This window comes from Armigeres subalbatus, chromosome 1 (genome assembly GCF_024139115.2).
Source record: "Armigeres subalbatus isolate Guangzhou_Male chromosome 1, GZ_Asu_2, whole genome shotgun sequence".
NCBI classification, from domain to species: Eukaryota; Metazoa; Arthropoda; class Insecta; order Diptera; family Culicidae; genus Armigeres; species Armigeres subalbatus.
In genome coordinates this window covers 269,059,746-269,131,834 of record NC_085139.1, presented here as the reverse complement: position 1 = coordinate 269,131,834, position 72,089 = coordinate 269,059,746, and the positions used below count along the sequence as shown (strand labels likewise).

The window sequence follows — 72,089 nt, the reverse complement described above, 5'->3', positions numbered from 1 at the left end:
AATCCTGCTCAGGATTCGAACAGAATCCTGCTCAGGATTCGAACAGAATCCTTCTCAGGATTCGAACAGAATCCTGCTCAGGATTCGAAAAGAATCCTGCTCGGAATTCGAACAGAATCCTGCTCAGGATTCGAACAGAATCCTGCTCAGGATGCAAACAGAAACCTGCTCAGGATTCGAACAGAATCCTGCTCAGGATTCGAACAGAATCCTGCTCAGGATTCGAACAGAATCCTGCTCAGGATTCGAACAGAATCCTGCTCAGGATTCGAACAGAATCCTGCTCAGGATTCGAATAGAATCCTGCTCAGGATTCGAACAGAATCCTGCTCAGGATTCGAGCAGAATCTATTTATTTATTTCGTCAAACATAATGTAGACTACATTAAAAAACTTATAACTATGTTCTATTGTAACTAATGTTCCTAAAATATTTTCTTAGGCTCATACGAGGCATGGCTAAATCAATTGCTTCACAATACTGATTGTAAACAGACATCATTCGATTCATTGGACTAAATTTTGCATAATTTGTTCGATGATGACAGGTGGCAAACAAGTTTCGATTTCTCAATTGCCGAGTAGGAGTGTAAAAATTTAAACAAGACAATAGTTTGGTGGAATCAATGCGGTGCGAAACAATATCATTCACAAATGAGATCATGGCAAACTCACGACGCTTTTTCAATGATTGGATATCTAAAAGCATACATCGCGCCTCGTACGACGGAAGTGGGAATGTTGTCCACCCTAATTTGCGTAAGGCATATAAAAGGAATTGCTTTTGAATTGATTCTATTCGATCATCATGTGATTTCATATACGGAGACCATACAATACTACAATATTCTATAATTGATCTGACATACGCAACGTACAAAGTTTTAATTGTATAGGGATCTTGAAAGTTATAACTAAATCTTTTAATAAAACTGAGCATATTTGTTGCTCTATGGATAATGGTGTTGTAGTGGTCAGTAAAGGTTAGCTTAGCATCTAAGATTACACCCAAATCTCTAACTGGTTGATTTCCTAGAGTTACAGTTATCGATGGTGTGCTCCGTTTTCTACTGAAAGTGATCAAATTACATTTCTTGACATTAAGTTGTAGTAAGCTTTTGTTACACCAGTTATCAAATATGCGTATTTCGTTCAAGTAGATGTCATTGTCAACAGTATTTTTGATTTCCATAAATAGTTTCATATCGTCCGCATAAATAAGGATTTTAAGATGCTTAAGAATGAGTGATATATCGTTTACAAACAATATGAATAGAAGAGGTCCTATATGCGAGCCTTGGGGAACTCCAGATGTTACATTGACTGGAAGCGACTGTTTCCCTTCAAATCGTACTATTTGTTGGCGGTCAGTTAAATACGATTTAATCCATTTAAGGAGTCTCATCTCAATTCCCAATTTCGCAAGCTTGAAAATCATCATAGGAATATCGAGTCTATCAAATGCTTTGCTAAAGTCTGTGTAAAGCGCCTCAACATGACTACCTTTGTCCATAGCATTCAATGAGTAATTTACAAATTCTAAAAGATTGGTAGTAGTCGAACGTCCTTTAAAGAACCCGTGTTGTGCATCTGTTATTATATGTTTTATTTGGTTGAACATCCTTCTATTGATGATTGATTCAAAAAGTTTAGGAATACATGAAATAATGGCAACTCCACGATAATTTCTAATATCAGATTTCTCCCTGATTTAAAAATTGGTATTAGAAAAGACTTCTTCCATTCTTTTGGAAAGCTACTGGTTTCTAAAGATAACTTGAATAACCAAAATAAAGGTGTCGTAAATTCGCTTGCCAACTTTTTCAAAAACATAGGTGGAATTCCATCTGGTCCGGATCCTTTTGAGGCATCCAAATTCTGTAGAGCTGCCAAAATCTCCGTTGCATTAATTTGGTTTACACCAACACTGCTTAAATAGTCAGGAAAATGTGAATAAAAAAAATCGTGCTCAGGATTCGAACAGAATCCTGCTCAGGATTCGAACAGAATCCTGCACAGGATTCGAACAGAATCCTGCACAGGATTCGAACAGAATCCTGCACAGGATTCGAACAGAATCCTGCTCAGGATTCGAACAGAATCCTGCTCAGGATTCGAACAGAATCCTGCTCAGGATTCGAACAGAATCCTGCTCAGGATGCAAACAGAAACCTGCTCAGGATTCGAACAGAATCCTGCTCAGGATTCGAACAAAATCCTGCTCAGGATTCGAACAGAATCCAGCTCAGGATTGGAAAAGCATCGTGCTCAGGGTTCGAACAGAATCCTGCTCAGGACTCAAACAGAATCCTGCTCAAGATTCGAACGAAATCCTGCTCAGGATTCGAACAGAATCCTGCTCAAATTTCGAATGGAATCCTGCTCAGGATTTGAGCAGAATCCTGTTCAGGATTTGAGCAGAATCCTGCTCAGGATTCGAGCACAATCCTGCTCATGATTCGAGATGAATCGTGCTCAGGATTTGAGCAGAATCGTAATCAGGATTCAAGCATAATCATGCTCAGCATTCGAGCAGAATCGTACTGAGGATTCGAGCAGAATCGAGCTCAGAATTCGAACAGAATCCTGCTCAGGATTCGAGCAGAATCGTGCTCAGCATTCGAGCGGAATAGTGCTCAAGATTCGAGCAGATTCCTTATCAGGATTCGAGCAGACTCCTGCTCAAGATTCGAGCAGAATCCTGCTCTAGATTCGAGCAGAATCCTGCTCTAGATTCGAGCAGAATCCTGCTCAGGATTCTAGCAGAATCGTGCACAGGATTCGAGCAGAATTCTGCTCAGTATTCGAGCAGAATCGTGCTCAGGACTCGAACAGAATCCTGCTCAGGATTCGAGCAGGCTCCTGCTCAGGACTAGAGCAGAATCCTGCTCAGGATTAGAGCAGAATCCTGCTCAGAATTCGAGCAAAATCCTGCTCAGGATTCAAGCAGAATCCTGCTCAGGATTCGAGCAGCAACCTGCTCAGGATTCGAACAGAATCCTGCTCAGGATTCGAACAGAATTCTGCTCAGGATTCGAACAGATTCCTGCTCACGATTCGAACAGAATCCGGCTCAGGATTCGAACAGAATCCTTCCAGGATTTGGACAGAATCCTTCCAGGATTCGGAAAGAATCCTTCCAGGATTCGAACAGAATCCTTCCAGGATTCGAACAGAATCCTGCTCAAGATTCGAACAGAATCCTGCTCAGGATTCGAACAGAATCCTGCTCAAGATTCGAATAGAATCCTGCTCAGGATTCGAACAGAATCCTGCTCAAGATTCGAACAGAATTCTGCTCAAGATTAGAACAGAATCCTGCTCAGAATTCGAACAGAATCCTGCTCAAAATTCGAATAGAATCCTGCTCAAGATTCAAGCATCCTGTTCAGGACTTGAGCAGAATCCTGATCAGGATTCGAGCACAATCCTGCTCAGGATTCGAGAAGAATCGTGCTCAGGATTCGAGCAGAATCGTGCTCAGGATTCGAGCAGAATTGTAATCAGGATTCGAGCAGAATCGTGCTAATCATTCGAGCAGAATCGTGCTCAGGATTCGAACAAAATCGTGCTCAGGATTCGAACAGAATCGTGCTCAGGATTCGAGCAGAAATGTGCTCAGGATTCGAGCAGAAACGTGCTCAGGATTCGAGCAGAATCGTGCTCAGGACTCGAACAGAATCATGCTCAGGATTCGAGCAGAATCCTGCTAAGGATTCGAGCAGCAACCTGCTCAGGATTCGAGCAGCAACCTGCTCAGGATTCGAACAGAATCCTTTCAGGATTCGGACAGAATCCTTCCAGGATTCGGACAGAATCCTTCCAGGATTCGGACAGAATTCCTCCAGGATTCGGACAGAATCCTTCCAGGATTCGAACAGAATCGTGCTCAGGACTCGAACAGAATCATGCTCAGGATTCGAGCAGAATCCTGCTCAGGATTCGAGCAGCAACCTGCTCAGGATTCGAACAGACTCCTTCCAGGATTCGGACAGAATCCTTCCAGGATTCGGACAGAATCCTTCCAGGATTCGGACAGAATCCTTCCAGGATTCGGACAGAATCCTTCCAGGATTCGGACAGAATCCTTCCAGGATTCGCACAGAATCCTTCCAGGATTCGGACAGAATCCTTCCAGGATTCGGACAGAATCCTTCCAGGATTCGGACAGAATCCTTCCAGGATTCGGACAGAATCCTTCCAGGATTCGGACAGAATCCTTCCAGGATTCGGACAGAATCCTTCCAGGATTCGGACAGAATCCTTCCAGGATTCGGACAGAATCCTTCCAGGATTCGGACAGAATCCTAACCCGGATTCGGACAGAATCCTAACCCGGATTCGGACAGAATCCTAACCCGGATTCGGACAGAATCCTAACCCGGATTCGGACAGAATCCTAACCCGGATTCGGACAGAATCCTAACCCGGATTCGGACAGAATCCTAACCCGGATTCGGACAGAATCCTAACCCGGATTCGGACAGAATCCTAACCCGGATTCGGACAGAATCTCAACCCGGATTCGGACAGAATCCTAACCCGGATTCGGACAGAATCCTAACCCGGATTCGGACAGAATCCTAACCCGGATTCGGACAGAATCCTAACCCGGATTCGGACAGAATCCTAACCCGGATTCGGACAGAATCCTTACCCGGATTCGGACAGAATCCTTACCCGGATTCGGACAGAATCCTTACTCAGATTCGGACAGAACCCATACCAGGATTCGGACAGTATCCTTACGCGGATTCGGACAGAACCCATACCAGGATTCGGACAGTATCCTTACGCGGATTCGCACAGAATCTTAACCCGGATTCGGACAGAATCCTAACTCGGATTTGGACAGAAACCTTACCTGGATCCGGCCACAATTCTTACCTGGTTCCGGACAAAATCCTTACCCGGATTCGGACAGAATCCTTACCCGGATTCGGACAGAATCCTAACCCGGATTCGGACAGAATCCTCACCCGGATTCGGACAGAATCCTAACCCGGATTCGGACAGAATCCTAACCCGGATTCGGACAGAATCCTAACCCGGATTCGGACAGAATCCTTACCCGGATTCGGGCAGAATCTTAACCCGGTTCGGACAGAATCCTAACCCGGATTCGGACAGAATCCTAACCCGGATTCGGACAGAATCCTAACCCGGATTCGGACAGAATCCTAACCCGGATTCGGACAGAATCCTAACCCGGATTCGGACAGAATCCTAACCCGGATTCGGACAGAATCCTAACCCGGATTCGGACAGAATCCTAACCCGGATTCGGACAGAATCCTAACCCGGATTCGGACAGAATCCTAACCCGGATTCGGACAGAATCCTAACCCGGATTCGGACAGAATCCTAACCCGGATTCGGACAGAATCCTAACCCGGATTCGGACAGAATCCTAACCCGGATTCGGACAGAATCCTTACCCGGATTCGGACAGAATCCTAACCCGGATTCGGACAGAATCCTCACCCGGATCCGGACAGAATCCTAACCCGGATTCGGACAGAATCCTAACCCGGTTACGGACATAATCCTAACCCGGATTCGGACAGAATCCTAACTCGGATTCGGACAGAATCCTTACCCGGATTCGGACAGAATCCTTACCCGGATTCGGAAAGAACCCTTACCCGGATTCGGACAGAATCCTTACCCGGATTCGGACAGAATCCTAACTCGGATTCGGGCATTATCCTCACTCGGATTCGGACAAAATTCTTACCCGGCTTCGGACAGAATCCTTAACTGGATTCGGACAGAATCCTCACCCGGATTCGGACAGAATCCTTACCCGCATTCGGACAGAATCCTTACCCGGATTCGGACAGAATCCTAATCAGGATTCGGACAGAATCCTAATCAGGATTCGGACAGAATCCTTATCAGAATTCGGACAGAATACTTCCAGGATTCGGACGTTATCCTTCCAGGATTCGGACAGAATCCTAACCCGGATTCGGACAGAATCCTAACCAGGATTTGGACAGAATCCTAACCAAGATTCGGATAGAATCCTAACCAGGATTCGGACAGAATCCTAACCAGGATTCGGACAGAATCCTAACCAGGATTCGGACAGAATCCTAACCAGGATTCGGACAGAATCTTTCCAGAATTCGGAACGAATCCTTACCCGGATTCGGACAGGATTCTCACCTGATTTCGGACAGGATCCTCACCCGGATTCGGACAGAATCCTCACCCTGCTTCGGACAGAATCATCACCCGGATTCGGACAGAATCCTCACTCGGATTCGGACAGAATCCTAACCCGGATTCGGACAGAATCCTAACCCGGATTCGGGCAGAATCCTAACCCGGATTCGGACAGAATCCTAACCCGGATTCGGACAGAATCCTAACCCGGATTCGGACAGAATCCTAACCCGGATTCGGACAGAATCCTAACCCGGATTCGGACAGAATCCTAACCCGGATTCGGACAGAATCCTAACCCGGATTCGGACAGAATCCTAACCCGGATTCGGACAGAATCCTTCCAGGATTCGGACAGAATCCTAACCCGGATTCGGACAGAATCCTAACCCGGATTCGGACAGAATCCTAACCCGGATTCGGACAGAATCCTAACCCGGATTCGGACAGAATCCTAACCCGGATTCGGACAGAATCCTAACCCGGATTCGGACAGAATCCTAACCCGGATTCGGACAGAATCCTTCCAGGATTCGGACAGAATCCTTCCCGGATTCGGACAGAATCCTCACCCGGATCCGGACAGAATCCTAACCCGGATTCGGACAGAATCCTAACCCGGTTACGGACATAATCCTAACCCGGATTCGGACAGAATCCTAACTCGGATTCGGGCATTATCCTCACTCGGATTCGGACAAAATTCTTACCCGGCTTCGGACAGAATCCTTAACTGGATTCGGACAGAATCCTCACCCGGATTCGGACAGAATCCTTACCCGCATTCGGACAGAATCCTTACCCGGATTCGGACAGAACCTTTACCCGGATTCGGACAGAATCCTTGCCCGGATTCGGAGAGAATCCTTACCCGGATTCGGACAGAATCCTTACCCGGATTCGGACAGAATCCTAGCAGATTCGGACAGAATCCTAACCCGGATTCGGACAGAATCCTAACTCGGATTCGGACAGAATCCTAACCCGGAGATTCGAACAGAATCCTGGCAGATTCGGACAGAATCTGGACAGAATCCTAACCCGGATTCGGACAGAATCCTAACCCGGATTCGGACAGAGTCCTAACCCGGATTCGGACAGAATCCTAACCCGGATTCGGACAGAATCCTAACCCGGATTCGGATAGAATCCTAACGCGGATTCGGACAGAATCCTAACCCGGATTCGGACAGAATCCTTCCAGGATTCGGTCAGAATCCATCCAGGATTCGGACAGAATCCTAACCCGGATTCGGACAGAATCCTAACCTGGAATCAAACAGACTCCTTCCAGGATTCGAACAGAATCCTTCCTTCCAGGATTCGAACAGAATCCTTCCTGCCAGGATTCGAACAGAATCCTTCCTTCCAGGATTCGATCAGAATCCTTCCTTACAGCATTCGAACAGAATTTTTCTTTCCAGGATTCGAACAGAATCCTTCCTTTTAGGATTCGAACAGAATCCTTCCTTCAAGGATTCGAACAGAATCCTTGCTTTCAGGATTCGAACAGAATCCTTCATTCAAGGATTCGAACAGAATCCTTCTTTGCAGGATTCGAACAGAATCCTTCCTTCCAGGATTCGAACAGAATCCTTCCTTCCAGGATTCGAACAGAATCCTTCCTTCCAGGATTCGAACAGAATCCTTCCTTCCAGGATTCGAACAGAATCCTTCCTTCCAGGATTCGATCAGAATTCTTCCAGGATTCGGACAGAAACCTTGCATGATTCGAACAGAATCCTTCCAACAGAATCCTTCATACTGGGCGTAACTGCATTGATTGATTCGTCGTTATTTTCTTCTTATCAATGCGGCCAATTTGTTGATTTTATATTTTTTTGTTTGTAATATGCAGATTTTATCTTGCACCAGAGGCAACAATCACGGTTGTAACTTATCATCCAATTGAATTTACTAGCAAAGGAAAAAATCGTTGGAGAGGAATCGATCAATGCAGTTACACCTTTATAAGTGCGAGGTTTGACGTTACGCTTAATTGGAAATTCGCAGCCCATACTCACCTTTTAGTAACGTTTATTTTATGGAAGATTTCTAAAATTCGTATGAACTTAAACATTCTGGAAAACCCCATCCTCCTCAAGCGTTACGTTATGTGGGAATGGGTGCTAATGTCATGCGATTTGCAGTCCTTTCTCGTCAGAAGGTGTTCGACCAAGCATCGATACCACCTATTTCGCATGGCCTTTCAATCAAAACCCGAAAAATCCCTCTTGAGAATGCCAGGAGCCACAAGATCGGTTGCTTCCCAAGCAACTCTTGTACAGTGAAAATTCCTCACAACCAGCCTGTTCTCACTCCACTTCGTCACTCTCGGCCCATATTCGTTGAAACCCTTTTTCAGTCACTTTTGGAAGAAAGCTCACATTCCCCTTTGGATACACATCTTTCGACCGTAACAAGGATTGAACGGAGTATCGTTTTCGACTTTTTCTACTTGTGTTGTAAGTTAGTTTGAACTTTAGGATAAACTAAAATGATAATCTTCTTGCAGCCGCACCCGAGAGGTAAATGATTAACCACAAAAAAAGGAGATTCTGTGACACCCTAACGAACAGCTTTCGCATAGTGAAGTCAGTAGACAATGAAGAAACGAGGCATGATGGGAGTGAGTGCTTTTTTCGCCACCATAAATCTGTTGAAGACTTCCCGCATTGCCTTCGCAGCAGGCAGCCCGACGCGATGTTGGGCTTTTCGATGGATGTGAAATGAGGGTCGGGAAGAAAGTTAGCGTGGGGTGCGCCTTTTCGTAAAAAGCTTTTCTGCTTCTGGGTATTTCTATAATATTCTTGCTCTGAAGGCGTTTTAAGCTGCAGTATGATAATAGCAGTTTATTTTTTTGTCGCAAGAATAGCGGCAAAATGCATCGAAAAGTACGCAGAAGAGGGTTCGAAATAAATTGCAAACAATTACAATGCAAATTCTGAGAAACCGCATGCTATCGAATTACGACCGTTTGTCGTGGAGAAGCTGTTTAAATTGATTTTCCAGTTCAACAACTATTGAGTTGTTGTGCCCTGGAGTGATTCAACTGCAGTTGGCGACATTCCAACTTGTGTAGTCAGAGTCCGGGCCGGGACGGTACCATAGGCACTGCACCAAGCTTTCAAATGAATCAACGTGCAAATTACTTCCGCAAACCAACCGCCCTAAATGTTCTCCGGCTTGCACTCGGTAGGAGGTTCGCAGTCAAGCACAAGTAAACAAGGCACAAACAGGAAGTTTAATGGCACCCGACCATGCTGTACTAATGCACGATGAAAGTCAACCGGCGCTGCTTTCCAGCGAATTTATGACCATTGTCCAGATTTCATAATCAGTACCACCTGAGGTTTGTTGTGATAGAAAATTCACATTACTTTCGCTATTGCAACCAGATTGTGGATGATGAATGGAACGTAGTTTGCTTCTATCGTGGGTAGAGCAATAATTCACACAATCATAGTATTGTGGTTTTACTATTTACTGGACCGTGAAATCGGATTGTTTAGACTTTAAGCGTTCGAATAGTTGAATAGCGAGGCAGCATAGTGCCTGTTCTTACTTTATACATTAGTTGGCCTGTGGATTTAGGCGTATTTTTAGACGTGCTTGTTTTGTGATTCAATTTGCATATAGTGCCTGACTTGAATGAAAGACACGAGTCTAAATATTGATTTGGAGGAAATATTGGTAGGTATGAATAAAAAACATAAAATTTGGAGAACCCTTTAAAAATGCTTTTTAAACATTTACTTTTTCTCTGAAAGGTTAGCTAATAGCATTTTCTCAGTCAATTAATGAGTTACCGCAGAGCATCATTTTTTTTATAAATTAAAATTGATCCTTAATAAAAGGAATCCTTAAAGGGAAGCTGGTCATTTGGCATAATTGTGAACAGCGTCAAAAGAGAGGGTCATTTGGCATAATGAACATTTGTCATAATTTTTTTTCTGTGTTCACCACATTAGTTGCTTCATTAAATGGTGGTAGAAGAGAACTCGGAATGGTGAATATAACAAAATAATAAAAAGACATGCTTACGTAGAAAACAAGCATGATTTTTTTTTAAATATGGATGTTATTCCTTCTTTTAAAGAAGGTACTTGCGTGGATTCAGGGAATAGCGGATGTGGTCGACTCCGTAAAAGTAGGTGCTTGCCCGGTTTTGGGCAATGGTGGGTTTGATCCCTTTTTAAAAGCAGGTGCAGATACTGTTATTATAGCACGCTCCACTCAGCAGTGTTTGACGCGATCAGGACTATCGTACCATAGTGCCCCAATAAAATGTCGTGTTGGTTTTAATCGAAGACCGAGTCGCATCCCCATCCCTGGAATTTCCGACTGCGGAGCAGTGTATGCCGTTGTATCCCGAAACAGTGTGTCGCCCTGGCGAATAGCAGTAGCCGGCGTGGAATTTCACTAGTGAAGAAGCCCCAGTCCGTTCGGTGAGTTCGAGTGTCGTGGCAAGGAATGATTATTAGAAGCGGAATGCAATAAATCTTTTTGATTTAAAACCGAAGTGGTATGAAAATTTGCGGTAGGAAGAGTCTATTGTTGATTCAAGGTTCAACCCACCTAGGAAGTCATGACCGGTAAGTGTAAATGTACATGTACACTACACTGTAGACAATCCGAGTCATTCTGGAGTTTGGTAACAGTGCGTGTTTACCCGGTTTAAGACAATGGTGAATGTAATCCCTTTTTAAAAAGAAGGCGCTTACTCAGATTAAAGAAATGGTGGATATGACACCCTTTTTAAAGTAGGTGCATGCCCGGTTTAGGAAATTGTGGGTGAAATCCCTTTTTGAAAGTATGCGCTTGTTTGTATTAAAGTAATGGTGGATTTGCTCCCTTCTTCAAAAACAGGGAATTGTTCGACTTAAAATAACGGGAATTCAGATTCCTTTTTCAAAAAGTATCCGTTTTCCGAACATTTCTCGATCTACGTTATCTTTGCAAAAAAAAATACCGTACAACCTTTTCTTTTTCACAGTGACCCATTCTTTTGTTTAAGTTCAAATTATGCCCAATGCCTTTAATACCAAATGTCCGTAATACCAAAGGTTATGCCAAATGGCGTTATGGCAAATGACTTTATACTAAATGACCCAGACCCCCTGGAAGTATTCTGTCCGAATCCGGGAAAGGATTCTCTCCGAATCCGGGCAAGGATTATGTCCGAATGCGGGTAAGGATTCTGTCCGAATCCGGGTAAGGATTCTGTCCGAATCCGGGTAAGGATTCTGTCCGAATCCGGGTAAGGATTCTGTCCGAATCCGGGTAAGGATTCTGTCCGAATCCGGGTTAGGATTCTGTCCGAATCCGGGTAAGGATTCTGTCCGAATCCGGGTAAGGGTTGAATCCAGGCAAGGATTCTGTCCGAATCCGGATAAAGGTTCTGTCTGAATCCGGGTAAGGATTCTGTCCGAATGCGGGTAAGGATTCTGTCCGAATCCGGGTAAGGATCCTGTCCGAATCCGGGTAAGGATTCTGTCCAAATCCGGGTAAGGATTCTCTCCGAATCCGGCAAGGGTTCTGTCTGAATCGGGGTAAAGGTTCTGTCCGAATCCGGGTAAGGATTCTGTCCGAATGCGGGTAAGGATTCTGTCTGAATCCGGGTAAGGATTCTGTCCGAATCTGGGTAAGGATTCTGTCCGAATCCGGGTAAGGATTCTGTCCGAATCCGGGTAAGGATTCTGTACGAATCTTGGAAGGATTCTGTCCGAATCCGGGTAAGCTTTCTGTTCAAATCCGGGTGAGGATTCTGCCCGAATCCTGGTAAAGATTCTGTCCGAATCCTGGAAGGATTCTGTCCGAATCCGGGTGAGGATTCTGTCCGAATCCGGGTGAGGATTCTGTCCGAATCCGGGTGAGGATTCTGTCCGAATCCGGGTAAGGATTCTGTCCGAATCCTGGTAAGGATTCTGTCCGAATCCTGGTAAGGATTCTGTCCGAATCCTGGTAAGGATTCTGTCCGAATCCTGGTAAGGATTCTGTCCGAATCCTGGTAAGGATTCTGTCCGAATCCTGGTAAGGATTCTGTCCGAATCCTGGTAAGGGTTCTGTCCAATTCTGGGTAAGGATTCTGTCCGAATCCAGGTATGGATTCTGTCCGAATCCGGGTAAGGATTCTGTCCGAATCCGGGTAAGGATTCTGTCCGAATCCGGGTAAGGATTCTGTCCGAATCCGGGTAAGGATTCTGTCCGAATCCGGGTAAGGATTCTGTCCGAATCCGGGTTAGGATTCTGTCCGAATCCGGGTAAGGATTCTGTCCGAATCCGCGCGCGGATTCTGTCCGAATCCGGGCGAGGACTCTGTCCGAATCCGGGTAAGGATTCTGTCCGAATCCGGGTAAGGATTCTGTCCGAATCCGGGTTAGGATTCTGTCCGAATCCGGGTAAGGATTCTGTCCGAATCCGGGTGAGGATTCTGTCCGAATCCGGGTGAGGATTCTGTCCGAATCCGGGTGAGGATTCTGTCCGAATCCGGGTGAGGATTCTGTCCGAATCCGGGTGAGGATTCTGTCCGAATCCGGGTGAGGATTCTGTCCGAATCCGGGTGAGGATTCTGTCCGAATCCAGGTAAGGATTCTGTCCGAATCCGGGTGAGGATTCTGTCCGAATCCGTGTAAGGATTCTGTTCAAATCCGGGTAAGGATTCTGTCTGAATCCGGGTAAGGATTCTGTCCAAATCCGTGTAAGGATTCTGTCCGAATCCAGGTAAGGATTCTGTCCGAATCCGGGTCAGGATCTTGTCCGAATCCGGGTGAGGATTCTGTCCGAATCCGGGTGAGGATTCTGTTCGAAACCGGGTTAGGATTCTGTCCGAATTCAGGTAAGGATTCTGTCCGAATTCGGGTAAGAATTCTGTTCGAAATCGGGTAAGACTTCTGTCCGAATCTGGGTGAGGATTCTGTTCGAAACCGGGTTAGGATTCTGTCCGAATAATGGAAGAATTCTGTCCGAATCCTGGAAGAATTCTCCGGGTAAAATCCGGGTAAGGATTTTCTCCAAATACGGGTAAGCATTCTGTCCGAATCCTGGTAAGGATTCTGTCCGAATCCAGGTAAGGATTCTGTCCGAATCCAGGAAGGATTCTGTCCGAATCCGCAAGGATTCTGTCCGAATACGGGTAAGGATTCTGTCCGAATCCGCAAGGATTTTGTCTGAATCCGTTAAGATTCTGCCGAATCCGGGTCAGGATTTTGTTCGAATCCTGGAAGAATTCTGTCCGAATCCTGGAAGAATTCTGTCCGAATCCTGGAAGAATTCTCCGGTGAAATCCGGGTAAGGATTTTCTCCAAATACGGGTAAGGATTCTGTCCGAATCCTGCTAAGGATTCTGTCCGAATCCAGGTGAGGATTCTGTCCGAATCCAGGGAAGGATTCTGTCCGAATCCGGGTAAGGATTCTGTCCGAATCCGAGTACGGATTCTGTCCTAATCCGGGTGAGGATTCTGTCCGAACCCGGGTGAGGATTCTGTCCGAATCCGGGTAAGGATTCTGTCCGAATCCGGGTAAGGATTCTGTCCGAATCCTGGTAAGAATTCTGTCCGAATCCTGGTAAGGATTCTGTCCGAATCCGGGTAAGGATTCTGTCTGAATCCCAGTTAGGATTCTGCCGAATCCGGGTTAGGGTTCTGTCCGAATCCTGGAAGAATTCTGTCCGAATCCTGGAAGAATTCTCCGGGTAAAATCCGGGTAAGGATTCTGTCCAAATCCGGGTAAGGATTCTGTCCGAATCCAGGTAAGGATTCTGTCCGAATCCTGGAAGGATTCTGTCCGAATCCGGGTAAAGATTCTGTCCGAATCCGGGTAAGAATTCTGTCCCAATCCGAGTAAGGATTCTGTCTGAATCCGGGTAAGGATTCTCCCGATTCCGGGTTAGGATTTTGTTCGAATCCTGGAAGGTTTCTGTTCGAATCCTGGAAGAATTCTGTTCGAATCCTGGAAGAAATCTCCGGGTAAAATCCGGGTAAGGATTCTGTCCGAATCTGGGTAAGGATTCTGTCCGAATCCTGGTAAAGATTCTGTCCGTATCCTGGTAAGGATTCTGTCCGAATCCTGGTAAGGATTCTGTCCGAATCCTGGTAAGGATTCTGTCCGAATCCTGGTAAGGATTCTGTCCGAATCCGGGTAAGGATTCTGTCCGAATCCGGGTGAGGATTCTGTCCGAATCCGGGTGAGGATTCTGTCCGAATCCGGGTGAGGATTCTGTCCGAATCCGGGTGAGGATTCTGTCCGAATCCGGGTGAGGATTCTGTCCGAATCCGGGTGAGGATTCTGTCCGAATCCGGGTGAGGATTCTGTCCGAATCCGGGTGAGGATTCTGTCCGAATCCGGGTGAGGATTCTTTCCAAATTCGGTTAAGGATTCTGTCCGAATCTGGGTAAGGATTCTGTCCAAATCTGGGTAAGGATTCTGTCCAAAGCTGGGTAAGGATTCTGTCCGAATCCGGGTGAGGATTCTGTCCAAATCCGGGTGAGGATTCTGTCCGAATCCGGGTAAGGATTCTAATGAGGATACCCGGGTAAGGATTCGGTCCGAATTCTGGAAAGATTCTGTCCGAATTCGGGTAAGATTTAGGTCCGAATCCGGCTAAGGATTCTGTCCGAATCCGGGTAAGGATTCTGTCCGAATCCGTGTAAGGATTCTATCCGAATCCGAGTAGGGATTCTGTCCGAATCCGGGTAGGGAATTTGTCCGAATCCTGGAAGGATTCTGTCCGAATCCGGGTAAGGATTCTGTCCGAATCCGGGTAAGGATTCTGTCCGAATCCGGGTAAGGATTCTGTCCGAATCCGGGCAAGGATTCTGTCCGAATCCGGGTAAAGGTTCTGTCTGAATCCGGGTAAGGATTCTGTCCGAATCCGGGTAAGGATTCTGTCCGAATCCGGGTAAGGATTCTGTCCGAATCCGGGTAAGGATTCTGTCCGAATCCGGGTAAGGATTCTGTCCGAATCCGGGTAAGGATTCTGTCCGAATCCGGGTAAGGATTCTGTCCGAATCCGGGTAAGGATTCTGTCCGAATCCGGGTAAGGATTCTGTCCGAATCCGGGTAAGGATTCTGTCCGAATCCGGGTAAGGATTCTGTCCGAATCCGGGTAAGGATTCTGTCCGAATCCGGGTAAAGATTCTGTCCGAATCCGGGTAAGGATTCTGTCCGAATCCGGGTAAGGATTCTGTCCGAATCCGGGTAAGGATTCTGTCCGAATCCGGGTAAGGATTCTGTCCGAATCCGGGTAAAGACTCTGTCCGAATCCGGGTAAGGATTCTGTCCGAATCTGGGTAAGGATTCTGTCCGAATCCGAATAGGGATTCTGTCCGAATCCGAGTAGGGATTCTGTCCGAGTCCGGGTGAGGATTCTGTCCGAATCCGGGTGAGGATTCTGTCCGAATCCGATTGAGGATTCTGTCCGAATCCTGGAAGGATTCTGTCCGAATCCGGATCTGGATGCTGTCCGAATCCGGATCTGGATTCTGTCCGAATCCGGATCTCTATTCTGTCCGAATCCGGATCTGGATTCTGTCCGAATCCGGCTAAGGATTCTAATGAGGATACCTGCAAGGATTCTGTCCAAATTCTGGAAAGATTCTGTCCGAATCCGGGTAATATTTATGTCCGAATCCGAGTAAGGATTCTATCCGAAATCGGGTAAGGATGCCGTCCGAAATCGGGTAAGGATTCTGTCCGAATCCGGGTAAGGGTTCTGTCCGAATCCGGATAAGGATTGTGTCCGAATCCGGGTAAGGATTCTGTCCGAATCCAGGTGAGGATTCTGTCCGAATCCGAGTAGGGATTCTGTCCGAATCCAGGTAAGGATTCTGTCCGAATCCGGGTAAGGATTCTGTCCGAATCCGGGTAAGGATTCTGTCCGAATCCGGGTAAGGATTCTGTCCGAATCCGGGTAAGGATTCTGTCCGAATCCGGGTAAGGATTCTGTCCGAATCCGGGTAAGGATTCTGTCCGAATCCGGGTAAGGATTCTGTCCGAATCCGGGTAAGGATTCTGTCCGAATCCGGGTAAGAATTCTGTCCGAATCCGGGTAAGGATTCTGTCCGAATCCGGGTAAGGATTCTGTCCGAATCCGGGTAAGGATTCTGTCCGAATCCGGGTAAGGATTCTGTCCGAATCCGGGTAAGGATTCTGTCCGAATCCGGGTAAGGATTCTGCCCGAATCCGGGTAAGGACTCTGTCCGAATCCGGGTAAGGATTCTGTCCGAATCCGGGTAAGGATTCTGTCCGAATCCGGGTAAGGATTCTGTCCCAATCCTAGAAGAATTCTGTCCGAATCGTTTACGTCGTTTTTTAAATAGCACGGATTATTTTCACGCAGTTTTATTCGGCACAAGGAGCGACATGAAAAAAAAAACCTTTATGAACATAAATTTGTAAGCGACGAGAGAAAAGGGTTGATTTTGTGAGAGCCCGGATCCACGAGCCCGACCTTCTCTAGTAAACTGCCAAGAATGCCAATTAAAATTCTTTCGTTTATTCTGTTTTTGAAAATCTGTAAGATTTGTATAGAGTTTTTTCTCCTTCACGAAATTCTCATTTAACGATGGAACGAAAAGGAAGACTATAAGTTTGAACTTAATGTAACAGATATGCTGATTTTGTAAGAATAAAATCCTTCCTTAGAGACAGAGTGAATGGATCTTTCCCTATTACCATTTCACAATTGAAGTACAGCTGAAGTATCTATCCTAACCACAATCCATAGCACAATTCAACACGATACCTGGCGCTACTAACCACCTGGTGATGACGACAGTGAAACGTTAAGAGAGCTTATTATGGGGCTCTAAAAGTACAATCTACGAAAATGCCGCACTTAATTGCCCTTGGTTGGACAATATCCTCATACTTCATGCTTCAAATTCACGCCTTTGCTCGAAGCTCATTTTGACACATCATACTTATCTCTATTACAATTGTTGGCAGGAAAAGCGCAAATTCTTGTCAACCGGCAACCCAGCAGAGCACGGAAACCGTCTTAATGGTGACAAACCTTAACGTCGCTCCCAAGAACAGATAACCATCGTAGTATTACCATGTACTTATCTTTATGGCGGTCCCATCTCTTCCGCCAGCATTCTGATCCACACGACAGCCAATAACGCGCTGCTTCCTTGCCGAGAAAAGCGGACTGCATCCGCATAACAAGGGCCAACTTCTGCTGCCACATTTCGGAGCGTATGTCAGTCCAAAACGAATGAGATAACATGTAGCAACAAGATGCCTAACATATCTTTCATTGGATGTGTGCGGTGAAAACTCGCAAACAATTCTCCTCCGACTTCCATAATGAAATAGTTGTTCCATTCGTTCGCTTGAAGCACAACGTAACTCAACTCATTCAAAGCCAACCGTGTGCTATTGCGGTACTTCCCACTAATCCTAGTAACTGCTTGCCGGAGTTCGCCTTTTTCGAGGATAATGAAATTGTTCTCCTATTTTGCATCGAAAGAACTCGCTCCGGTAGACCACAATGTCGGTGGCTGTTCGTTCACTAACTCATGGATGAGGCGTCACACAAATATCTTTAATAATGTTGCGCTTTCGTTGGAAGACGGGAAATTTATGAACAAAAAGGTAGGTTTCTAATTCGAAGCTTTTGGTTTTCATTTCGACACAGTCCACTGCGCTAGAGTGCGGTAAGGTGCAAAGAAATTCGAATTTTGGATTTCGAAATCATTTAAATTTGGAGATCTGAATCATGGAACATGGATTTAAGGTTTTGGTTTAATATATGGATTGGGATTGTGAGTTTCAGAATTTGCATTTTTTGGATTTTGGATTTTGGATTTTGGATTTTGGATTTTGGATTTTGGATTTTGGATTTTGGATTTTGGATTTTGGATTTTGGATTTTGGATTTTGGATTTTGGATTTTGGATTTTGGATTTTGGATTTTGGATTTTTTGATTTAAGATTTTAGATTTTAGATTTTGGATTTTGGATTTTGGATTCTGGATTTTGGATTCATTGTATTTTGGATTTTTTGTTTTTTTTCTTATTTTTGGACTTTCAAATTTTTGGATTTTGGATTTTGAATTTTGGATTTTAGATTTGTGATTTTGGATTTTGGATTTTGGATTTAGGATTTTGGATTTTGGATTTTGGATTTTGGATTTTGGATTCTGGATTTTGGATTTTGGATTATGGATTTTGAATTTTGAATTTTGGACTTTGGATTTTGGATTTTGATTTTAGATTTTAGATTTTAGATTTTGGATTTTGGATTTTGGATTCTGGATTTTAGATTCATTGTATTTTGGATTTTTTGTTTTTTTTTTCTTATTTTTTGGACTTTCAAATTTTTGGATTTTGGATTTTGGATTTTGGATTTTGGATTTTGGATTTTGGATTTTGGATTTTGGATTTTGGATTTTGGATTTTGGATTTTGGATTCTGGATTTTGGATTGGATTTTGGATTTTGGATTTTGGATTTTTTGATTTTAGATTTTAGATTTTAGATTTTGGATTTTGGATTCTGGATTTTGGATTCATTGTATTTTGGATTTTTTGTGTTTTTTTCTTATTTTTTGGACTTTTAAATATTTTGGATTTTTTTTATTTTTTTGGATTTTTTGGATTTTTAAGATTTTTTAGATTTTGGATTTTTTGGAAATTTTGGATTTTTTGGATTTTGAATTTTAAATTTTTTGGATTTTTTTTTTTTTTTTTTGATTTTTTTGATTTTTTAAATTTTTTGAATTTTTTGGATTTTTTGGAATTTTTAGATTTTTTGAATTTTTGGGATTTTTTAATTTTTTGGGATTTTTTAATTTTTTAGATTTTGGTTTTTTGGATTTTGGATTTAGGATTCTGGATTTAGGATTTTTTGGATTTTCAATTTTTTGGATATTTTGTATTTTTTGGATTTTTTGCATTTTAGATTTTGGATTTTTTGATTTTAGATTTTCGATTTTCGATTTTGGATTTTGGATTTTGGATTTCGGATTTTTTGGATTTAAGATTTTAGATTCTTTGTATTTTGGATTTTTTGTGCTTTTTTTATTTTTTGGATTTTAGAATTTTTTAAATTTTGGATTTTTTGGAAATTTTGAATTTTTTGAAATTTTTGGATTTTTTAATTTTTTAGATTTTGGATTTTGGATTTTGGATTTAGGATTCTGGATTTAGGATTTTTCGGATTTTCAGTTTTTTGGATATTTTGGATTTTTTTGATTTTTTGAATTTTTGGATTTTTTGGATTTTGCGAATTTTTTGGATTTATTGAATTCATCGGATTTATTGGATTTTGGATTTTGGAATTGGATTTTTGTGTTTTTTTGGGATTTTTTGGATTTTTTTAATTTTTTAGATTTTGGATTTTGGATTTTGGATTTTGAATTTTGAATTTTGAATTTTGGATTTTGGATTTTGGATTTTGGATTTTGGATTTTGGATTAGGGATTTGCGATTTTGGATTAGGGATTTCCTCTTTTTGCTTTTCTTTTTTTTAAGATTTTTTGCATTTTAGATTTAGGATTTTGGATTTAGGATTTTTTGATTTTAGATTTTAGATTTTGGATTTTGGATTTTGGAATTTGGATTTTGGATTCTGAATTATGATTTTTTTGGATTTTGGATTTAAGATTTTGGATATTTTGGATTCTTTGTATTTTTGATTTTTTGTGTTTTTTTTTATTTTTTTTATTTTTGAATTTTTTGGATTTTTTGAATTTTTTTGATTTTTTGGATTTTTTGGATTTTTTGGTTCTTTTTTGGTTGTTTTTGAATTTTTTCGATTTTTTGGATTTTTAGAATTTTTTGGATTTTTTGGAATTTTTTGTTTTTATTTTTATTTTTGGGATTTTTTAATTTTTTGGATTTTGGATTTTGGATTTAGGATTCTGGATTTTGGATTTTTTGGATTTTCAATTTTTTGGATATTTTGTAATTTTTGGATTTTTTGATTTTAGATTTCAGATTTTGGATTTTGGATTTTGGATTTTGGATTCTGGATTTTTTGGATTTAAGATTTTGGATATTTTGGATTCTTTATATTTTGGATTTTTTGTGTTTTTTATTTATTTTTTAGATTTTAAATTTTTTTTAATTTTCTGAATATTTTTTTGAATTTTTGGTTTTTTGAATTTTTTGGATTTTTTGGAATTTTTGGATCTGTTGGATTTTTGGGATTTTGGATTTTGGATTTTTTGGATTTTCTTTTTGATATTTTGGATTTTTGGCATTTTTAGATTTATGATTTTGGATTAGGGATTTGCGATTTTGGATTAGGGATTTCTTTTTTTGGATTTTTGCATTTTAGATTTTGGATTTTGGATTTTTTGATTTTAGATTATGGATTTTGGATTTTGGATTTTGGATTTTGGATTTTGGATTTTTTGGATTTTCAATTGTTTGGATATTTTGTAATTTTTGGATTTTTTGATTTTAGATTTCAGATTTTGGATTTTGGATTTTGGATTTTGGATTTTGGATTCTGGATTTTTTGGATTTAAGATTTTGGATTCTTTATATTTTGAATTCTTTGTGTTTTATTTTTGATTTTTTAGATTTTAGATTTTTTTTTAATTTTCTGAATATTTTTTTGAATTTTTGGTTTTTTGAATTTTTTGGATTTTTTGGATTTTTGGGATTTTGGATTTTGGATTTAGGATTTTTTGGATTTTCTTTTTTTTTGATATTTTGGATTTTTTGGATTTTTTAGATTTGCGATTTTGGATTAGGGATTTGCGATTTTGGATTAGGGATTTCCTCTTTTTTTTTGGATTTTTTGCATTTTAGATTTTGGATTTTGGATTTTTTGATTTTAGATTATGGATTTTGGATTTTGGATTTTGGATTCTGGATTTTGGATTTTTTGGATTTTGGATTTAAGATTTTGGATATTTTGAATTCTTTGTATTTTTTATTTTTTGTGTTTTTTTTTATTTTTTTGATTTTTGAATTTTTTGGATTTTTCGAATATTTTTGATTTTTTGGATTTTCTAGATCTTGGATTTTTTGGAAATTTTGGATTTTTTGGATTTTTTTTTATTTTGGATTTTAGATTTTTTGGATTTTTTTTTGATTTTTTTGGTTTTCTGGATTTTTTGATTTTTTGAATTTTTTGGATTTTTTTGATTTTTTGGTTCTTTTTTGTTTTTTTTTTAATTTTTTCAATTTTTTTGAATTTTTGAATTTTTTGGATTTTTTGGATTTTTTGGATTTTCGGGATTTTTTAATTTTTTGGATTTTGGATTTTGGATTTTGGATTTAGGATTCTGGATTTAGGATTTTTTGGATTTTCAATTTTTTGGATATTTTGTAATTTTTGGATTTTTTGATTTTAAATTTCAGATTTTGGATTTAGGATTTTGGATTTTTTGGATTTTGGATTTAAGATTTTGGATATTTTGGATTCTTTGTGTTTTTTTATTTTTTGGATTTTAAAATTTTTTGGATTTTTCGGATTTTTTAGATTTTTTGGATTTTGGATTTTTTGGAAATTTTGGATTTTTTGGATTTAGGATTTTAGATTTTTTGGATTTTTTTGATTTTTTTGGTTTTTTCTTCCTTATTAAATCGTCCATATTTGTTTTTTTTACCTTCTGCATTCTTCCTTCTTTTTTCTTTTTTCTTCTTTTTTCTTTTTTCTTCTTTCTTCTTTTTTCTTTTTTCTTTCTTCTTTCCTATTGCTTCGTTCTTTTTTTCTTTTTTTTCTTTCTTATTTTTTCTTTTTTCTTCATTTTCTTTCTTCTTTCTTCCTTTTCCTTTCTCCTTTCTTCCTTCTTAATCATTCTTTATTTTTCCGTCTCTTTTCTTTCTTCTTCCTTCTGCTTTCTTTCTTCTTCCTTTTTCTATCTTCCCTTTTGTTTGGTTTACTTTCTTCGATTTTACTTCTTTCTTTGTTTTGTTCCATCTCTTCCTTTCTTCCTCTTTTTTCTTCCTTTTTCTTCCCTTTTCATCCTTACTTTTTTAGGTTTTGGATTTTGAATTTTTCCTCTCTGCTACTTTTTTTCCTCCTCTCTTCTTTCGGTTTTTCTTTCTCGTTCTTTCCTCTTCGTTTTCCTTTCTTTTTTCTGCCTTTATTTTCTTCCTTTTATCTTATCGCCTATCAAATCATTCTTTTTTCTGCTTCTTTTTTCCACTATTCCTCTTTTAATCTTCGAGCTTCCATCTTACTTTTTCCTACTCCATTCTTCGTTCTCCAAGTTTTCATCTTTTTTCCTTCAGGATTTCACTATCTTATCTTTTTCTTCTTTCTATTTTCCTTCCTTTATTCACCTTTTTGCTTCTTTATTTCTTTTTCTACCATCCTGCTTCCCACTTCTTATTTCTTGCTTCTTCCATTCTCCTTTTGATGTTTCTATTGTTTTTCTTTCTTCTCTCGTCCTTTTTCATTTTTCTTTCGTCCATCTTCATTATTCTTTTGGATTATGGAATATGGATTATGAATTATGGATTTCAGATTTTGGATTTTATATTCTGGATTTTGGATACTGAATTTTGGATTTTGGATTTCGGATTTGGAATTAAAATTTTTAATTTTGGATTGTGAGTAGGATTTTTAATTTAAGATTTTTCATTCTTCTTTCGTCTTTCTGTATTCTTCTTTAATCTTTGTTCTTTCTTCTACCTTCTTCCTTCTTGCTTCTTTCTTCTTACAACTTCTTTCTTCCTTCTTTCTTCTTCGTTCTTTTTTCTTCCTTATTTCTTCTTTCTTTTGTTTTTTCTTCTTGCTTCTTGCTTCCTTTTTTCTTCTTTCTTCCTTCTTACTCATTCTTTCTTTCTTCTTTTTCTTTCTATCATCTTCCTGCTGCTTTTTTTCTTCTTATTCATTCTTCTTCCTTTTTTTCTTCCCTTTTACTTGTTCTTTTTCTTTCTTTTTACTTCTTCTGTGTTTTGTTTCAATTCCCTTTTTCTTTTTAAGTCTTCTTCCTTTACCATCCTTACCTTTTTGGATCATTGATTGTGATTTTTTCCTTTTTGTTACTTTTTCCCTCCTCTCTTCTTTCGTTTTTCTTCCTCGTTCTTTCCACTTCCTTTTCCTTTTTTTCCTTCTTCTTTTATTCTTCTGGCTCCCTTCCTACTTTTTTCTTCTCCCCTCTTCATTCTCCGATTTTTCATCTTTTTTTCTTTCTGGCTTCTTTTATCTTCTCTTTCCTTCTTTCTACTTCCTGCTTCTCTTTTTCTTTATGCACCTTCCTGCTTTTATCTTCCTTTATTCACCTTTCTTCTTCTCTCTTTTCTTTTTTCTACCTTCCTACTTCCCCGTTCTGTTTTTTTTTCCTTTCTCTTGTTTTTTTTATTACAACTTTGTTTTTCTTCCTTCTCTCCTCCTTTTTCATTTTTCTTTCGTCCTTCTTCATTCTTCTTTTGTCCATTTTTGTTCTTCCTTCTTCCTTCTCTCCTCTTTTTTCATTTTTCTTTCGTCCTTCTTCATTCTTCTTTTGTCCATTTTGTTCCTCCATTGTCCGTCTTCTTCATCTTCACTGGGACTTACTTACTGGGATTGGGATTGACTGGGATTGGGACTGACTGGGACTGGGATGGGACTGGGACTGGGATTGGGACTGGGATTGAGACTGACACTGGGACTAGGACTAGGACTGGGATTGGGACTGGGACTGGGACTGGGACTGAGACTGGGATTGGGACTGAGACTGGGTCTGGGAATAGGACTGGGACTGAGACTGAAGCTGGGACTGGGACTGGGACTAGGATTGGGACTGAGACTGGGACTGGGACTGGGACTGGGACTGTGCTGGAACTGGATCTGGGTCTGGGCTGGGATTGGGACTGGGACTGGGACTGGGACTGGGACTGGGACTGGGACTGGGACTGGGACTGGGACTGGGACTGGGACTGGGACTGGGACTGGGACTGGGACTGGGACTGGGACTGGGACTGGGACTGGGACTGGGACTGGGACTGGGACTGGGACTGGGACTGGACTGGGACTGGGGCTGGACAGGGACTGCTACTGGACTGGGACTGGACAGGGACTGGGATTGGGACTGGGACTGGACTGGGACTGGGACTGGGACTGAAACTGAGACTTGGATTGGGACTAGGACTGGGACTGAGATTGGGACTGGGACTGAGACTGGGACCAGGACTTGGACTGGGACTGTGATTAAGACTGGGACTGGGACCAGGACTGGAACTGAGATTGGAACTGAGACTGGGACTGGGACAGGGACTGGGACTTGGACTAGGATTGGGACTGACTGGGACTGGGACTGGGACTGGGACTGGGACTGGGACTGGGACTGGGACTGACTGGGACTGGGACTGGGACTGGGACTGGGACTGGGACTGGGACTGGGACTGGGACTGACTGGGACTGGGACTGGGACTGGGATCAGACTGGGACTGGGACTGGGACTGGGACTGACTGGGACTGGGACTGACTGGGACTGGGACTGACTGGGGCTGGAACTGGGACTGGGACTGGGACTAGGACTGGGACTGGGACTAGGACTTGGACTGGGACTGGGACTGGACTGGGACGGGGACTGGGACTGGGACTGGGACTGGGACTGAGATTGGGACTGAGACTGGAACAGGGACAGGGACTGGGACAATGACTGGGACTGGGACTTGGACTAGGACTGGGACTGAGACTGGGACTGGGACTGGAACTGGGACTGAGATTTGGACTGAGACTTAGACTGGGACTGAGATTGGGACTGGGACTTGGACTGGGACTGAGACTGGGACTGTGGTTGAGACTGTGACTGTGACTGTGACTGAGACTGGAACTGGGACTGGGAACTGGACTGGGACTGGGACTGGGACTGGGACTGGGACTGGGATTGGGACTGGGATTGGGACTGGGATTGGACTGGGATTGGGACTGGGATTGACTGGGATTGGGACTGGGATTGGACTGACTGGGATTGGATTGAAATTGGGATTGGGATTGGAACTGGGATTGGATTTGGATTGGATTTGGATTGGATTGGGATTGGGATTGGGATTGGGATTGGGATTGGGATTGGGATTGGGATTGGGATTGGGATTGGGATTGGGATTGGGATTGGGATTGGGATTGGGATTGGGATTGGGATTGGGATTGGGATTGGGATTGGGATTGGGATCGGTGTTAGATATTGAATGGTATTAGAAGAACAGAATGAGATTCTCAATGAATGCGCATGTTAAATTAAATTTGTTTCGCACTTAATTTGTTCGGAACTCAAACACCAGAAGCTGTTAACAACTGAAACAAAAGTTCTTTCACATGAATGCAGCAAATCGAGCGTAATTGCAAAATCCAATAGACTGATCAGACCTCATTAACGTCCAAACATCGTTCCCGAATCGGATGGGAAATTTTTCGCGAGTTTCAGTTTATAATTAAATAATCATTCCTCCGTTTTCTGTTCTCTCGTTTGCAGCATCATCGGTTGCAGTGTCAGCTTGGACGTTAGTTATAATCTCGGTGGAGCGGTACTACGCCATCTGCCATCCATTGCGGTCCCGGCGGTGGCAAACGCTCAGCCATGCCTATCGGCTGATTGCGCTCATTTGGTGCGGCAGTCTGTTCTTCATGCTGCCGATTGCGGTGCTCAGCAAATTGATTCCCACCAATCAAGGTAGAGCCAGTCGCTGGCGGATTTTTAGACCAAAATTTTTAACTTGGCCGTGATTTTATTTCGCAGGTCATCACAAGTGTCGCGAGCTGTGGTTCAACAGGGGCTACGAGCGGGCTTATAATCTCTTTTTGGATGTGCTGCTGCTGGTGCTTCCGCTGCTCATCTTGGCCGTGACGTATTCGCTCATCACGCGAACCCTCTGCCGGGGGATGCACGATTTTCGGCGGTACTCGAAAGCGCTCTCGACTTCAACACGCTCCGCCGATGGGGGAGTAATAAAGCCGTCAACGACGGTGGCCTCGGGCCTGGAACGATCCTTCCGGCGACATAACAATAACAACCGAGGTGAGTAAAAGTCGTCAGATCGTGCGAAATTTGAATAATATTTCGTTGCTAAAGAAGTTGCCCGAGTGGATTCATAGAGTCATTAAAAGTTTCTCAGTCCATAATTCAGATAACTTTATCAGACCGGAATAAATTTGAAGCAGGCATCAAACCATAGATTTCGAAATAAAAAAACGCGTCTCCCGACCTTCATGCCTATTGGTATTCGTTTTGTTCGTATCATAAAGCAAGTCATGTGCCAATCCCTTCCGGGAAACACGTGGTTGCCTTCAGAGCATTGACATTCTTCCACGGCACAATGCACGACAACGACATAGCTCAACCCGTTGTCGGATGTAACAAGAATGCAATCATCTTCCGAACAACCTGAATTACACTCCAGGCAAAAATCGAATGCGGAAAACATTCCATCAAGGTTTGGTTCTGGAAAAGTATTTTGTGATGAAATATATCTCCGCCGTGTTCATCCTTCAAGTATCGGCTTGACTTGTATAGAACCATGCAGGGTAAATAGTACAAAATGCAAAACGCTTTCGCTTCCGTGGTACGCATTACCCTACAGTTCCATTGCCAAAAGTAAGCAGCTTTGTCCCCATAGAATTGATAAAAAAGGTCGATTGTTTAATTAAGTCTCAGGAAAATAGAAGAGTTTCTTTGGATGGATAAAATTGCTCTGCATTCTGGCCCATTTTCCCCTTGTCGGCAAACAAATGACTACGAAGGGTGAAAATACCACCGAAATTTATAACAAAACCTAATTGTAGAATTTCCTTTTGATATTTCTGAAAATTCCAAACGCCTGATTTACAACAGCTTTCGTAGCGACCCACTGATGTAATTATTTTACTATCACAGCTTGAAACGGGCGGAAAATGTTTTCTCCCGCAAAGTCCAATGAAGCAGAAAAGGCGAAAAGAATGAAATGGAGCAGCATTCTCAGTCGAATTTCGCCAACGAAGATGCTTGTGCTTGCAATGAAACGTAAACAGACGTAGGTACCTATTCAAACAGATTAACGAGGAAAACGTTGAACAAGACAGATTTGTTTTCACCTTACCCGGTTCAGCTAAAATTCAAAAGAGTTGTGGAACTTGATTTCATTCAAGTAGGCTATGAATAGCGAATCCTGGCATCCCAACAGCGGAGAAGATGAATTCTCTCCGATAATTTCGTTTTTAATTCGATTCACGTCGCAAAGGGTTCTCCTGTCGAAATTGTTCTACGAATTCAATAAGTCCCAAACTTGACAAAATGCCTTCCGTAGGCGCCGTACTTGTCGCTTTTGCTGGGCTCCTATTTCATTAATTTACTTCACCCATCCACCACCGTACGACCGTACAATGCTCAATCGAATCGTGATCGTTCGCGTACGTGAAGATTTATCGCTGAACTGTCTGCCTGCTTGAACGAATCCAATCAGCGAGCAATTTATCACAGCGGAAGCTTTGTTTGAGACATAATGATGGGTCCCGGGCAACGATACGGGCCTGGAAAACTGCAGGCAAACGCCTTATCAACGGGGAGCCATCCTTTGCCGTTGTCATTCATTCAGCAAACAGCAATCAGACGCGTGTGTGTCGGGCACTCGAACCAGCAATAATGGTAGCGCGATGGATTTGCACGCCTCAACGCTTTGGATTGTGACTCCAAGAACGGTGAGCTCAAGGCGTAGGTTTGTTTGGTTAGTGGTGGCTGAGCTTTCGTTGAGACGTCTTCTACGTATAGTCAATAGATGTCCTATCCGGGGAAACATGGAAGCATCTAATGCATTGCACTCCCACTTGAGGCTTTACCCTAATTAGTAGGACCTGCTATCACGCTATACTGTGGTGAGATATGTTAGCTGCGAAGAGGGAATTCTGAAACTGTAATTTAGTTTAAGAGGAAAAATGGCCAAGGTTGCTACTTCGGCTTTACATTTCTAATATTGTTTATATTTGGAAGGCTAATTTGCCGTGGAGCGCAGAGCCAAAATCATGTAGTTTTTCCGCATAAAGCAGATCAAAATAACGCGAGTCTCGAGACTGTTCTGCACTGTTCTGCATCGCGCATAAATTAATTGACTTTTCGACTCCACACAGTAGAACAAAATAATACATGCATGCAATAATGCAAAAACATTCATTATTTTGAACATTTAGTGGAATGCCTTCACTTGTGGTAAGACAAGTTCGTACGATGAGTACACGCAAAAAAAAGCGTTCCCGAATTCGTGAACCAACAAAAATACACCGTGATTTAATTCATGGATTCGGGAACACCAGTCACGTTTTCCAGAACTTTCCAGAAAACGTGACTGTATTCCCGAATCCGTAACTGTTGTTCCCGAAAAAATACACCGTGAACTCCTTAGTTCACGTATTTATGAACGCTTTTAATGCTTTTAATTTCAATGCACGCTTTAAATGCTAAAGTTACCAAGTGGTGGTTAAGTTAAAGGCACAGCAAAAAAAAACTGTAATATCACATCAGATTTGATGCACATCATCTCCGTCGAAAATCAGATGTGATATTACATCTGTTTTGTGTAACAAGAAAGTGACGTAATCAGCATTTTTTTCCAAAGCTGTTTTTTTTTTCAAGAGCTGTAAGAAATCTGTGACGTAATATGTTCGACGTAATGACAAAAACGACGTAATAAGCAGGCAAATGAAACCGCGCTTTCGGCAGCTGGGTTAGGCAGCTGGGGCTGTTCAGGAATTTTCTTTCATGATTCTATAATATATTTAAAAAATCAGAAGGGTTATATACAAGATACGACCGTCCGACGTAAACTACGTAAAACAGATCATAAGATAATTATTTTGGTTAGAGCCTAGAGTAATTGAAATTTTGACTTTTGCGCTCCCTTATGCTTGAACGATAACATTTGTTGTTTTGGTGAACCTCCTATATTTTCATCTGAAATAGTTGTAATATAACTGAGTACGAAAAGTTTGAAGTTTGTATGGAAATGACTATAGAAATCGATCCGTATGTGAGAGATCGTTTCGTGAGGCGCATCATTAACTATTTAGTGGGAGATCTCCCAGCGCCGGACACCTCCCAATACCGGACACTTCTTCAAACGACACTACTTGTAGAGGTCCCTCCTTCATCTTATCAAGTACAAAAGAAAGCTATTGAAAAGGCTTCTAACGGCAAGGAATATCAGATCTTCATGTGATAAACTTGGTACAAAATTTAAGCAAAGTTAAGTAAGCAAAGTAAAGTAAGCAAAGTTATAAAGAAAATAAAAATGCTCATTATTGATATGTTATTCTTTTACGTGCTCAATTGAATTTCCCACGATTTAGTATTTCCTTAATATTTTTTTTTGCAAGCCGCGAATTGTTTCGCAATAAATACGATTTATTCACTTGATAAGTTCTCGTTGTTGCCAATGTACTCATATATTTATAGATATTAATAATCAACGTTGCAAAACGGTTTTCCGAAAAAAATTCTGTTTTTATAGTAATTCTCATAAAAACTTCAAACCGCGCGTGCGTGCTAGTCAAATTACAACCATTAGATTGTTGGATATATGGAGTCGGGAGGTAGCGAGGTTTGTTTTGGTAAACGTTTTGCCGCGTGTAATGTGTAGTTTTTCCGCAAATCATGTTCGATCGGACACCAATCCATTTATGTTTCGAACAAAATTGGCGTAACCCATTATATATGAAAATGGTTGGATATGACAATTTAAAATTTATTATTCCCCAGTGGTGATGATGCCATTCTCCGATTGTTATTCGACTTGCATTTGTGATTAATGCATTTCATAGTTAACTGCCTATTAAAAGGCGATTAAATGCTTTTGAAGTGTTATTTTGAAGGGATGCTGCCTAAATAGTAGGATACACGCTAACTTTCACCTTCTCAGTAACTGAGTAAAATTGCATTGCTCTCTCTTTCTATCCCCCAGAAATTTTACTCAATTTCCGTCAAAAAAGTGAGAGTGTAACCTTGTTTAAGGTGATTATACAATCAAGCCATGTGGTGAATTTTAAATTCACCACACGGTTTTCTACTCCTATTATCAAAAGTTCAAAGCTAGCGCAATAATTTTCGTACAATGCTGAAATTAAAGTCGATTGTTCAGCATAAGTAAGCAAACGACCTACGGATGTTTCATACTCATGGGCGTTGTGGTTCTCTCAATCCGTGCTCTTGAAAAATCACTAGAAAAAGCACGTGGCTTCCAAGATGGCCAATTCGTGGCTTTGTTGTATAACCACCTTAAAGTTGATAATCAATTTTAATATTCACCTCTTGCTTACATGAACATGTCCAGCATCTGTAGCACTTTTTTTATAAACACTACTTTTTTGCTCCGACCGTGGTCATTGCTTTGGTTCTATTTTGTACTTTTTGTGCGAATCACCGCACAAAAGTAAAGCGCAAGAACCAACCGCAGACGGCGGTCGCAACGAAACTGTAAAATTTTACTGGGTTGGAAAAGATTTGGATTTTTAATGTTTTTACGTTGACAATCAATAGTTCCAATAGGCTTAAAAAATTGCTGGAAAGTTGCCGATTCGATTGATAATAAAATCTCGAAAATCCATTGAAAGATAAAGGAGCTATTAGCGTTTGAAATCTATCCTAATTTTGTGACGGTCTCGAATTTGGAAATTTCCGTTTTACACCCTGTATCAGAGTCTTCCCCTTAGACGTAGTTTACGTCAAAAATGTTATATTGTAATTTATTTCTCATAATTTCCGTCAGTATACAACATCATAGTGAAATAATGATTCTCATTTCAACTAATATGATTATGAAACAAGTTTTTGTACTAACAATATTACAAATTTTTCGTTTAGGATTTCATGATTTTATATTCTTTGATTTTTAGTTTTTCAGAGTTAATGTTTAAGGATTTGTGAAATTTTAATAGACTTGTGAGCCGATAACAATATTGTCCCCATATCGGAGACGAGCCAGCCTCGAGCTGAATGTCTCCTAAATAAAGACACAAAAAAAAATATATTGTCCCCAGTGGTGTGATTGAACTTTTCCAGTCGGCGGTGGCGACGTGATGGCGTCACATCGATTACAATCAGAAGCGGCGCCGTGGATTGGCGTGGACTTTTAGACTTTTGTTTGTCAACTTTTAATTTACTGCACTTCACCAAGCATTCGTGTGGGAATTTCTTAAGAAACTCCTCTGAAAAGTTTACGGGATTTTTTTCCGGAAATTCATTCAAAAACTCCTTCGGAAATTCCTCCGCAAATTCCTGCTTGAACTCCTCCAGGACATCCACCGGAAATTTCTCCAAGAGTTCATTTATATTTTTTCCGGAAGTACCTCCAGGAGTCAAGACAGAAACTACCACTGGAGTTTCTCAGGAAATTGCTTAATTGCTTCAGGATTCTCTCCAAAAATTGCACACGATTTTTTTTCAAAAACCTCTACAGAAGTTCCTCCGAAAAATCACCCAAGAGTTCTTCCAGGACTTCCTTTGGAAATTTCACAAAGAGATCCTTTCAAAATTTCACTGGAAATCCCTCCAAGAGTTCCTTAGCAAACTACTCCAACAGTTCCTTCGGAAATTACTCCAGAAGATCCTCCCAATTTTCTCCAGAAGAAATTCCTCCAGCACATAGTTCATGAGTTTTTTTTAATTCTTCGGAAATATTTCCTCCGGAAAGTACATTCGCAAATTCCTCCATAAGCTATGGAAATTTCACCAGGAGCTCCTCAACTTCCTCAAGAAGCTTTTGGAAGGTTTTCCAAACAAACCTTTTGAGAAATTTCCTAGGAAAGTTCGGCAGGTACTTTTTGAAGAGTTCCTGAAGGTATTTCCGAAGAATTTTTGAAAGAAAACTCTTGGAGAAAGTCCTGGAGGAACTTCTGGAGGAAAAGCGAAGAATGTTCTAAAGTAGTTTCCAAAGGAACTGCTGGAGGAGTTTTCGGAGCAATTTCTCGAGTAATTTCCAAAAGAACTCCTGGGGAATACTTCTGAAGGAACTCCTGGAGGATATTCTTGTGAAATTTTTGAATCAATTAGGGAGGATTTTTCAGAAGGATTCTTGGAGGATTTTTCGAAAGACTTTTCGAAGGAGCTCCTGGAAGAGTTTTCTGAAGAACTTCTGGTTAATTTGTTTGAGAAACTTTTGGGAGAATTTTTGGAGGTCTTTCTTAAGGAATTTTCGCAGGATTTCTTGGAGTAATTTCTGAATAAATTTTCAGACAAACTTTTGGTGAACGTTCTGAAGGAACTCCTGGAGTAATTTCTGATGGAACTCCTGGAGGAATTACCAAAGCAGCTTCTGGGGCAGTTTCTAGAGAAACATCCGGAGGAAATGCCCGGAAAAAAAATCCGAAGAAACTGAAGGATTTTTTTTAGGAACTCCTGCAGAATTTTCTTGAGAAACTCCCGGCAGGATTTTTAGAAGAATGCCGTTATGAATTTCCAAAGGAACTTCTAGAGGAATTTTTGGGAGGGCTTTTGGAGAAATTCTGAAGGATCTTCTGGAGTAATTTTCGAAGGAAATTCTGGAGGGACTTAAGGAGGAATCTCCGAAGGAATTTCTTGAGGTATTTTTGGATAATCTCTTGGAGGATTTTCCAAAGAAACTTTTAGAAGAATTTCCTGGAAAAGTTCTAGAGGAGCTTGTGGAGTAATATTTGAAGAAAGTTCTAGATGAACATCCGAAGGATCATCTGGGGAAATTCCTGGAAGAGATTCAGAAAAAAAAGTGCGGAAGAATTTCCGAACAAGTCTTCAAAGGAAAACTTGTTAGATGAACTCTTAGACGAATTACTTGAAGAACTCCTTGAAGAATTAAAAAAAAAAACTCCTGATCCTTCCTGAAATAACTCCTGATATTTCCGGATAAATTTCAAAAGGAACTCGTGGGGAGTTTCCAGAGGACGTGTTGGAGAAACTTCTTAAGGGTCTTCTTGAGTAATTTCCGAACGAACTCTTGAGAAATTTTTTAAGGATCTCCTGGACGATATTCTGGAGGAATTTCTGGAGCAATTTCATAAGGAATTTCAGGAGGACTTTTCCAAGGAGCTCTTGGAAAAGTTTCGTAAAGAATTTCTGGAGAAATTCCTGGAGGAATTTCTGGTGGAACTTCTGGAAGTTTTAATTTGTTTGAGGAACTTCAGGAAGGATTGATTTGCACAGGAGCTCTTGGAGGAATATCTTGAGAAACTCCATAGAACGCTCTGAAGGGATTTTCAGAGGATTTCTTGGAGTAATTTCTGGAGAAATTTTCAGAAGAACTTCTGCAGAACTTTTTGAAGGAACTCCTAGATTTCTTTTATGATCTCCTGGAAAAATTTCTGGTGGAACTCCTAAACGTTTTTTTTAGAATGAGGAATTGCCGAACTCCTGGAAGTATTTCCTGAGGGACTCCTGGAGGAATTACTTGTAGGACTTCTTCAGGAATTTCTGAAGGAACTTCTGGAGGTTCCTGGAAAAAATTCTGGAGAAATTTCTAAAGAATTTTTTCTTGGTGGAATTTCCGAAGAGACTGGAGGAATTTTTGGAAGAACTTCTGGAGAAATTTAAAAAAAAAGCTGCTTAAGGAATTTGGAACAGAATTTCTGGAGAAATTTCTGAAGGCACTTACGGAAGAATTTACGAAGGAATTTGTGGAGAAATTTTGGGAGGAAATTCCCGAAGAACTTTGGAAAGAATATCCGGAGGAATTACCGATTGAACTCCTGAACAAATGATTTGAGGAAGTTATGGAAGATTTTCCAAATAAAATTTTGAAGGAATACTTAAAGGAACTTCTGGAGCAATTCATGGAGGAGTTTTAGAGAGAATATGCGGAAAAAGTTCCGCAGGATCTCCTGGATGAAATCCTTGAAGAACTCCTGGAGGAATTTCCAAAAGCTCCTGGAGGAATTTGCGCAGGTACTCCTGAAATATTTTCCGGAGAATTAAAAAAAAACTCTTGGACTTTGTCCTGGAAGAATTACTCCTGGAGAAAATTCGAGACAAATCAAGCATCCGAAAGATATTCAATTTGCATAAAAACTAACCGCGGTAGAGATTGGTACTTGGATTCTGTAGGAGTAGGAGGAGAAATTTAACAAAAAAAATGCTTTTCGTATTATTTAAAAAAATTAATAAATATTTAAAGAATTGATTTTCGAACTTTTTTTTTAATTTTTCTTCGTAGTACGCAAGTCTGGCCAAGAGCTTTTTTTCGCTATATTAGTATGACGTTGGAATTTGGTTTTCTCTCATCGGCAAATTATTTACGTTTAGGTACGAACTATTTTTTCAGCTAGGATTTCACAAAACAAAAGAACTTTAAAAAACAAGTATACCTAGCAAAATTTTTTCAGATCAGTTTTAATGTTCGTGCCGTGAGATGGTTACCGTGTTTTTTCGGATTGATGCTGGTTGACTTTTGTGATCGGATTATCCGCTTTGTCTTCCTTTTCTCTCTGCACTTTCACTGGGTCCGGTTGGTGCTATTCGCGAAGTCGAAGCAACATTCTTCACACAAACAATGACAGTTCTTTATGGGTTTTTACAGTAGAGCAACAGAAAGGAGAAGATGGCGGCAATGTTTCACTCAATCTCTGACAGATAGCAATGGGATTTCCCATAGGAGGGAAGAGTAGAATTTGCTTCGACTTCACGAATTTCGCTTTTTTCCTGGAGAACCGGATCCGTCAACGCGCCCCCTATGTGTCAGCATCGTGATTGTTGGTCCCGCGGATTTGCTTTGCAACAAAAACGAAACAACCGTTTGAAAATGTATCTGCGTTTCCATGCATCGGGGATAATCTTACCTGCTGGGTTCCTCTATTGCCGATGTATTCAGATTCTTCACAAATAGGGATTTTCCTTCCGAAGTGCACTCGAAACACGAACAATCAAAATGAAAACTTCTCTAATGACTCAGATGACAGTTGTGATTCGATTTCGTAGTATTGCATAGATTTAGCGCAATATATCACATTTCAATGTAATATTTTGTTTGTTTTTGAAATACAATAATGTGCGTCATTTTGAATGTAATAAAGTAATGACTTAATTTTATGCTAGTTTAGCGCAACCATTTTTACATAGAATTGTTGGGTACGTCTTGAGAAGTTGCGTCGCGGCATATTAATATTTTTTTGCTGTGAGTGGTGACGATCCCTTTCTTCGACTGTTGTTTGGCTTAGAGTGGTTAATGCATCTCAAAATTAATTGTATATTTAATGGCGATTAAATGCTATGAAAAGTTATTTTAAGGTGTGCTGTCGGCCTCCGTCGGCCTTCGCAACGTAGCGGCTACTGAACGAGCTCGAGATTCCCGAATTGGACGCATAGTCAGATCACTCGCAATCCATTTCTCAAGCCAATACTTCCACATGTGTATGGTACACATCCACATTAGAGGAGCGTGAGTCCTTCGTAGCTTAGTTGGTTAAAGCACCAGTCTAGCGTACTGTACACACTTAGTTTTTATTTCTGCAGCTCGACAAAAATCCGCACAGCCGTTCGCCAGAAAAATGAAAAACTGATATCCCGGCAAAAATGACGTTTGTCAGCTGATTTTCGGCAAATTATTTGCTGATTTTCAGCTACTTTGACAGAAATCTCGGCAAAAAAACATGTTTGCTGGGGCACGGCTGTGCGAATCTCGGTAAAAGAGATCCCGGTAAAAAAAAATTAAGTGTGTAGGGTCATGGGTTCGAGTCCCATCGAAGGGAAAGTGGTTACCTCCAATACATTTTCCAAATCAATATCTTCCACATAACGTACATATTCACATATGAGTTTTCATAACATTGTAAAAAAAAGATTACAGTTGTTTACAGTTGATAATCAATTTTGATACAACTGGCAAATTGGTGACGTGTTTCCAAGTCTATTGACATATACATAAAAAAATCATTAAAAAATAAAGGTGCTATTAACATTTAAAGCCTTACATGATTTCATGCCAGTCCTCAATTTTGAAATATTTATTGTACACCCTGTATCCCAGCCTTCCCCTTAGACGTACTTTACGTCAAAAACTGGCTTTAACATCCTTTTCAAATGTTGGTCTAGAATTGCTCTTAAGCATAAACCTGTTTTGGATTACAATGAAAATTTGACGAATAATTTTGTCCATTTATTCATTTATTTAGTCTACATCTAAACAGATAACACTGAATCAACAATTTGACGCCACAATACACGGTTCGAGGCCGCATCTCTCCATCCGCGAATACGCCCCACGCTCGCCAAGTCGTTTTGCACCTGGTCTGCCCGATTCTATCACAAACGCCCGAATGACACTCGCCCGAATGACAAACGCCCGAATGTAACATTCGCCCGAATTCCATTCGCCCGAAAAGACCAAACGCCCGAAAAGACCATTCGCCCGAATGGACCACTCGCCCGAATAGATCACTCGCCCGAATGGACCACTCGCCCGAATGGACCATTCACCCGAATAGGTCATATATTTATGAATACTTCCAGATTCTATAACAACATGTTATTTTTCCTAATCATATTCAAAGAAAAAATATGCCAATCACCTGGAATATATGAACGTTTGTTTAGTTTTTCATTCTTTTCTGCTATTTTCATATTATATGTCTTCTTAGCCTGCAGTGGTCGTAGGGTATCAGTGGTCGCATATCTTTCTTCTAGTTGAAACTGTTTTGGAACGCTATAAAACGGAGGACTTCCTCATTTCAAAAGCGTATTCCACTTATTATGCCACGCTAAAATGTTATTGAAAGTTCGAGGAATACTGTTTAGGGTTTTTTTCATAGACCGATCATAGTGAAGGGGAGAAAAGTGGGTCTCTAGTGGTCTTTTTGTGCGTTGATTTGCGACCATTCATTCGACCAGTCCGCTTCGTTAGGCATAATATCCTAGGGCATAATGGTTACGCATTACGAACGTTAGGGATAATGTACGTTAGGCATAATGGTCGTTTGGCATAATTCTGCCTTCTTTATGTAATGGGCTGTTCTTTGGTTCATTTATGTTTAACGTTCATTATACCTAACGGGTACACCCCATTCGCATAATACTTGCTTTCATAAAAAAAATACGTTTCTTTGGGCAAGATTTTCGAACCTCCTTTAAGGACATAGTTGAAAGAGTACCACGATGGTAGTCAAGATGGCACCGGACCTTCCACGGGTCAACCCCACACCTCCCGCACCTCTCCCACCAACATTCGAATACTTCGAACAGCATCGAACAAAAGTTTTATATTCAAATTACTAACCTGTTCACAGCATATTTATTCACTTCTCGTGATAATGAACATGTTTATCCAAAGAGTCCTATGCATTTCGGCTCAAATAATATCATTAATCAGCAGTTTTGTGCCAATTTATTAGCCGTTCGCGATTTGGTGGGTTTAAAACTGCACTTCACTTCTTCTCAAAGGGCACTGAAAATATCAAGTTTTACTCACTTCTCCGCACATGAACACCCCTGAAATGTTGATGGAATGCAATTTAAACATCAATTTTCGAAATCAGTCACTTGTTTAAACCGAAAACTTAATATAAACTGCTATTTTTGCCCGAAAAAACGATTAAAAACTGATCGCGGAGCGAATGTAAACAACGGCACCGGCAGCAGCAAACTAATAAACAGGGTGGTTCAAAAAATAATTTTGCTCCGCCACGCTCAGTCGATTATGATTTATAATTTGGGTGTTATCCGATGGTTTGATTAGAGGCTTACCGTGCACAGGTCGTTTCAGGTTTGTATGACAGTTGATATGGCGAGGTTGAATTTAACATTATTCTGATTCTGGCACTCCGTCATTGGGCGATGGCGAGGGGGGAGACCATATGACTGGATGAAATATTCAAGAGCTTCAACTCCATAGACAATCCATATAGAATGGTCGTTCCAATAGTTGGGAGTCGATTTTAAGCGAGGTTGCGAATCTTTAGCATGATCATTAGGCTTCTCAGAAGGCATCAGTGAAACGTGCAATTCAACAAAATACCCAGAATTTGTCTGTGATATCTATCGCACCAGGGACAGATACTTCTAGTCTAGTCTACACAATCGCGCAAGGGGCAAATGCTTCATACAAAAAGTGTGACGTGGGGGTGAGTGGAGTATAAAATACTATTTTTGCGTTACGTAATTAATGGATCTTTCCTGCGGTGCGGTTTTCGTTCAGTGAAGTCTCAGGAACGTTGCTTTCAGCTATGTGGGTTCTCTTTTCACCAGCGTTTGGAGGGGAGGCACTGTAGACAGTGTAATAAAAGGTTTAGTTTCCCATACTAGTTTTCATACAAACTTGAACCGGCTTGCGCTCAACCAGTTTTTGTTCAAATCGGTTCTTGGAGGACACTCGGAGCATGGGACGGAATCGAGTGAGCGTGGTGGTGCTGGGTCGTTTTTTGAACCACCCTACTAATAGTTTTTTTCTTTTTTTATAAAGACGACACCAATACTACTACAGTATATGACAGTTTTTATTGTACCAATACTTTCAAAGCTTTGTTTTGGTACTCAACCCACCTTCACCTTAATGCCTTTGTTATATCTTAACATGAAAAAATTGCAAAGGTAACACACTTTATATAGCCAAGTTAAAGTCTCTAATTCTACCCGTCTGCTGTTTGTAATCCCAATCGATGATGTTTTCTAAAAACAAAACTTTGGTTGAGGAGAAAGAAACATCCTTAAAACTTGAATTTGGGAAGACACGTTCCTCAGCATTAATCTCATCCATCTTAACATCCAATAGTATATACTCTGGATCTAACGTATACTGATAAATTGCGTTCCATCAATGAACAAAAGGCTGTATCATACGTTCCCGTGTTTTAGCAGTAATGCCAAGGGAATGAATCGACGGTGTTGACTTTCGCCTACAGTTCCGTGAATTGTGAATACTTGAGCAAATTTTTGTGGAGCGGTTGAGAATGTTCCGTCAATTATCCAAATCTTGGCTTGTGCTTACAACACTGAATGATGTGTTGAAGGAAACATGGATAGTCGATCGCAATAAAGGTTCTGCGTCCAATGTTGTCATATAGTATCAGTCGTTTTGGTTATCTTTAAAACGAATTTTGCTTGAACCTCAATACTTAGGGAAGAAATCATGCCTCCTAACATTTAGAAAGAATAATGTATGAAGAAAAGAAGGGTGAATTCCTATTTGCGCCTCTTATTTTTGACGTTTGGTTTAAACAAATACCCTTGCAACGTTATTTCGCTACAGCTCTAATTATTCCGTCAGGTTTTGATTCATTTCAGGATGTTTGTGGACCGATATAAGTGACAGCATACATAAAACATATTTTAATATCTGAATCTCTTGAATGCCTTTGTTATATCTAAACATGAAAAAAGTGCTGAGGTAACACATTTTTCATAGGCAAGTTGAAGTCTGTAATCCTTCCCGTATGCCGATTGTAATCCCAATCGCTGATGTTTTTTAAAAACAAAACTTTGGTTGAGGAGAAAGAAACATCCTTGAAACTTGAATTTGGGAAGACACGTTCCTCAACATTATTCTCAGCCATCTTAAATTCCAATACACCCAATATTTTTTTTACACGGTTGGTATTCTTTAATTTCCCGGTTAACCTGATTTTTCACAGCTTTTTAAATACCACCTGAATTTTCTTTGATTTTTTGTGAATTTTTTCATGGGGTTAACTCATAGTTTCATCAACGCTGAAGGTCGTAATCAACAAAAACCCACCCGTGTAAAAAAAGAATCGGGTGTAGTATATACTCTGGATCTAACGTATACTGATAAATGTCGTTCCTTTAATGAATAAAAGGCTGTATCATATGTTCCCGTGTTTTAGCATTAATACCAAGGGAACGAATCGACGGTGTTGACCTTCACACTTCCGTGAATTTTGAACACTTCAGCAAATTGTGGTTGAGCAGTTGAGAATGCTCCGTCAATTATCCAAATCTTAGCTTGTGCTTACAACACTGAATGATGTGTTGAAGGAAATAAAAAGATCGTCCCATCATTACCATGGATAGTCGATCGCAAGAAAGGTTCTGCGTCCAATGTTGTCATATAGCATCTGTCGATATGCACATATACATCGTCAAATTCTGATGGTTATAACAGTTCATCACGTTGTCACCGGCGTTACATTATACGACGTGGCTCGTTTTTGCTTATCTTCAAAATGAATTTTGCTTAAACCTTAATACTTAAAGAAGAAATCGTGTCTTCAATACATTTAGACAGAACAATGTATGAAGAAAAGAAGGGTGAATTCCTATTTGTGCCTCTTATTTTTGATGATTGGTTTAAATAAATACCTTTGCAACGTTATTTTTCGCTACAGCTCTAATTATTCCGTCAGGTTTTGATTAATTTCAAGATGTTTGTGGACCGGTATAAGTGACCAGCATACATAAAACATATTTTAATATCAGATTCTCTCAACAATGATGAGCGATTAAAACTGACTTTTTGTTTTGGATGAATGGATTGCAAGACAGTGATGAGTAGATTTTATTTATAATCAATGTTAAATGGGGTTTTACACCTCGGGTTAGTTTTCCGCCTGATTTTGCTCTCTGTACCCTGGGGAAAAAGTCTGCGGGCCGAATTCCCGAGGTGCGAAGGTACCTTAAAGGACTTATTTAAAGAAATCAAGTCATTATTTGAATATTATGAAAAAGAAAGTACATAACGTCGTCAATTTTGTTATTATTTCACATATAAACGAACCGAATACTTAGATACATGTGAGAGACGCACGTCTCGTGTACAACACGTGTACAACAAAATATGAGATAAGTAGGAAATCAAATATTCTTTTTCTTTTATTAGTCACAAAAAATCTTTTCATCAAGTAGAGTAGAGTGGGGCAAGAGTGCGCGTGGGGTAAGAGTACGTTTTCGATTTTTTGAAGTAATAAAAAAAGATAAACTAGCAACACTGCATCAGTTTGACAGGTATTCTGGCCAACTATTATCATGTGTACAACAACAAGGGAGATATGGAGTTAGATAACTTTTTGGTCATTTTGCTAAAAATAATAGAGTTTCCGCAACTAGTATTTTATTACCATATATACGTTCAATCAGGTGAACATTATACCATTTCGATAACCTATTGTATAGAGTACTTTATGGTACAGAACACCAATCCGGTTGGTTTTCCAAGAAGTCAAAACCATTACTTGAATAATTTTTGGGACTATGGGGTAAAAGTACGCAGGAACCGGTGGGGCAAGAGTACGCATATGAATCTTCAAGCTATGATGTCAAACCGGTATCTTCGGCCGAAATAAGACTTCTTCCAAAGCGTAAAGATCCATAACTAAGAAAAAAGAGACAGAATTCGAAATTATCACAAGTTTTTAGGATAAGTTGAAGTAATTCGGTGTTAGAAAGGAATTAGCGAACAAAGCACTGAAGCGAAATAATGAAATTGTATTAGGACTTATTGTACACATAAACATTGTACGAAAACACAATTAGCATTAGCATTAGCATTGAGCAATTCGCACAAATTCGTAGGTGGTACAAGCCAAGACTATTGTATGAGAGTAGCATTACTTTCATCCGTTACCTCAGATATTGATTTGGGACTAATCACTATCTCTTAGATGGAAGCATTGCTCTCTCCAATAGTCGAGATCTGTCCTGGCCACGTCCTTGCGAATGCTGAGGAAGGGGAAGGATGGTTTGTTGGACACCTACTTAAGAAAGATGCAGAGAACTCTACGACCTCTCATAGGTGCCACGGGAGGTTTTGGGATTGTGTGGAAGGTTATAACAGTAGGAATCGTTTTGGTAGAACGTGAAACACAGAAAGAACTAAGATAGAAATACAAAGTAGGAAAGGGACGAGCCTGGAATTGAACCCACGACCTCCTGCTTATAAGGCAGAAGCGGTAGCCACTAGACCACCGAGCTCGTCTAACATTGTACGAAAACACAATTTCATCTAAATGATAATTTCATTTAATCAAAAGAAACATTCATAAATTACGCAACGTTTAGCTGGGAGGGGTTGTGAGATGTGTGACGATCCATAGAATTTTTAGAGGATCCATACAAAAAGTGTAAGATAGGGGGGAGGGGTGATAAAATAGCCAAATTTTACGTTACGTGATTGGTGGACTTTCTTTAAGGAAAATGCCTTTGTATGCGCCACGCGAAACCTGATATATATTTTTATCTCTGTAGTTTTTAGTGTATATAAAAACAGTGTTTTTTCGAATGAAAGTGAACCCCCTCCTTCTTTAAGAGTTACGTAATCTTTAAACATTTCCTAATATATACTCATTAAACATCAATTAAATGTTATTAACTCTTATTTGTGTTAATATATACTTAAAGCACATGATTGGATAAATGCGTACTCTTACCCACCCGATGCGCACTTTTACCCCACCGGTGGGGTAAGAGTGCGTTTTTCACTTGTCTTGCAATAAGGGTTCTACCTGAACGAATTTCAATAGTTTCTTTATTTTTACAGCTGGGTAACTCAAAGGAAGAGTATACGAATTGTCGATTCTATATGCAGAAGCTTGCTTCATAACAGCTACATGTTCGATTGAAAACTAAGTGCGTACTCTTGCCACACTCTACTCTAAGGTTAAGAGTTTTTCCGGGCATATAGTCTATTCGGGCGAATGGTCTTTTCGGGCGAACGGTCCATTCGGGCGAATGGTCTTTTCGGGCGTTTGGTCTATTCGGGCGTTTGTCATTCGGGCGAGTGTCATTCGGGCGTTTGTGATAGAACCGGTCTGCCCATCTCGCTCGCTGCGCTCCGCGCCGTCTCGTACCAGCCAAATCGGAAACGAACACCATCTTTGCAGGGTTGCTGTCCGGCATTCTTGCAACATGTCCATCGTACCCTTCCGGATTTAGCTACCTTCTGGATATTGGGTTCGCCGTAGAGTTGGGCGAGCTCGTGGTTCATTCTTCGCCGCCACACCCCGTCTTCTTGCACACCGCCAAAGATATTCCTAAGCACCCGTCTCTCGAATACTCCGAGTGCTTGCAAGTCCTCCTCGAGCATTGTCCATGTTTCGTGTCCGTAGAGGACAACCGGTCATATTAGCGTCTTGTACATGACACATTTAGTGCGGTGGCGAATCTTTTTTGACCGCAGTTTCTTCGGGAGCCCGTAGTAGGCCCGACTTCCACAGATGATGCGCCTTCGTATTTCACGACTGACATTGTTATCAGCCGTTAGCAAGGATCCAAGATAAACGAATTCCTCGACTACCTCGAAGGAATCCCCGTCTGTCGTAACACTGCTTCCCAGGCGGGCCCTGTCACGCTCGGTTCCGCCCACAAGCATGTAGTTTGTCTTTGACGCATTCACCACCAGTTCAACTTTTGTTGATTCACGTTTCAGGCGGGTGTACAGTTCTGCCACCTTTGCAAATGTTCGGACGACAATGTCCATGTCATCCGCGAAACAAATAAAATGTACTGGACCTTACTATGTCTGAAACTTGATTATGCATATGTACAACATGTGATAGATTTAGTTCGGAAAAGGTATTGAAGGGTAACCGCCCCTTCGGTGGGCTTTGATCCCACGACCCCAGGATCCAGATCCAGAGTATATACTATTGGAATTTAAGATGGCTGAGAATAATGTTGAGGAACGTGTCTTCCCAAATTCAAGTTTCAAGGATGTTTCTTTCTCCTCTCCGCGGTTACCCTCCAATACCTTTTCCGAACTAAATCTATCACATGTTGTACATATGCATAATTAGAGTTTCCATTTCCCGGCCATTTTCGTTGTCTCGGGATTCGGGATGAACTTGTACGTATATCCCGGGAAATCCCGGGATCCCGGGTTTTTTCGATGTTTCCTTAGAATAGCGGTTCTCAACATTTTTCTTGAGAGGTACCCCTTCAAACTTTTGCATTAATTCAGGTACCCCCTCTTGAAAGTAGGCTTCCAAGAATCTTGAAAAAATAATTCCGAGCACTTTGGTGGGAGGCTTCCGAGCCTCTTGAAAGGAGCTTCTGAATCTTAAAGTAGGCTTCCGCAGCTCATGATGAAAGGCTTCTTAGCCTCTTATAGAGATGCTTTCGAGTCTCTTGAATGGTGGTTTTTGAGTCACTTAAAAGGAGGCTTCCTTTGCATCTTGGAAGGATGCTTCTGAGCCTATTGAAAGAAGAATTCCCAGCTTCTGAGTCTCTTGTAGAGAGCCTTTCGAGCATTTTGAATAGTGGTTTTTGAGCTACTTAAAAGGAGGCTTCCTTTGCATCTGTAAAGAGTGCTTCTACACCTCTTAAAAGTATGCTTTCAACCCTCTTGGAAGAAGCCAGGCTTCTTGAAGTGAGGCTTCAAAGCCTGTTGAAAGGAGGCTTCCGAGCCTCTTGAAAGGAGGCTTCCGAGCCTCTTGAAAGGAGGCTTCCGAGCCTCTTGAAAGGAGGCTTCCGAGCCTCTTGAAAGGAGGCTTCCGAGCCTCTTGAAAGGAGGCTTCCAGGCCTCGTGAAGGGCGTCCAGGCCTCTTGAAGGAGGCTTTGAGCCTCTTGAAAGGAGGCTTCGAGGCCTCTTGAAGGAGGCTGGAGCCTCTTGAAGGAGGCTGAGCCTCTTGAAAGGAGGCTTCCAGGCCTCTTGAAGGAGGCTTCCAGGCCTCTTGAAAGGAGGCTTCCAGGCCTCTTGAAAGGAGGCTCCGAGCCTCTTGAAAGGAGGCTTCCAGCCTCTTGAAAGGAGGCTGAGCCTCTTGAAGGAGGCTTCAGAGCCTCTTGAAAGGAGGCTTCCGAGCCTCTTGACAGGAGGCTTCCGAGCCTCTTGACAGGAGGCTTCCGAGCCTCTTGAAAGGAGGCTTCCGAGCCATTGAAAGGAGCCTTTTGAAAAGAACCTTCCGAGACTCTTGAAAGGAGGCTTTCAAGCTTTTTGAAAAAAGGCTTCCGAACTTCTTTAAAAGATACTTCCGAGGTTTTTGAAAGAAGGCTTCCGTCTCTCTTAAAACGAGGCATCCGGGCTACTTGCAAGAAGACACAGGCCTCTTGAAACAGGCTTTCGAACCTTTCGAAAGAAGTCTTCTGAACATCTTGAAAGGAGGCATTCGTGCTGCTCTAAAGACGACTTCCGAGAAGCGTAGAAAGATGCTTCTAAACCTCTTGCAACGAAACAACCGAACTTCCGAACTTTTAGATTCTAGATTTTAGTTTAGTTTAGTTTAGGCAAGGGCTGCGAAATGATGAGTTGACATCCGGGAAGGGGCGCCTAACATAGCTCTGGTCCTCCACAAGTTCCAATACTCACGCTTCCACGGGTCTTCCGATGACAATTGATCGCCAGCTAAGGGTTGCGTACTTAGCTTGTAGTGCAGCCTGGGCACTGACTGTTGTCCTTCTGACATTAGCTAGAGTGGGAGGGTGCGTCCTGTGGGGTTTGCCTAGGATGTGGTGGGCTGTGGGCTCTGTTGAGCTTCTATAAAAAGCTGCATGTGTCCCCAAGCAGGCCCTATCAAAGCGACCGTGTGCCGCTCAAAGCGCACTAGCCTAGTCCTGGTGTTGGGTGGAACTTTAAACAAATTTCACCTGACTGATCGAGCGTCTGTTCACCAAAGAGGTGCAGCTCCAACAGCGTCTGTTCTGGCATCTAGCGGCTGAGTATGAAATGCTATTCCCCGGGAGCTATACGTAAGATGGCATCCCCATCCCGGTGGATATGGAACCTTGGGCGAACAACCTACTGATCCCGAAACATCAATTTGTTCGAGAATCCGATAATGAAAGAATACGGACTGATTTTACGGCGACGACTCTTAGCGCGAAACAACGGACACGAATGGAAAAAGGAACATGGAGCGTTTTAAACCTAGCCCAGCAGGGTAAATTGGCACAACTTGCCAATGAGGCACGCCGCATGAAGCTTGAGATCCTGGGACTGAGTGAAGTCCGTTGGCCTAACTTTGGAGAACACAGAACGCCGTCGGGACAAGTTCTGCTATACTCTGGTTTACGAGGTGAACACGCTCCCCGGCATCGCGGAGTTGGCTTCCTACTAAGCGATCAGGCACACTCTGCGCTTATGAAGTGGGAACCTATAAGTGAAAGTATAATCGTTGCCAGATTTAGAACACGGGTCCGAAACCTTACTATAATCCAATGTTATGCGCCAACCGATGCTGCCGATCTGCAAGACGAAGAGAACTTCTACAGTCAACTCAATGCCGTCGTAGATAGAATTCCGAAGGGTGATATCAAGATCTGTTTGGGCGACTTCAATGCGAAGATCGGATCCGACAACTCGAACCATGAGCGCATTATGGGACGCCATGGTCTCGGAGAAATGAGCGAAAACGGAGAGCTGTTCGCAGAATTTTGTGGTAATAACGACATGGTGATCGGGAGATCGCTCTTCCCTCATCGACCGGTTCACAAGGTCACGTGACGGATTTACAGAAAATCAAATCGACCACATCTGCATCAGCCGAAAATGGGAACGGAGCCTTCTTGATGTACGGAATAAACGTAGTGCCGATATCGCGTCTGATCATCACCTCCTCATCGGCGAAATACGCCTGCGCATTGCGCGGATTCGTCGGCAGGAGGAAAGAGTTGGACGACGATTCAACACACGCCGACTGGAAGATGCCACGGTGAAACGGTCCTTCGTTGAAGAACTGGAGACGCGTGCTGCAGATATTCCGGAAGGTGGCAGCGTGGAAGACCAATGGACCGCCATCAAGAATGCCTTCATCGCCACCAGCGAGAACAATCTGGGCGAACTACGCACCCAGAGAAAACAATGGATCACCGATGAGACCTGGAGGAAGATAGAGGAGCGAAGAAAAGCCAAAGCCGCGATAGAGCGATCAAAAACCATAGGAGCCAAAGTCTTAGCCCGTCAACGCTACGCGGTTCTTGAGAAGGAAGTAAAACGCTCATGTCGACGGGGCAAGCGAGCGTGGGCAGACTCTCTGGCCGACGAAGGAGAGAGAGCCGCCGCAACCGGGGACATTCGCCTCCTCTACGATATCTCACGACGCTTAAGCGAGGCGAAGATGAATGCAACGATGCCTGTGAAAGACGCGAATGATCAGTTATTGACCGACCCAACTGACCAGCTGAAACGCTGGTTTGAGCACTGAACAACTTTTTCAAGTGCCAGCCAGGCCACCACCACCTCGGCATGATCTGCCTAGGATCCGACGTATAACACGCGTCAATACCGAAGCTCCATCACTGCTAGAGATTACAACAGCCATCCAAAGCATAAAATCGAATAAAGCCCCAGGGGTCGATCGCATATCAGCCGAGATGCTCAAAGCTGACCCCATGACATCCGCTCAACTACGTAGCTGGTGTGAGGCAAGGATGTATTCTATTCCGTGACTGTTCCTCATCGTAATCGATGAGATTCTGGTAGATGCGATTGACCGTGAACCAAACCGCGGGCTGTTATGGCAGCCTATAACCATGGACCACCTAAACGACTTCGAATTGGCTGATGACGTTGCACTCCTCGCGCAACGGCGCTCTGATATGCAGAGTAAGTTCAACGACCTTGCCGAGCGCTCCTTCTCGGCAGGTTTAGTCATCAACGTCAACAAAACCAAATCGTTGGATGAAAACACGGTGACTCCTTCCAGTTTCACAGTAGCCGGGCAACCAGTGGAGAATGTTGAAAGTTTCCAATATCTTGGTAGCCAAATGACGTCAGACGGCGGTACCAATATCGACATAGGCGCACGGATCAAGAAAGCAAGGGTTGCCTTTGCGAGTTTAAGAAATATCTGGAAAAACAGGCAGATAAGTGAACGCACCAAAATACGAATTTTAAACTCTAACGTGAAATCTGTGCTGTTATACGCTAGCGAAACATGGTGTGTATCAGTGGAGAACACTCAACGACTGCAGGTGTTCATTAACATATGCCTGCGGTATATAATTCGGGCCTGGTGGCCTCACAACTGGATCTCAAACAACGAGCTCCATCGTCGTTGTCACCAGAGGCCGATAGCAACAGAAATTCGGGTTCGGAAGTGGGGCTGGGTCGGCCACACTCTACGTAGGGGCGGAAACGAAATCTGTAAACAAGCATTAGACTGGAACCCAGCGGGACATCGCAGCAGAGGCAGACCCAGAGGCTCATGGCGGCGAAGCCTCAATAAAGAAATAAAAGAAGTCGACCGAAATCTAACCTGGCAACAGGTTAAAGCTATAGCCGGGCAACGCCCAGGATGGAGATCTTTCAAGTCGGCCCTTTGCACCACCGGAGGTGTACAGGACCCATAACTCTAACCTCCTTAGCCGTGCGGTAAGACGCGCGGCTACAAAGCAAAACCATGCTGAGGGTGGCTGGGTTCGATTCCCGGTGCCGGTCTAGGCAATTTTCGGATTGGAAATTGTCTCAACTTCCCTGGGCATAAAAGTATCATCGTGTTAGCCTCATGATATACGAATGCAAAAATGGTAATCTGGCTTAGAAACCTCGCAGTTATTAACTGTGGAAGTGCTTAATGAACACTAAGCTGCGAGGCGGCTCTGTCCCAGTGGGGGGATGTAAAGTCAATAAGAAGAAGAAGAAGAAGTTTTGGAATTTAGAAGAAAATTCTTGGGATTTCAACGGATGCCACAATGGGGAAATCCGATTTCAAAGGTGGAAAAAATTGATAACTTTCTTCACGAACAACTTACAGAAGAGATCAAGAGCTTATTCGAAAGAGAATTTTGCAAAGAATTCAGTGAGTGCTGTTTCACGGACGTGGAAGGCTTCTGTATGTAGTTATTGAGCTCGTTTTGCCCTAATGCCCCATATATCGCGAGTTTCCAAACTATTTGTCATTTTATCTTTGAGACATTGTTCTAAATTTGTGTTTATCTCTTCTTTGTGGATCCACAGAAGGGCACTGAATATATTTTGTTGGTAAAAGTTGGAAATTTAATGGATTTTGGGGTCAAATAAGCATCAAAGTGCATTTTATGTGCATTTCTCATGTATTCTGTAAAAGAAAATAATATTTACAGATAAGTGTTGATATTTTGTCCCAAAGTGTTGAACAGATGTTGACAAATGTTTGCTGAACAGAAATTAATGAAATAAATCGTTTCACAAATGTTTTATTTGGTTATTTGTTGAGTAAGAAACGATTTTTAAAAACTTTTGAATTGCACAGTTGCCAAACATTTCCAAACCATACCCGATAGCACAACTAGACAAGAATAGTCATATGTTATGAGTCTTGATGTGATCATAGATAGGAGGTGATGGGAGATACTCTTTTTTCTTACCTTTTTGCCCAAATTCCCCTATAAAATAATAGCTCAATGATTCTAAGCAAGGAAATGATGTAGTATTAATGTTAATTTAGTTGATATTTTCCAATGATATAATGAAAATAACAAATAATCATATAATTCATCAAAATATTGAATTATAGGGGATTTAGGGGTCATACAGCTCATTTAATGTAATTTTTTATTCAAAATAGGATAACATTTTTCACAGACGACGCACATAGCAGATTAAGGACTTATACAAAAGGGAGTTTTCCAAGAAATTCAGTGAGAGATGTTTTATAGACGTGAGACACTTCTGTATGTAATTATTAAGCTCGTTTTGCCCCAATGTCCCATACATCACAGTTTATCATATTGTTCGTGCGTTTATAATATTGTACTAATATTGTACTAAAGATGTGTTCTCCTCCTAGATCCATACATAGTACTCTACATATTTTGTTGGAAAAAGTTGGAAATTTAAGGGATTTTGGGGTCAAATAATCATCAAAGTTCATCTATGTGTATTTTTCATGTATTCTGAATATCCAAAAAATCATTTGCACTATATTACGTCAAATGATCATTTAGGGTTAATATACGGTGATTTAAGAACATGTAAGTATTGAAGTAGCTTTAAATATGGTCAATTTTGGCGAAATCTACAGCCTATTGATTATTCAGATATTTACAGATAATAGTTGATATTATTGTCATAATTTTTTAACAGAAATTGATACCATAAAAAACAAATATCCATATATTACATTAAAAATGGATTTTTAAGGCATTTTGGGACAAAAAAGTGAAATTCATTTATTATTAATTAAAAAAAAAATTCTTAGCCCTGAACCCTTGGATTTTTTTTTCAACGCAATCTACGAATATTTGTTATTTTTATAGTATCAAATTATAATTGAATCAATGTTACTCCATCATTTCTTAACCCAGAATCATTGTGCTATATTATTTCATTAGAATTTGGGTGAAACGTCATGAGAAAAGAATATTTCCTATCTACTCCTATCTATTGTCACATCGACTAATCCCAGTAAACCACATATCGTATAACAAACAGCAAATAAAGTCGCATTTGCGTCCATCAAAAATCTTAATCGCATTGTATATCAAACTTTGTCAGATTATTGTCAAAAGATGCTGTATTGAATGCATCGTATACGATAATTTTTACCGTAGTGAAAATCAATCGTATCTGTGTGAATAAAAACTCATAATGACTTAAACTTCTTGCAATATCCTAATTGAGTGCGAATGAATGCTTATGTGAATCGTAATACAATCGAAACCACTTCAGTCCAAGCGGCTTGTTGAAGTTTCAAGCAGTTGTGAGGATATAAATTGTGTAGTTTATGTTGGACAAAAATCCGAATCAGTTCAAGATGTGCGATATGGTGCAGTGGTAGAGTATCCGCCTGCAATTCCAAAGAACGCATGTTCGAGACTTGGTGCTGGTAAGAATTTTTTTTTTATTTTTCATATTTTTATGTATAATCGTAATACTGTTCTCATGATGTCGGAAAAAAATTGTATAATAAAACTCGTATGTACCTATATCGCCTCCACTTTGGTACGTATATAGCCAATCTGTGCATTATATACGATTAAGTTGGTTCTTATATAATAACCTATAACAAGAGATATAGGTACCAAAATGTTGACTGGGATATATTTACTCTTATCTAGTTGTGCAAACGGGTATGGTTTGGGAATGATTGGTATCGGCACTTTACAGAAGCATTTAAAAAATCGTGTTTTACCCAATAAATCACAAAACAAAACACTTGCGAAATGATTAACTTCATTAGTTATTGTTTCGCAAACATTTACCAATGTCTGTAGAACATTTTTGGAGAATAATAATAATTTTATTATTTTTACAGAATACATAAAAAAATCACGTTAGGTGCAATTTAATACTTATTCGACCCCAAAATCCCTTAAATTTCCAACTTTTACCAACAAAGTATGTATAGTGCTTTTCTATGGGTCTATAATGAAGAGGAGAACACATCTTTAGTACAATACTTGGAAGATAAAAGCACGAAAAATATGATAAACTGTGATGTACGGGACATTAGGGCAAAACGAGCTTAAAAACTACATACAGAAGTGTCTCACGTCTATAAAACATCTATCGCTGAATTTCTTGGAAAACTCCCTTTCGAATAAGCCCTTAATCTTCTATGTATGTCGTCTGTGAAAAATGTTATCCCATTTTAAATATAAAATTACATTAAATGAGCTGTATGACCCCTAAATCCACTATAATTCAATATTTTGATGAATTATATGATTATTTGTTATTTTCATTATATCATTGGAAAATATCAACTAAATTAACATTGATACTACATCATTTCCTTGCTCAGAATCATTGAGCTATTATTTTATAGGGGAATTTGGGCAAAAAGGTAAGAAAAAAGAGTATATCCCATCACCTCCTATCTATGATCACATCAAGACTCATAACATATGACTATTCTTGTCTAGTTGTGCTGTCGGGTATGGTTTGGAAATGTTTGGCATCGGTGCAATTCAAAAGTTTTTAAAAATCGTTTTTTACTCAACAAATAACCAAATAAAACATTTGTGAAACAATTTATTTCATAAATTTTTGTTCGGCAATATCTATTCAACACTTTGGGACAATAATATCAACAATTATCTGTAAATATTACTAATTTTTACAGAATGCATGAAAATTGAACATAAAATGCATTTTGATGCTTATTTGACCCCAAAATCCCTTAAATTTCAAACTTTTACCAACAAAATATATTCAGTGCCCTTCTGTGGATCCACAGTGAAGAGATAAATACAATTTTAGAACGATGTCTTAAAGATAAAATGACAAATAGTTTGAAAATTTCAACTCGAAATTTTTCAAAATTCTTAAAATTCTTCGGTTTTCTGCAAATTTGAACCGGCCAGGTCAGATGCGTGACAGATTTTAAGCAGTGGCGTGCCGATGCAAAAGTGTCGCCAGCGGTGGTGCACACCTCTAGGAGGAGTCGAATCCAACAGAAATTAGATTGACTTTGGGATTTGGTTTCAGGAGCTGAGGATTAAATTTGAATCCAATTTTGATTGTCCAATCACATATGATATTTTGTATAATTTGCAAAAGTCTACGTAGACTTCAAGGGGGTGTGGGAGGGGTTTCGGAAAAGTCTACAAAAGTCTACTAGGGGGGAAGGAGGGGTTTGAAAATGTGAAATTTCGGCCTACGTGATTCGTGGACAGCCCCTAATTACTGGAGGAATCTCCAATGGATTACTTAGAGAAATTTACGATGAAGTTCCTGGAGGATTTTTTAGCTATGAAGAGTTTCAGGACTTACCGATTTGATTCCTGGGGCTATTTTTTGCTAGAAAGAGGAGGATTTTCTGAACGAACTTTTGGATAAATTCATGAAACATCACCTGAAAGAATACTGGAGACATTTTTAAAGCAACTGTTGAAAAAAATCCCAACAAATTTTTGAGAACATCCGAAGATGTACGATGATGGATCCAATCCAATCCCAATCCAATCCCGATATTTTTTTTAATCAAGGTATGAAGCACCATGAAGTTTTAATGCTAGATTCGAAACAAGGTTTTTTACCACTGTTTGAATTTTTGAAAGAATTCCCGAAGCAAATCCTTCAGATGTTTCTGAGAAAAATCCTGTAGAAATCTAAAAAAATATATGAAAATTCCAATAGGTATTTGTTTAGAGAGTTCATTGGAAATTCTTTCGTGGATTCCTTTCAAAATTATTTAGGGAATTCCTTGAATAATAACTTCAGAAATTTATCTATTTTTTTTAATTTAAAAATCCATTTAAGTTGTTCTTTTGAATTTTTTAATGTCTTTTCAGCCTTAGGCTGGCTCGTCCCGGAAACTTCGACAATTCCTTCAAGAATTCATTCCGAAATTTCTCCCGAAATACATTTGAAAATTCCTCCAGGAATATCTTCTAAAATTTCTCCAGAAATTCTTTCGGGAACTCCTACAGGAATAATTTATAAAATTGCTGAATGAATTTCGAAAGGAATTTTCGAAGGAATTCCCTAATAAAATTTCCGAGGGATTCCTAAAAGAACATTTGATTAAATTCTCGAAAAAATGCTCAAAAGAAATTTCACAAGGAATTTCCGAAGGTCTATAGAAATTTCTGGAAGAGTCGCTAAATAAACTTCTAATTTTCCTTAAAGAATTTTCGAAAGAACTCCTGAAGGAAGTTCTGAAGAAATTCCTGTAAGAAATTTCGAAGAAATTAAAAGAATTTCTAGACAGTCTTCGAAGAGTCTAGAGAATTGGAATTCCTGAAATGTATTCCGAAGAAATTCCTAAAGAAATTTCTAGTGAATTTCGTAAAAGAACTAGCAGATGAATTTTTTATATATTTTTTTAAATTCCTGCTTTAAATTTTCGAACGATTTATCTCCGAAGTAATTTCCCGATGATTTTATGAAGAATTCCCTGGAGGACATTTCGAATGAATTCATGGAGGAATGTCCGATGAAATTCTTACAGACATTTAGGAATGTCGGAAATTCCTTTAGGATTTAGTTTTGAAATTCCGTTACGAATTCCTTTGAATTTTTTTCGGATAGAGATGATAGCTCAGTCTGATCAAGATGCGTTTTTTCAAGCAGAATTTTAATCGAAGCAGTGATCAACAAACAAGGGGCACGAACTTTGTCCTGCCCGATGATTCTCAGGAGGGGGAGCGTGGCTGTTGGTAAATAATGGGTCGCGATGTCAGAAGTGAAGGCTATTCCGGTAGAGCGAAAATTAGGTCACGAATCGATTGTAACGGTATTGGCATGGAACGGAAAGCATGGTCAATTCTAGGCCGCTGACGTTCATCCCACTAGAAACAGCCAAACAGCCATAATTGACACCCAACCTCTGAGTTCCAATGGCGTGTTGGGATCCGGAGAAGCTAGCAAAGGATGCGGGAATGACATTGGGATGCAATTTGACCATGTAAGACAAAGTGCATTGGAAAGAGCAAATGAACGACAACACAAATTATTATAATTAAATAATTAAGCATTATCATTAATACTGTTCGAAAAGGCTGAAATTTAAGCCCAGGAATTTGAATATTGTGATAGATGAAAAGTTATACAGGGGCTGAAATCTTTAACCTGATCAGAAGTAACAATGGTCACCGCTGGAAGAACTCGTTCGTATTCCTATCGAAACATTGTCACAATAGTCTATTGATTTTTCATGGGAAATTTTTCTCAATAAATACTTTTTTAATTCCTATAAGCAATTTTCCTTCTGTCGGTGATGGCCTCCATCACGATGCAATCAAAATGTTCCCTTCCTCGTGTCAAATCGCATTTCAATCTAATTGGGTTGCCATTGTGTTTCTCTACCTCTTTCCAGCAGTAGCCAACGATCAATACCTGGAGGTCTACATCCGTCCAAATGGAAGCACCAAAACACGCTGCCCTTCGATCAAGTGCCACCGAACGGCATCGACGGCGGCGACATCGATGGCAGCAACTGCCGCGGTAGCAGTACCCGCATCGTCAACCGAGACAATGGAAACAACGGTGCCAACTGGCGGTGGCACCACTCTATCCGACACGACGCTTCCCGGAAATGATGGCGTCGTTAGTTGGAACCATCACCACAGCCATCCGGCGGAATTATCCCCTTCGTCGCCGTTCCGCTCATCGACGTCCGTGAAGGGACCGAACCGACTGAAAAACCCAGCCCTAAGGAAGTAAGTACTCGCTTAATTTACCATCGCAGTTGGGCAACAGGTTGTTATTGTTTTCCGAAAGTAAGAAGCCATGAAGGATTAGCATCAAAGGGATCTAATTAGCACTCGATATAATCCTTTCTGCACTGCGAAGTAGAATCCGGCGGAGAAAGTTTTTTTTTTCGATAATGAGCTTTTTCGTCTAAGGATATGCGATATTTTATTAATTTTTTTAATCTATTTATTTAATTTTTCCGATTTTCATACTCCATATTGACGACGATTTTTATCATGCATAGAGTATTCGTGCCAGCCATTTCGTACACGAATGCATAAATTATAAACTTATGAAGAAGCTGTGAAAGTGCTAATACGAAGCGGTAATATCCCACTTAATAGGACGTGATGCCAATAAAAAATAACGAGACGAGCCTTTTCTCATATCTGTGCACAAAAGGAAAGCAAAACAGCCATCAAATACACCCTTACTAAATACCAACAAAGAATGGCATCATTGGCGATTAATCCAAGCAAGCCGTTGTTGGTTGACGGAAGCGAAAACATGGCAACGCAAATGCGAAGCTTGCTTTGAGTACGATTAATTAACATAATCAATTCCGTGCCTTGCCTTGCCTTGCCTAGCCTTGCTTCCACTGCACTGTGCTCGCGTCCAGCATTCTCACCTTTCTGAGATGCCATCATTATGTGGTCGACTCAGCAAAGCCGGCAACTTAAAAGTTGTAAAAATTCCATCCACTTGAACGAATTTGCATAAAATTGGAAGTGCTTCTGGCGATGACAATCAGTGAAGTAGCGAAAAAGGGGTGCAACCCATTATTATGACCCAAATGAGATCTTCTCGATTAACAATTTCGGGGGACAACCTCCGAATTGTCAATTCTACGCCTCAACGAGCTAATTAAACTGGTCGTGACTGCTGCCAACCCTTTCGGAATACACGCTCATGACGCTACTTTAAATGCCACAAACACACACCTTCTCCAAAATGTCGCCAACATCATTCGCACAGAATTCAAGAAAGGTCCTCACAGCCCTTTTCGCCACCGACGAATGGAAAATGGGGAAATAAGAATGGCTTTTCCACTTATACGGAACCGACAAATGATGCTCTTCCATCACGTACCTGAAATAAGGATTTTCTGGGTGCGATAAGAAACCGGAACACTCAACATAGAACCGACGATATTGCTCCAGTTGGCATCATGGTGGATATTCTTTGCAGTTTCTGGTGCAGAGTGGGGGATGGGATTCGACCCTCTTTTGGTCATGCATCATTGATGGACGTTTCAATGGTACCTATGTAGTAAGTTCCCCGCACAAGTGTTGTTCCATTTAGTTCTGCAATCGCTTTTACTGCGGGTGAGGTTTATTGTCTTCCCCGTATAGATAGGTAGCAGAATTTAATGCAGAGAAAGCTCAAATGCGAGCATCTGTCTTCCGAGGAATTCGATTTTTTTACACTGTCATTGTCCCGTTGGTAGAGTTAGAGATGATGCAACGAATCTCATGAGGATGGAATTGGATATCACAGCAAATTGAACTGTCAGCAGCAGCTGGTCGTCAAACTGACAGTTATGGAGTGGCAGTAGCTTCATGATCTTAACCATCAATCCTCGCGAAATATGACAGAACTGTACTACAGTACTTAGTTTGCATTGATGGGGGAATTTAGTTGCAGTTGGAAGTGATTTGATTTAGAAAGATGAAGATAATTATCCTCACATTATTCACTCTTTTCCTCTTTAGTCCTGCTCCAGAGCATCCCTAGGGTTAAATAGGGCCAACATTAAAAAATTTCCATCTTGGGCAACAGTTCGCTTCAGCCTTGACTTGAGCCCATCTCAGTTACCACGAACCCCTGAGTCTGCCTCTGCTGCAATATCCTACCGGATACAGTACAGTGCTGCTGGATTCCAGACATCGATTAAAATGAAAAATAATGAAAAATGTGTTATTACAAAAATTGGTTTACAAAGTAGGTTTAAATAAAAAATCGGTGCCAGAAGGATTTCAGCCAAATTTCATCAACAAATTGTTCTAATTTAAAATGTCACTTGTCCGGCCAGTAATAGTTTGCATTCCAAGAAAGGCCAGCCAAGAATTAGCAGGGTGGTAGCCAGGTTATTTCGGTAGTGGTGATCGGTTGGTATTCAGTGTCCAGAAGGCCCAATATTTGTGGCCAGGTTGTCATACGTTGATTAACAAGGGGAAATCCTTGAGAAAGTTGATTGTGTGGTCAACCGAATTGTTACGAAGGGCAGCTGAGGCGTTGGAAACATTGTTTTGCATCCGTTGCTGGGACCTTCCGGCACATAAACGAGATTATTCTGCCGATATTCGCGGTGATGTTTGTGTCCTCCTATTCAGAGATCCCACTATGACCAGGAAGCCACATTAGGGTACCTTCGTGGGGATGACAAATGGGTCAAATTGGGGTGAGAATGGGTCGCTGTTTCAACTACTTAGAACGTTTGTAGAATATATTGAATGTATCTGAATTCGTTATATGACTTCCAGCCCTTCGGTGAAAACGATAACCCATTGTCACCCCCGATGACGGTAGTTAGTGTTACGGTCGAGTGCAGCTTGGAGGATTTGAATAAATAGATACCACTATTGGTTAGTCAGGAGAGCGTAGCTAATACGCTGATGGAGTCCGTAACAATTAGGGAGTGACGAATTTTCGGTTCACGATTGCTCGGAAAATTGCCGCAGCTTTGGCCAAAATAAAATAGAAAATCAGTCCGGTAGGCGGAAAGACTGAGTCAAGTTCTCTTTAGAGACGATCCCTATTCCGATTTTTCCTTCAGCTTTGGATCCTTCTCTGTACCGAATGATCGAGGAATGGTAATTACTACAAATTCTTTGGCCTTATAGGACCTGGGCCTGGGTTTTGCTTGGATCCTTCTTAAGACCATGCTTGACAATTTCTACAATTACTTCCAGAGTAACACTTACAATCCTTCCCAAGTAACATTTTTAGTTTTATAACGCTCTTGCAGACCATTATTTACTCTACAAGAGTGCCTTAAAACTATTATAAAACAAAAATGTCACTGGGCTTACGGCAAGGAAATCGGTGCATAGTGGGAATAAAAGGGCCCGTAACGGTACTTATTTAGTTGCCGCTATTTTAGAGGTCCGGTAAAGACCCATTCTTATGTAAAAAAGTCGAGGAATCGATTGGTGATATTTTCACTGTAGACAAACTATTGGAAAGGGCCCACTTTGCCCGATTTTCCCCTAAATACACCACAAATGCGAATTAATCAACGGAAAATCTTATTTGCCGCTCCCGGAGATGGCTCAAATACTACTCAAGTGTTCACGGGTAAAAATCCGTTCCCTGAAATGAGAAAATAATTCATGATTTCATGAATCAAACGTGTTTTCATGTTATGAAAATACACCATGAATATAAATCATGATTTCATGATTTATTTTCGCGTAACGCAACCAATGCGTTACGATTTGGTTGTTGAGATCAAAAAATAAAAAATAAAGTTCAACAGGGGTTTTGAACTCGAGTACACCGAGTGAGAGTCCGGCGTGCTACCTTTCAGCCGTTCTCCATTCTTGGGAAGGGAGTGTTTGAAGTATAACCGGTTATGCATTTTGTCGACTGTTGAAGATTGCGCAGTACCAATTTACGAGAGGGTAATTTACAGGTTTCAAATGATCTTTGCTGCTACGTATCTATTTAAGATACATGCAGACAGCATATTCTAATTGCTTCGTCACTTTCGTTTTACAAAATGGCTTATTTTACCCGATTTTCCCCAACTTATTTCAAAACAGCGAATTAATTAACGGAAAATCTTATTTAAGTTCCTCCAGGAATTCTTCCGTAAGTTCCTCCTGGAATTCCTCCGTAAGTTCTTGCAGGAATTACCGGATGAATTTCCGGAGGAATTCCCGGAGGAACTTCCGGAGGAATTCCCGGAGGAACTTCCGGAGGAATTCCCGGAGGAACTTCCGCAGGAATTCCCGGAGGAACTTCCGGAGGAATTCCCGGAGGAACTTCCGGAGGAATTCCTGGAGGAACTACCGGAGGAATTCCCGGAGGAACTTCCGGAGGAATTCCCGGAGGAACTTCCGGAGGAAGTTCCCGGAGGAACTTCCGGAGGAATTCCCGGAGGAACTTCCGGAGGAATTCCCGGAGGAACTTCCGAGGAAGTTCGGAGGAACTTCGGAGGAATTCGGAGGAACTTCCGGAGGAATTCCCGGAGGAACTTCCGGAGGAATTACCGGAGGAACTTCCGGAGGAATTCCCGGAGGAACTTCCGCAGGAATTCTCGGAGGAACTTACGGAGGAACTACCGGAGGAATTCATGGTGCAACTTACGGAGGAATTCCAGGCGGAACTTCCGGAGCAATTCGGAGGAACTTCCGGAGGAATTCCCGGAGGAACTTCCGGAGGAATTCCCGGAGGAACTTCCGGAGGAATTCGGAGGAACTTCGGAGGAATTCCCGGAGGAACTTCCGGAGGAATTCCTGGAGGAACTTCCGGAGGAATTCCCGGAGGAACTTCCGGAGGAATTCCCGGAGGAACTTCCGGAGGAATTCGGAGGAACTTCGGAGGAATTCCTGGAGGAACTTCCGGAGGAATTCGGAGGAACTTCCGGAGGAATTCCGGAGGAACTTCGGAGGAATTCCCGGAGGAACTTCCGGAGGAATTCCCGGAGGAACTTCGGAGGAATTTCGGAGGAACTTCCGGAGGAATTCGGAGGAACTTCCGGAGGAATTCCCGGAGGAACTTCGGAGGAATTCCGGAGGAACTTCCGGAGGAATTCCTGGAGGAACTTCCGGAGGAATTCGGAGGAACTTCCGGAGGAATTCGGAGGAACTTCCGGAGGAATTCCTGGAGGAACTTCCGGAGGAATTCCCGGGGGAACTTCCGAAGGAATTCCCGGGGGAACTTTCGGAGGAATTCCCGAAGAAACTTTCGGAGGAATTCCCGAAGAAACTTCCGGAGGAACTTTCGGAGGAATTCCCGAAGGAACTTCCGAAGGAATTCCCGGAGGAACTTCCGGAGGAATTGCCGATGGAACTTCCAGAAGAATTCCCGAAGGAACTTCCGAAGGAATTCCCGAAAGAACTTCCGGAGGAATTCCCGAAGGAACTTCCGGAGGAGTTCCCGAAGAAACTTCCGGAGGAATTCCCGAAGGAACTTCCGGAGGAATTCCCGAAGGAACTTCGGAGGAATTCCCGGAGGAACTTCCGGAGGAATTCGGAGGAACTTCGGAGGAATTCGGAGGAACTTCCGGAGGAATTCCCGGAGGAACTTCCGGAGGAATTCGGAGGAACTTCGGAGGAATTCGGAGGAACTTCCGGAGGAATTTGGAGGAACTTCGGAGGAATTCCCGGAGGAACTTCCGGAGGAATTCCTGGAGGAACAACCGGAGGAATTCCCGGAGGAACTTCCGGAGGAATTTCGGAGGAACTTCCGGAAGGAATTCCCGGAGGAACTTCCGGAGGAATTCGGAGGAACTTCCGGAGGAATTCCCGGAGGAACTTCCGGAAGAAATTCCTGAGGAACTTCCGGAGAAACTTTTGGGGGAACTTTCGGAGGAACTTCTGGAGGAACTTTCGGAGGAACTTCCGGAGGAATTTCCGGAGGAACTTTCGGAGGAATTTCCGGAGGAACTTTCGGAGGAATTTCCGGAGGAACTTTCGGAGGAATTTCCGGAGGAACTTCCGGAGGAATTTCCGGAGGAATTCCCGGAGGAATTTCCGTAGGAACTTCCGGAGAAATTCCCGGAGGAACTTTCGGAGGAACTTCCGGAGGAATTCCCGGAGGAACTTCCGGAGGAATTCCCGGAGGAACTTCCGGAGGAATTCCCGGAGGAACTTCCGGAGGAATTCCCGAGGAACTTCGGAGGAATTTCCGGAGGAACTTCCGGAGGAATTCTGGAGGAACTTCCGGAGGAATTCCGGAGGAACTTCGGAGGAATTCCCGGAGGAACTTCCGGAGGAATTCCCGGAGGAACTTCCGGATGAATTCCCGGAGGAACTTCCGGAGGAATTCCCGGAGGAACTTCCGGAGGAATTCCCGGAGGAACTTCCGGAGGAATTCCCGGAGGAACTTTCGGAGGAATTCCCGGAGGAACTTCCGGAGGAATTCCCGGAGGAACTTCCGGAGGAATTCATGGAGGAACTTCCGGAGGAATTTCCGGAGGAACTTCCGGAGGAATTCCCGGAGGAACTTCCGGAGGAAAGGAGGCTTCCGAGCCTCTTGAAAGGAGGCTTCCGAGCCTCTTGAAAGGAGGCTTCCGAGCCTCTTGAAAGGAGGCTTCCGAGCCTCTTGAAAGGAGGCTTCCGAGCCTCTTGAAAGGAGGCTTGAGCCTCTTGAAAGGAGGCCTGAGCCTCTTGAAAGGAGGCTTCTGAGCCTCTTGAAGGAGGCTTCTGAGCTCTCTTGAAAGGAGGCTTCTGAGCCTCTTGAAAGGGAGGCTTGAGGCCTCTTGAAAGGAGGCTTCGAGCCTTTCTGAAAGGAGGCTTCCTGAGCCTCTTGAAAGGGAGGCTTCCTGAGCTCCTCTTGAAAGGAGGCTTCTGAGCCTCTTGAAAGGAGGCTTGAGGCCTCTTGAAAGGAGGCTTCTGAGCCTCTTGAAAGGAGGCCTGAGCCTCTTGAAAGGAGGCCTGAGCCTCTTGAAAGGAGGCTTCTGAGCCTCTTGAAAGGAGGCTTGAGCCTCTTGAAGGAGGCTTCCAGGCCTCTTGAAAGGAGGCCTGAGCCTCTTGAAAGGAGGCTTCCAGGCCTCTTGAAGGAGGCTGAGCCTCTTGAAAGGAGGCTTCTGAGCTCTTGAAAGGAGGCTCTGAGCCTCTTGAAAGGAGGCCTGAGCCTCTTGGAAAGGAGGCTTCTGAGCTCTCTTGAAAGGAGGCTCTGAGCCTCTTGAAAGGAGGCTCTGAGCCTCTTGAAAGGAGGCTTGAGGCCTCTTGAAAGGAGGCTCTGAGCCTCTTGAAAGGAGGCTTCCAGGCCTCTTGAAAGGAGGCTGAGCCTCTTGAAAGGAGGCTTCTGAGCCTCTTGAAAGGAGGCTTGAGCCTCTTGAAAGGAGGCTTCTGAGCCTCTTGAAAGGAGGCTTCTGAGCCTCTTGAAAGGAGGCTTCCAGGCCTCTTGAAAGGAGGCTTCTGAGCCTCTTGAAAGGAGGCTTCTGAGCCTCTTGAAGGAGGCCTGAGGCCTCTTGAAAGGAGGCCTGAGCCTCTTGAAAGGAGGCTCTGAGCCTCTTGAAAGGAGGCTTCTGAGCCTCTTGAAAGGAGGCTTGAGCCTCTTGAAAGGAGGCCTGAGCCTCTTGAAAGGAGGCTTCTGAGCCTCTTGAAAGGAGGCTTCTGAGCCTCTTGAAAGGAGGCCTTCCAGGCCTCTTGAAAGGAGGCCTGAGCCTCTTGAAAGGAGGCTTCTGAGCCTCTTGAAAGGAGGCCTGAGCCTCTTGAAAGGAGGCCTGAGCCTCTTGAAGGAGGCCTTCCGAGGCCTCTTGAAAGGAGGCCTTCCGAGGCCTCTTGAAAGGAGGCCTTCCGAGCCTCTTGAAAGGAGGCCTTCCGAGCCTCTTGAAAGGAGGCCTTCCGAGGCCTCTTGAAAGGAGGCCTTCCGAGGCCTCTTGAAAGGAGGCCTTCCGAGGCCTCTTGAAAGGAGGCCTTCCGAGGCCTCTTGAAAGGGAGGCCTTCTGAGCCTCTTGAAAGGAGGCCTCTGAGCCTCTTGAAAGGAGGCCTTCTGAGCCTCTTGAAAGGAGGCCTTCTGAGCCTCTTGAAAGGAGGCCTTCCGGAGCCTCTTGAAAGGAGGCCTTCTGAGCCTCTTGAAAGGAGGCCTTCCGAGCCTCTTGAAAGGAGGCCTTCCGAGCCTCTTGAAAGGAGGCCTTCTGAGCCTCTTGAAAGGAGGCCTTCTGAGCCTCTTGAAAGGAGGCCTTCTGAGCTCTCTTGAAAGGAGGCCTTCTGAGCCTCTTGAAAGGAGGCCTTCTGAGCCTCTTGAAAGGAGGCCTTCCCGAGCCTCTTGAAAGGGGGCTTCCGAGCCTCTTGAAAGGAGGCTTCCGAGCCTCTTGGAAGGAGGCTTCCGAGCCTCTTGAAAGGAGGCTTTCGAGCCTCTTGAAAGGAGGCCTTCCAAGCCTCTTGAAAGGAGGCCTTCCGAGCCTCTTGAAAGGAGGCCTTCCGAGCCTCTTGAAAGGAGGCCTTCCGAGCCTCTTGAAAGGAGACTCCCGAGCCTTTTGAAAGGAGGCTTCCGAGCCTCTTGAAAGGAGGCTTGCGAGCCTCTTGAAAGGAGGCTTGCCAGCCTGAAGTATGTCTTCAAAAAATCCCGTTGCTAGACGCCGAGAAAGCTACCCAGGTGACCAAAAAGCATTATATAATGCATTTAAGTGGCATTATATGCGCCTTCACTGCATACCATTAAATGCCTATAAACCCTATAGTCGCCTTTAATACTATTTTAATGCAGGTTTTGGCCCAATATATGGATTCACAAGTGCTTAATCCTACTTTATCGATAAAGTAGAAATTTTGCTGAGTAGCATTTATTCAGCATCCGAAATACTGAATGAATGCTTAATTTTAAAAACAAGAAAAAAGTTTTCTCACGATGTCATTTTTTTCTAATTCTATTTGTAACTGTAGTTGTTTTTTTTTCATATCATATCGTTATTGTATTTTCATTTTCAAATGAAACACATTTTTTTCTCTTTCTGAGCTGGATTCGAACCCGCGTTCTTGCCACCCGACGATTTAGTTGTAATCGCCCTTACCATAAGAGACAGATGGTAGTGGGAACAATTTTGCCGAACACAAACAGTACGCCTCTTCAGGAACATTGAAACTTAATCTAACTCATCTCAGAACGCAACCATCATAAAACGTCATACCCAGCTGCAATCAAACAGCTAAGGTAGTGCCGCTTTAAATCATCCATCGAACATAGTGCAATGGAATAATAAATTGTAGATAAGCTATGTAATTAGTGATAGGGTTAGGTTAACGACAAGTACTCCTGCCGGTGGTCGGAATGAGAAAAACATTGTGCACGTACCGATTTCTTTTCTGAAATGTAAGTTCATTGGACAAATAGTCCCCGCTATATTGTTCCAAATTGGAAAACGTTCGACGTATGAATACTACAGACTTAAAAGTGGCACTAATGTAGCTGTTTCATTGCACTTCATGAAAAACAACATTGTGCATTCAAAATGCTATTATAAGACTATGCTTACATGATTGCTTTGAGAATGCTTATTTAGAACAGCCAGGTTTTCGAAATGCTTATATACAGCATGGAGCATATGCAATACAAGTATAAAGCTGCTATAGTGCTTGCTTTAATGCTTATTGGTTACCTGGGTATCGACAACGTCTGGCATGATGGTCTAGTGTACAAGCTCCTGCAATACAATTTTCACAGCACCAGGTGGCTGTGGAAATTGTATTGCAGGAGCTTATTATTTTATTCTAATTATTTGTCGGGGAAGTCATTCAACTTCTCACTTGATGCGCACCGCATTTTTGCAACATAGGCAATCTTCAAAGCAACTCTCTCGTGTCAATGCAATATAGTCCATTCATACCTCCGTCAGGAACGAAAGTAGAATTATCAGATCACTCACATCAAAGCACCAAGAGGATCTGAATGCTATGGCAGATTACTTCACGAGCAGGAAGATTTGTATCAATGCTGCAAAGACCAGGACATTCTTTACCCTGAATCGAAATTTCCTACGTCCATCCATTATGAGGATTGCAAAATCATCCTCAACGACGTGATGGTGGAATAGAGATTTGTTGGGTCTCATGGAAATATGATCTAGTCGTAATGGAGCAGCAACAATGGGGGTTTGTTTAGCTCAAGTATTTTCACAGTTGTAAATCGATGATTTTAAAGCCTCTACAGTCTATCATGGTTCGCTCACAAATAAATCAGGTGTCACCCCCGGATCTGTTGGAATTAAATTAAGTGTGCAATCTCCACCCCTCGTATTCGAGACAGCTGTTCACGGCATCATGGATGCACTGTGATTATTGTATTATTGAAAGTTATGTTTATGTTGTCGAATGTAAATAAATAAGAATTGTATTCGTTCGTGTGAAGTCTAAGAGACTGGTTGGATCTTTTCTTTTGTCCGTTCTGATTCACTTTCCCGGTCCACTGTTAATCGTTGTCCACTGTTGTGCCGCTCCCAACAGGTTATAGGCCCAGGTATGGACGAGAAAGTGAAAATCGCCGCGTTCGACGGGTCCGGCTTCCACAACTGGAAGTTCCGGATGGAAACCATCCTCGACACGTTTGATCTGCTGGATTGCCTCCACCGGGAGATAAGTGAGATCGTCGAGTTACAAGTGGTGACGGATGATTCCGCGAGTACAAAGTCGGAGAAGAAAAGAAAAATGGTAGAACGAAGAACCGCGGAGAAAAAATGTAAGGCAATGATAATTCAAGCGATTGCTGACAGCCAGCTTGAATTAGTGAAGGACTGTGCGACTCCGAAACAAATTTGGAACACATTGAAGGCGGTTTTTGAGCGTCGCGGTGTTGCCGGACAATTGTTTATAAGGAAGCAGCTACTCACATTGAAGTATGTTGAGGATGATAGTGATAGTTTGCCGGAACACTTACTAAAGTTTGATCGTTTGATTCGGGAGTTGAAAGAAAGTGGTGCGGCTGTTGAGGACTCCGACGCGGTTTGTCATTTGTTGCTGACGCTACCACCGTCCTTTGATTCCGTGGTTACTGCCATCGAAACGCTTCCAACCGGTGTTACAATGGCGTTTGTAAAGAAGCGTTTACTCGATGTGGACATGAAACGAAAAAATATGCTGGCTCCTGGTGGCGACAATGAAGAGGCCATGTTCAGCAGACACAGCTGGCGAAGGTTCAAGTGCTTTCGGTGCGGTAAAGTTGGACACAAACATGCCGACTGCAGTGCGAATTTGTCGCAGAGGTCTGGTCCGAGTGCATACGGTAGAGTGAATTTTCAGGATGGTAGAGCAGACATAGCAATTGAAGAAACACGTTCCTCGGATCGTTTTGATGTGGCCTTCATGGCATCCAAAGAAGATAAGGATATCTTGGTGAAGATGCAGTGGTTCCTAGACTCTGGAGCTACGGACCACATGGTGAATGACTGTGAATCCTTGAGTGAGATGCGGCGTTTGGAGCGACCGGTAGAAGTAGCAGTGGCGAATGGAGAAAAATTGTTGGCAGAATATTGTGGTGATGTTGTGATGTACGCAGCCGTTGGAAATAAAAAGAAGAAATGTGAAGTAAGGAATGTCTTGTACGTACCTGGACTCAGCTGCAATTTGTTTTCGGTGAATCGGGTAGCAAGAGCCGGTATGAAGATCAGTTTTGTCGGCAATAAAGCGGAGATCACGAAGTGTGGAGAAGCATTGGCTTTTGGTCACTACAATGGTAGACAATATGAATTGAATGTTTTATCCAAATGCAAGCAGCAATCTTGCCATACAATGTAACCATGTGATAATAAAAGGAGTCAGCAGGAGGCGAAAAATTATGAAGCTGAAAGAACGAAAATGCAGAACATGTTTATGAAGAAGTATCAGACGAAAAATAGTAACGCGAAGGGTGAGCAAAGTTAAGAAGGCGATGAAACGACAAAAGAAAATATGTTTTTAAATGATTTGGAGACATGGTATGAGGTTACCAACTAGGAGGGGCTGATAAGATAAATGTAGATAGAACATACACCCAATATTTTTTTTACACGGTTGGTATTCTTTAATTTCCCGGGTTACCTGATTTTTCACAGCTTTCTAAATACCACCTGAATTTTCTTTGATTTTTTGTGAATTTTTTCATGGGGTTAACTCATAGTTTCATCAACGCTTAAGGTCGTAATCAACTAAAACCCACCCGTGTAAAAAAAGAATCGGGTGTAAAGAGGGAATAATTTTTTTTTTTTTAAAAGGTCCTGTTCTGAAAAATTGAGTGATTAAGGGAACTTGGAAAGCAAGTTATCGATGCTCAAGTAGATGACTATTCAAGATAGATCTGTGATTTTTTTTCTGTGATACTCGGGTTGACGACTTGAGGAGGGGTGTTGGAATTAAATTAAGTGTGCAATCTTCACCCCTCGTATTCGAGACAACTGTTCACGGCATCATGGATGCACTGTGATTATTGTATTATTGAAAGTTATGTTTATGTTGTCGAATGTAAATAAATAAGAATTGTATTCGTTCGTGTGAAGTCTAAGAGACTGGTTGGATCTTTTCTTTTGTCCGTTCCGATTCACTTTCCCGGTCCACTGTTAATCGTTGTCCACTGTTGTGCCGCTCCCAACAGGATCTACTCTAACGAAACAAGTCACCACAAGAGTCTACTAATCAGAATTTTCTAGCAGTTTGCCATTCACAAACACCGACCCAATCAATTGTCTTTGAGGATTTGTGGAAATTTCATCAACCGTAACTTGTCAAATGCCACACCTGAAACCACCTCCGCATGTCAACAGGTCAAACGAAATTTCCCGCAATCGCTATACGAAAAGCTAAATTATCTACCTTCACGGAAGGTAAAAAGGTAAACTATATCCGAACGAAAGAACCATTAGCTCAACGGAATGGAAAACATCAGAACCCTTTCGGGGCGAACCTGAGCAGTGTTGGGAAATGTACAGTAAAACACTGTGATTATGCGAATGTTTACATTTTATCCAGTCAAATTTCACGCACCGCACAAACCGAAACAGTTTTCCAAAAAAATGTACGCCTCATTGTGACATTTTTTTTTACCGATGAGGCAAACTGTTTGTATGTTCCTGCCTGCTGCTGCGTGAGAGCCGAGCCGTCGGTGCAGTCAGAAGATTTCTTGTTTCGGTTTGTGCGCAGCGCAAACAGAACAGAATCGAGTTTAATTGCCTGTGGCGCAAAGCCTAGAAAGAATGCTAGCCGTTGGTAATAATTCATTAGTTCTAGTCTCTAAAATGAGCAAGGAGTAAAGAAATAATCACTTACCACCAAAAAACGATCATACGTCGTGAAATGAGCGTACAGAAACATTAATTGTGGGGAGAGAAAATAATAAAATCATGTGCTGACTGTCGTCTGCTTGGTCGTGGCTGCTGCTGCGGCTGCCGTGTTTTTGATTTTCTTTTACTTCGTGACAGATTGAATGATAAAAAGAAATGTCAACCGTTCCCGTCCCTGAACCTGAGCTTGATTCCGGCCTGGGGAATCAATTAATTGGCGGCATGATTTATTAATGCAAACAGACGCTTTCATCTCACTTGACGCCCATTGAGTTTTAAGCCCATTGTTGACCGAATGTGGTAAATTAATAAATTATGCTTTCAACGCAATTCACGCCAACACCAAACAACACTTCTTGAATGGAAATTATTTTCACGTTTTCTCTTATTGATGATTCTATCCTATCAGTTCACGCAACCGTTAATCTCCATCAGCCCATCTCCACTCACGTTAATTGAGTTTTGGAGCAACACAGGAGCCTAATTGGAAACCTATCATGAATTACTAAATTGTTTACCCAACGGCATTATTATCCAATTAGCAGCAATATTAACTGTGCATGAACGCTTGATCTAACAACGGAAAACAACCAATTTCTGTCAGATGGTAACAATTTGATAAATCGAACAATTTGTATTTACAGTTGCACTATAATTAACTATATAATTTGTTTATCCATTCGTCTGAGATGTGTTTGAAAGCAATAAAAATCGATCTAACAATAACATCCCACCCTCCTCCAATAACCGTAAGGACGTTTGAGTTGTCGTTATTAACTAGAAATGCATGGGCTCCCCTCCATGCTTACGTTCCGTAAAAACAGATTAGCAGATGACTAAACTTAACGAATCAAATACACTTCGTTTACCATAGTAAAACGATTTTTTTTCTGACCTTGGCACTGTTCTGTTTTCCCAGACACAAAAACTATTGTCCAAAAATTGAAAACGAAAAAAAGCTTTATCAAATAAAGCTTCAATTTACACACAACTCAATTAGGCTTATGGCATTTCGTTCTCCATTACTTCTCATTTCAGGTCCAACATGGAGAAGAGCCTAACGAACAAAAAGCGCATAATTAAAATGCTGTTCGTGGTGGTGCTGGAGTTTTTCATCTGCTGGACCCCGCTGTACGTGATCAACACGATGGCCCTGTTCTGGCCGAGCACCGTGTACCACAATCTGGGCTACACGGCCATCAGCTTCTTCCAGCTGTTGGCGTACTCGTCGTCCTGCTGCAATCCCATCACTTACTGCTTCATGAGCGGCGGTTTCCGGAAGGCATTCCTCAACCTGTTCCGTTGCTTTCGGCCGTGTTCTGGTGGAGGGGGTAGCGGTACTGACGGTAGCGGCGGAATCGGGCGGAACCGACGAAATAGTAGCGCCATGTGCGGCATGTACATGGCCAGCGGTTGTGACAGCGCGGGTGGTATCGGCACCTTGTTGGGGAAGCATAGAAGCAGCACTAGTCAGCGAAAGCAGCAACAAACGAAGCGCACCATGGACACCATCCTCAGTACGGACGGAGTGGTCAGCTTGAAACACCGCGACCCAGCGGGGGTCACAACAACGACAAGCGCACGCTCGGAATCGGGTTCACATCATCACCACCATCGGTTTTGTCACCATGGTCAGAGCCAGGAGTAGTGCTGTTCCGTTGATGTAGGGACGACGGCACATTGGAGAGTGGATAAGCGAGTGAATTTGCTGTAAATGATGGGAAAGGGACAGATCAAATAATCCAGAAGGTTAATCGAATTGGTCTTTATTGATTTGGTGCTCAACATGCGAAAAAATCGTATATCAGCGTAATTTGTGCCGCGGTAGTGGATTGCACGATTTCCTCGCTGAATCAATTGATGCCTAACAGTATTAAGTTTCCAGCTCAGCTATTTATCCCACAGAAACTTCCGTTCGTAATAAAGTGAAGCAAATAATTTAGGTCAGGTCACAACTATTTTGAGCATCTGGCTTTCGAGTTGGTTAGTCAAATATTGAATTCATAGCAGCACCAGAGTCGTGATAGGATCCACTCAAGATCATCTTATCGGGGGTTGGTGCTGCTGTTGAAGTCGATAGGTTATACTCAAAGCACATGTAAGAAACCGGTTCAAATTTATAAAAAACAATATAACGACGACTATTGTCGACTCAAGTAAATAGGAAATCTGTGCAATATTTGTACTTGAATGCGGCACGTGACTACGCCTGTTGGCAAGATAGATGGACTATGAATATAGTGCGGTTCGGATTCCACTGGCAAGTAAGGAAGGTAGGGATTGAACAGAAATAAATTGTAGAATGGTAGCCATGTTCCGATTCATTCATACAATACTTAAGCCAACAACTTGTTTTATTTATTTATTTATTTTATTTATTTTATTTATTTTATTTATTTTATTTATTTTATTCATTTTATTTATTTTATTTATTTTATTTATTTTATTTATTTTATTTATTTTATTTATTTTATTTATTTTATTTATATTATTTATTTTATTTATTTTATTTATTTTATTTATTTTATTTATTTTATTTATTTTATTTATTTTATTTATTTTATTTATTTTATTTATTTTATTTATTTTATTTATTTTATTTATTTTATTTATTTTATTTATTTTATTTATTTTATTTATTTTATTTATTTTATTTATTTTATTTATTTTATTTATTTTATTTATTTTATTTATTTTATTTATTTTATTTATTTTATTTATTTTATTTATTTTATTTATTTTATTTATTTTATTTATTTTATTTATTTTATTTATTTTATTTATTTTATTTATTTTATTTATTTTATTTATTTTATTTATTTTATTTATTTTATTTATTTTATTTATTTTATTTATTTTATTTATTTTATTTATTTTATTTATTTTATTTATTTTATTTATTTTATTTATTTTATTTATTTTATTTATTTTATTTATTTTATTTATTTTATTTATTTTATTTATTTTATTTATTTTATTTATTTTATTTATTTTATTTATTTTATTTATTTTATTTATTTTATTTATTTTATTTATTTTATTTATTTATTCATTTATTTATTTTTTATTTAACAGGTGGCCACTAAAAACGGGAATTTCAATACTTTTCTATGAGAACATTAATGCTTCCATAGAAATTAGAAATATTACCTTATGTGAATGAATCCTTGAAAAATATTCAGAAGTTTACATGGTTTCGACTTTTCGTTTCGATGAGAACAAAGCAAGCGTTTTTCGAAACCAGGGAGAATCTAATTTTCTCTAGCGTCATTCACTTACCAATCTTTTCTCTGGAGCAAGCCTCGAAAGATGAACGAAAATCCTATTAGATGAAATTCCTTTTTCGATTCATCACTTTTACCTCTCACTCACTTTTCGCGAGAATTATCCCAGAACATTTAAAAAAAAATCTATGGTCACGGCGGGACTCGAACCTAGACTACCAACAACACTCACCCTAGCCAGACCGCCACAGTATCTGGATGTTGGTTCCAGGTTATTTGTACCGCAAAGACTACTACCGTTTGCATTGCTGATGGCAACGCAAAAGCTCGGATATGAAAGAATACGAGCAAACCAACTTGCCGCGGCAATCGAAGTGAGCGGAAAATGGTTATCACTCTCCAGACTGTTTTCCTTTCACGAAAAGCGATTTCTCTCCGGAAGTTTTCATGAGGGAGCATCCTGTGCTCCTGAGATTGACTAAGCATTACGAACTCTGGAAACAGCAATAGCCCACACAGGAATCTCTGGAATCTCTACGATTTCAAAAGGAACCTCCAAATACATTTAAAGGAATCTCAAAGGATTCCAACAGAAATCTCCAGAATCCGACAGGAATCTCCACAGATTCCGACAGAAGTCTCCACAGATTCCGACAGGAATCTCCACAGATTCTGACAGGAATCTCCACAGATTCCGACAGGAATTTCCACAGATTCCGACAGGAATCTCCAAAGATTCCGACAGGAATCTCCACAGATTCCGACAGGAATCTCTACAGATTCCGACAAGAATCTCCACAGATTCCGACAGTAATCTACAGATTCCGACAGTAATCTCCAAAGATTCCGATAGGAAGCTCCAAAGATTCCAACAAAAATTCGCACAAATTCCGACAGGAATCTCCACAAATTCCGACAGGAAACTCCACAAATTCCGACGTGAATCTCCACAGATTCGCACAGTA

At 41.4% G+C, this 72,089-nt stretch overlaps 1 protein-coding gene and 1 pseudogene across 2 annotated transcripts; one reads left to right on the top strand and one right to left on the bottom strand.

Moving 5' to 3' along the window:
* Nucleotides 1-23,621: 23,621 nt before the first annotated feature.
* Nucleotides 23,622-25,642, bottom strand: LOC134207305 (accessory gland protein Acp36DE-like; annotated as a pseudogene).
* Nucleotides 25,385-69,963, top strand: LOC134213879 (D(2) dopamine receptor-like). 2 transcript variants are annotated; one of them, XM_062693331.1, is made up of 4 exons: nucleotides 25,385-25,733; nucleotides 25,800-26,078; nucleotides 54,608-54,947; nucleotides 68,939-69,963. In XM_062693331.1, exons 1-4 carry the CDS (start codon nucleotides 25,688-25,690, stop codon nucleotides 69,546-69,548), a joined length of 1,275 nt encoding a protein of 424 aa, XP_062549315.1. In that variant the 5' UTR covers nucleotides 25,385-25,687; the 3' UTR covers nucleotides 69,549-69,963. The 2 variants fall into 2 exon arrangements, with proteins under 2 accessions (XP_062549315.1, XP_062549307.1); XM_062693323.1 differs by having other exon boundaries at nucleotides 54,605-54,947.
* The last annotated feature ends 2,126 nt before the right edge of the window (nucleotides 69,964-72,089 follow it).

Coding starts and splice junctions, on each gene's coding strand:
- LOC134213879 (XM_062693323.1), top strand. CDS start 25,688: ATGCTGCCGATTGCGGTGCTCAGCAAATTGATTCCCACCAATCAAG. Junction 25,734..25,799: donor ATTGATTCCCACCAATCAAG/GTAGAGCCAGTC, acceptor TTTATTTCGCAG/GTCATCACAAGTGTCGCGAG. Junction 26,079..54,604: donor ACATAACAATAACAACCGAG/GTGAGTAAAAGT, acceptor ACCTCTTTCCAG/CAGTAGCCAACGATCAATAC.